At 43.7% G+C, this 70,881-nt stretch overlaps 2 protein-coding genes, 1 long non-coding RNA gene, 1 other non-coding gene and 1 pseudogene across 5 annotated transcripts; 4 read left to right on the top strand and 1 right to left on the bottom strand.

The window, feature by feature from the left end:
- Nucleotides 1-15,458: 15,458 nt before the first annotated feature.
- LOC109490128 lies at nt 15,459-25,551 on the bottom strand. The gene is made up of 3 exons (XR_002143368.2): nt 25,379-25,551; nt 18,678-18,740; nt 15,459-15,514 (listed from the first exon to the last, which is right to left on the bottom strand). It is a non-coding gene; the product is annotated as an uncharacterized LOC109490128 (long non-coding RNA).
- Nucleotides 25,552-29,886: 4,335 nt separating this feature from the next.
- On the top strand, nt 29,887-45,865 carry UPF3B (UPF3B regulator of nonsense mediated mRNA decay). Of its 2 annotated transcripts, XM_019803091.2 has the most exons (11): nt 29,887-30,137; nt 31,041-31,147; nt 31,318-31,424; nt 34,839-34,937; nt 36,238-36,348; nt 37,799-37,842; nt 38,320-38,502; nt 38,911-38,949; nt 40,773-40,933; nt 41,260-41,554; nt 44,848-45,865. In XM_019803091.2, the coding sequence occupies exons 1-11, from the start codon at nt 29,982-29,984 to the stop codon at nt 44,995-44,997; spliced, it is 1,452 nt and encodes a 483-aa protein (XP_019658650.1). In that variant the 5' UTR covers nt 29,887-29,981; the 3' UTR covers nt 44,998-45,865. The 2 variants fall into 2 exon arrangements, with proteins under 2 accessions (XP_019658650.1, XP_002922607.1); XM_002922561.4 differs by lacking the exon at nt 38,911-38,949 and having other exon boundaries at nt 29,890-30,137.
- Nucleotides 45,866-56,003: 10,138 nt separating this feature from the next.
- Nucleotides 56,004-56,888, top strand: LOC117797385 (annotated as a pseudogene).
- A 2,785-nt stretch (nt 56,889-59,673) lies between these two features.
- RPL39 (ribosomal protein L39) lies at nt 59,674-63,893 on the top strand. The gene is made up of 3 exons (XM_002922559.4): nt 59,674-59,830; nt 61,433-61,536; nt 63,639-63,893. The coding sequence occupies exons 1-3, from the start codon at nt 59,828-59,830 to the stop codon at nt 63,685-63,687; spliced, it is 156 nt and encodes a 51-aa protein (XP_002922605.2). The 5' UTR covers nt 59,674-59,827; the 3' UTR covers nt 63,688-63,893.
- Nucleotides 62,987-63,118, top strand: LOC117797563. The gene has a single exon (XR_004622570.1). It is a non-coding gene; the product is annotated as a small nucleolar RNA SNORA69 (small nucleolar RNA).
- Nucleotides 63,894-70,881: the final 6,988 nt, after the last annotated feature.

The following is a 70,881-nucleotide window of genomic DNA, read 5'->3' as shown; positions in this document are numbered from 1 at the left end:
GTCAAGAGCTGAGAGAAAGAATAGAGGAAGCTGACATTTCTCTACTACTCCATATGCTTTTTTTTTTCAGATTTTATTTATTTATTTATTTATTTATTTATTTACTTATTTATTTATTTATTTGACAGCATGAGAAGGGGGAGCAGCAGAGGGAGAGGGAGGAGCAGGCTCCCTGCTGAACAGGCAGTCCCCTCCTGGGATCATGACCTGAGCTGAAGGCAGACGCTTAACTGACCGAGCCACCCAGGTGCCCCAGCTCCACATGTTTTAATACCTGCCTCTGACTCTTAAGAGTATAGAAGATACAGGGGCGCCTGGGTGGCACAGCGGTTGGGCGTCTGCCTTCGGCTCAGGGCGTGATCCCGGCGTTGCGGGATCGAGCCCCACATCAGGCTCCTCTGCTGTGAGCCTGCTTCTTCCTCTCCCACTCGCCCTGCTTGTGTTCCCTCTCTCGCTGGCTGTCTCTATCTCTGTCGAATAAATAAATAAAATCTTTAAAAAAAAAAAAAAGAGTATAGAAGATACAAGATATAGAGGATACAAAAAAAAGTATACAAGATATATGCAAATGAGCATTATTCTTACGATCCACAACATTCAGATTCTTTTAATTTTTTTAGGATTTTATTTATTTATTTGAGAGAGAGAGAGAGAGCATGAGAGGGTGGAGGGTCAGAGGGAGAAGCAGACTCCCTGATGAGTGGGGAGCCTGATGCAGGACTTGATTCTCAGACTCTGGGCTCATGACCTGAGCCGAAGGCAGTCAGTTGGGCATCTGACTCTTGATTTTGGCTCAGGTCATGATCTCAGGATCCTGGAATCTAGCCCTGTGTAGGGCTCTGTGCTCAGTGGGGACTCCACTTGGATTCTCTCTCTCCCTCTCCCTCTGCCCCTCCCTCCACTCTCTCTACCCACCCCCTTTAAAAATAAATCTTAGGGGCGCCTGGGTAGCGCAGTCCTTACGGTCTGCCTTCGGCTCAGGGCGTGATCCCGGCGTTATGGGATCGAGCCCCACATCAGGCTCTTCTGCTATGAGCCTGCTTCTTCCTCTCCCACTCCCCCTGCTTGTGTTCCCTCTCTCACTGGCTGTCTCTATCTCTGTTGAATAAATAAATAAAATCTTAAAAAAAAATAAATAAATCTTAAAAAAAAAAAAAAAGGACTGGGATGTCTGGGTAGCTCAGAGGTTAAGCATCTGCCTTTGGCTCAGGTCATGATCCCAGGACACTGGGATCAAGTCCCACATCAGGATCCCTGCATTGGCCTCCTTGCTCAGTGGGGAGCCTGCTTCTCCCTCTGCCTGCCGCTCCAGTGCTCTCTCTCTCTGACAAATCAATAAAATCTTTAAAAAAAAATAAAATAGGGGCGCCTGGGTGGCACAGCGGTTGGGTGCCTGCCTTCGGCTCAGGGCGTGATCCCGGCGTTGTGGGATCGAGCCCCACATCGGGCTCCTCCGCTGTGAGCCTGCTTCTTCCTCTCCCACTCCCCCTGCTTGTGTTCCCTCTCTCACTGGCTGTCTCTATCTCTGTTGAATAAATAAATAAAATCTTAAAAAAAAATAAATAAATCTTAAAAAAAAAAAAAAAGGACTGGGATGTCTGGGTAGCTCAGAGGTTAAGCATCTGCCTTTGGCTCAGGTCATGATCCCAGGACACTGGGATCAAGTCCCACATCAGGATCCCTGCATTGGCCTCCTTGCTCAGTGGGGAGCCTGCTTCTCCCTCTGCCTGCCGCTCCAGTGCTCTCTCTCTCTGACAAATCAATAAAATCTTTAAAAAAAAATAAAATAGGGGCGCCTGGGTGGCACAGCGGTTGGGTGCCTGCCTTCGGCTCAGGGCGTGATCCCGGCGTTGTGGGATCGAGCCCCACATCGGGCTCCTCCGCTGTGAGCCTGCCTTCCTCTCCCACTCCCCCTGCTTGTGTTCCCTCTCTCGCTGGCTGTCTGTATCTCTGTCGAATAAATAAATAAAATCTTAAAAAAAAAATAAAAAATAAAAATAAAATAAAAAAGAGACCATAACCACAAAAGCACACATATCCATAGTGTACTCAAAATATTTTTCATATTTACAAGTTTACATTTTTTTAAAGTTCACTTTTTAAAAAATTTTATTAGAGAGCACAAGCAGGGGAGGGGCTCCATCCCAGGACCCTGGGATCATGACCCGAGCCCAAGACAGATGCTTAACCTACTGAGCCACCCAGGCGCTCCGAAGTCAACTATTTTTTTATCCCTTTTAATTAAATGGTGCAATTTCATTTCATAGATGGAAACTAAACATTTGTTCTTAGTTTTTTTTAAGTTATGTGGGGGGAAAAGGCCAGCATGCCAGCAGCGGTAAGACTGCAGCAGACTCTGAAGAAGCCAACCTCGTCTGAGAGGAGCGAAGGCTCCCCTAGAAATGACCCTCCAACTGAGACCTACAAGGGGAGGAGGAGAAAAAGTATCCCAGGCAGAGGTGTAAGTACATCCAGAGTAAGGACCTGAAGTGAGTGACTGGCTTCAGCTAAGAACTCAAAGCAGTCCACTATGGCCGCAGGAAAGAAACAAGGTGGCCAGGGAATCGGGGGCTGAAGAGCAGGCACCTTGCAAGTCATGTTAGGGATTCGGGGCTTTATCTGAAAGGCAAAGGGACAACATCAAAGGTTTTTTTTTTAAGATTTTATTTATTTATTTGACAGAGACACAGCCAGCGAGAGAGGGAACACAGGCAGGGTGAGCGGGAGAGGAAGAGGCAGGCTCCCAGCGGAGGAGCCTGATGTGGGGCTCGATCTCAGGACTCCGGGATCACGCCCTGAGCCGAAGGCAGACGCTTAACGACTGAGCCACCCAGGCGCCCCCATCAAAGGGTTTTAAGAAAGAAAGTGAGATGATCCTATTTGAATTTTAAAAAGAGAATTCTGCAGTGTGGAGAATGGGTTGAAGGAATCAGAGGAGAGACAGGCACTTAGGAGGCTGGAGCACTAGCCCGGGTGATAGGATAGGAGACCCGACTAGACTAGAGGCAGTGGACATGCATTTCATAGTTTCTGAGCACCCACTCCATGCCAGGCATTGATTTAAGCACTGGTGATGCAGCCCTGACAAGTGCACAAGTCCATGCCCTCACTGACCTTACATGAGAGACAGTGACAGATGTACACATACATATACATAACATCGGATTGAGGTAGGTACTGCGAAGAACAACAGAGCAAGGTAAGAGAGTAAGAGTGCAGTGGTGTGCGGGAATGCTATCTTTCATAGGATGGTCAAGGAGGGCCTCTTCTGATAAGGTAACATTTGAGCAGAGACCTAAATGAAGCAGGTATCTGGAAGAGAATTCCAGGCAGAACACAAAGGCCCTGAAGCAGGAAAGTGCCTGACATGTCCTAGGAACAGGGAGGAAGAAATGTAACTGGCATGGACTCAAGGAAAAGGAAAGAACTCTAAGATGAGGTAAGAAAAGTAATGGAGGGAGGCGCCTGGGGGGCTCAGTCGGTTAGGCATCTGACTCTTGATTTTGGCTCAGGTCATGATCTCAGGATCATGGGATCAGGCCCCATGTTGGGCCCTGCGTCAGGCTCTGCACTCAGCTTGAGTCTGCTTGTCCCTCTCCTTCTGCTCCTCCCTCCACTCCCAAGCACATACTCTCTCTCAAATAATTTGGAAAGAGCACAAGCAGGGGGAACAGCACAGGGAGAAAGACAAGCAGGCTCCCCAGTGAGTAGGGAGCCTGACATGGGGCTCGATCCCAGGACCCCGGGATCATGACCTGAGCCAAAGGCAGATGCTTGACTGACTGAGCCACCTAGGCGCCCCCTTCTACCCCTTTTTGTTATATTGTTAAAAATATTACATCTATAAATGTTGCAAACTTAACAATACATTGTTATATATAATTTTATAACTTTTAAAGGAGCTAAGGAAAGAAAGGAGAGAAAAGTATATATATATATATTTATACCTTCTGTTATATTAACCTTCTTATTTATCATTTCCGAGTCTCTTTGTTCTGGTAGGTTTGAGTTATCATCTGAAGTCATTTACTTAGCCCGATACATCTTTGCTCCACACACCTCCTTTGTGCTGTAATTGGCAAATGTACTAGATTTCTATGTTACAGGCCCAACAATCTATTATATACATATTATTTTATACAGTTACTATTTAAATCAGTTAAGACAAGAAAAGAAATATGCATTTATATTGTCTTTAATAATTACATAACTACTGTTGGTTCATAACCTCAGGAATTCCCCTTAATACAATCTGAAATTGGCCCCCATACAGAGAGGGCAAGGAGAGAACAAAGAAAGAGGCAGAACACTCCAGATTGGTAGGTGGCAGGTTTAATAAGCAGGGGAACTTACCTACAAGACTTGTCTTGGGGGGCACCTGGATGGCTCAGCCGTTAAGCATCTGCCTTAGGCTCAGGTCACGATCCCAAGGTCCTGGGATCGAGCCCCGCATCAGGCTCCCTGCTCAGCGGGAAGCCTGCTTCTCGCTCTCCCACTTTCCTTGCTTGTGTTCCCTCTCTCACTGTTTCTCTGTGTCAAATAAATAAATAAAATCTTTAAAAAAGAAAAAAAAAGACTTGTCTTGGGTGGCTGAAAGATCAGTAAATCTCCACATCTGCCCACTGGAATATTTAAAGTTTATATAGAGGCCTTAACAGGGATCAGTCACATAACCAGTCCAGATGGTCTCAATAACATATTATACAAATCTCTCAAGACTGTGTCCCTTTTTTTTTTTAAAAAGATTTCGCTTATTTATTCATGAGAGACAGAGAGAGAGGGTAAGAGGCAGAGGGAGAAGCAGGGTCCCTGCAGAACAGGGAGCCCAAGATGGGACTTGATCCCAGGACCCTGGGATCATGACCTGAGCTGAAGGCAGACACAACTGACTGAGCCACCCAGGGGCCCACAAGACTGTGTCCTTGAAATGGCTCCTATGGGACACCTGGGTGGCTCAGTCCCAAGCTCAGTCAGTTAAGCGTCTGCCTTCGGCTCAAGTCATGATCCCGGGGTCCTGAGACTGAGTCCCACCTCCGGCTCCCTGCTCAGTGGGGAGTCTGCTTCTCCCTCTCCCTCTGCCCCTCCCGCTGCTTGTGCTCGTGCTCTCTCTGACAAATTAAATAAATAAATAAAATCTTAAAAAACAAAACAAAACAGAAATGGCTCCTACTGTAGGACTGGCAGGCAGAATGTACATTCCAAGGACAGGGGAGGGCCGGAGGTGACTCCTATTGCCTGGGTCCAGCTCACTTAACTCACAGGTCACCTGGAGTCACATCCTCTCAATGACCTCTTCTAACTATTACTTTTACCTGTGTTGTTTTGGCATGGATCTGAATTAATGTCTGAGGTCACCTGATTTCAGCCTGATGAGCTTTACTGTATCTTGTAAGGTAGGCCCTGATCCAATCTAAGTGAGGCCCTTGTAAGAGGAAGAAACACTAGGGGTACCTGTACACAGAGCAATGACCACACGAAGAACAGTGCAAGGCTGCCATGTGCAAGCCAAGGAGGGAGGCCTCAGAAGTAACCAAACTTGCAGACACCTTGATCTTGGATTTCTAGCCTCCAGAACTGTGAGGAAATAAATATCTACTGCTTAAAGCACCCAGTCTGTGGCATTTTGTTGAGGCAGCCCTAGCAAACTAATATAAGCCCCTCTAGTGGAATTTTCATTTCAGTTACTATACTTTCCAACTCCAGAATTTCCATTTGGTTCTTATTCTTATATGATTTCTGTCTATTGTATTCTCTTGAATGACATGTCATTGTACCTTTCATTAATCATGGTTTCCTTTATTTTCTTGAACCTATTTAAAATGGCTACTTTATTTTTAAGTTTAATTTATTTAAGTAATTACTACACCCAACAGGGGGCTTGAACTCATGACCCTGACTTCAGGAGTCACATGCTCTTCCGACTGAGCCAGCCAGGCGCCCCTAAAATGGCTCCTTTGAAGTCTTTGTTAAATATGACATCTGGTAGGGGCATCTGGGTGGCTCAGTGGGTTAAGCGGCTGCCTTTGGCTCAGGTCATGATCCCAGAGTCCTGGGAACGAGCCCTACATTGGGCTCTGTGCTCAGCAAGGAGTCTGCTTCTCCCTCTGTCCTTCCCCCCAGCTTGTGCTTGCTCTATCTCTCTCTCAGATAAATAAATAAAATCTTTAAAAGGAAAAAGAAATACGACATCGGGTTATTCTCACAGGTAGTTTTTGCCACCTGCTTTTCCATACCCCCAACCCAGCCCCCCTGTATGGGTTATACTTTTCCTGTTTCTTTTTTTTTTTTTTTTAAAGATTTTATTTATTTATTTGACAGAGATAGAGACAGCCAGGGAGAGAGGGAACACAAGGCAGGGGGAGTGGGAGAGGAAGAAGCAGGCTCATAGCAGAGGAGCCTGATGTGGGGCTCGATCCCACAACACCAGGATCACGCCCGACGCCCAACCGCTGTGCCACCCAGGCGCCCCTACTTTCCTGTTTCTTTGCATATCAACTTTTTTTTGTTGTTGTTGGAAACTGGATGTTTTAGGTAATGTACTAACTCTAGGTAAAGGTTCCCCACCCCCTCTTTCAGGTTTTTTATTTGTAGTAACTAGCTGGATTATTTCATTTAAATCTATTCTTGCTACCACCACCAGCCCCCCCCCACCAAAACACACACCAGTATTAAGCCTATTATGTTGGTCCTCAAAGGGTGTGGCCTTGGGCTTGCCCACAGTCACTCTGAGATGACAGTGGTTTTGACAGGTTTCTCTTTGCCTCTTTTCCTGACTGCACGCAAATGTTAAACTGCACTAACTGCAGGGTGATTGCTCTAGTGTTTCCAACAATAGCCTGGGGCATAAAGTGCTGGCTAGACTAACTCAATCAAACTGGAGTTCCTTTGAAGGAACAGTTCCTCAGGGTAGTGTTAGATTTGTTCTGACTCCAAGAGGGCTCCTCCCAGCTGTCTCCTTACCCATTTCTCTTGCAGATTAACTGGTCTACAGTTTAGTTTCTATCTCTCCACTGAATCTATCTCCCAATGGCCCTTCACCACAACCACCACTGTTTGTGAGAATATCCTTAAGCTTGAGGGCACCTGTCTGGCTGAGTTGGTAGAGGAAGCGACTCTTGATCTCGGGGTTGTGAGTCGGGGCCCCAAGTTGGGGGTACAGCTTACCCCCCCCAAAAAAAAGGCCTTACAGAGAATATCCTTAAGCTTGAACTTCCTCATCCTGTGTTGCCAATGAAGTTAGTTCTTTTGGGAAGAGATTAGGAGTCGTGACTACTTCTCCCCCAAGGAAAAACCTCCAAGCCAAGACAACAGAGTTGGGGGTAGGATGAACGACTTGCTTCTGAGTGAAATCCCCCCTTTAGGACCTGAGTGCTAGGTAGGAGAAGGGCAGTAGCCTCAGGTCTTCTCAGCTTGTCTCTGCCAGTGTGGAACCACCCAGCCAGGACAGGGTAATCAGGGTCACAGTATTTTCAGCACCCCCGTGCTTGTTGCTGGCGTACAGGGTCGCAAGAGCTTCTCACTCCAGAGGTCCCAAACAGACCAGGCTACGCTAGTCACAGCTGATAAGATCCAAAGGCAGAGAAATGAGTGGTCGTGAAACAAAAAAGGAATTTCTTTCAGTGAGGCCAAAACCAGGAGGTGGGTGAGCATCTCAAAGACTGTCTCCAAAGTGCCGAAAAACACTTCCAGACTTGTTAGGAAAATGTGGGGCAAGGGTGGGTGGTTGGGCACTTGCAGGTAGGCAGTGAAGGTCAAATCGATCATTCTCATGGAGTCAGTCACGGACGGGGTCTTGCTGGCTCAGGGCAGTCTGCATGTTGGGATGTGAGAGGTGTTAGGTGTTAGGATGACGTGAAGGTTTTCACCCAAGCAACTGGAAGGGTTGCCATTAAGCGATGGGGGGGATATTGGCAGGGAGGCCCAGGAGGCCTTCAGTTTGGACGTGCTAAGTTTGACAGGCCTATTAGACCTCCAAAGGGAGCTGTCCAGGAGGCAGCCGGATCTGTCTGTCTGGAACCCAGAGGAAAGTTCCCGGCAGCAGGTGTCCTTGCAGATGGAATGTTTAAAGACCTGAGACTGGGTGCCCCTGGGTGGCTCAGTGGTTAAGCATCTGCCTTCGGCTCAGGTCATGATCCCGGGATCCTGGGATCAAGCCCCACATCAGGCTCCCTGCTCAGTGGGAAGCCTGCTTCTCCCTCTCCCACTCCCCCTGCTTGTGTTGCCCCCCCTCCTGTTAAATAAAAAAATAAAATCTTTTAAACAATTATTTAAAAAATAAAGACCTGAGAATGAATGAGATCCTTGAGGAGGTGAATGCACAGAGAGGCCTTTGAAGGCCCGAGCCCCAAAGCTCTCCAACATCAGACTCTTGAGGATGGAGGGAGGAGGAAACCGCAGAAGGCACAGAGAACTGACTGGTGAGATCAGAGATAAGTCAGGAGAGTCTGGGGTCCCAGAAGCCAAGGTAAGCAAGGGTGGTAAGGAAGACAGAGTGACTAACTACGTCAGATGCCACTGAGAGGTCTAGTGAGATAAAAAGTCACCGCTGGATTTGAAGGCAGGAAGGGAGGCCATGGATGACTCTGGCAAGTATGGATCCTGAGGCTTGGAAGCAGGTGAACTTTATTGAAGTGAGTTCAAAAGGCAGCAGGAAGTACGGAATTTGAGACTGTCTTCATTTGGCTCTCTCCTCTCTATCTCAACCCCTTCAATTTATCCTGGAAACTGCTGTCAGAGATTTCTCTAAAATGTAAATCTCCTCATGCAACTCTTCTGTTTAAAATCCTTCAGTGATAGTTGAAACAAGATTGACAAAATACTGATCATTATTTTTATTTCTGGGCTTTTTATTCTGTTCCATCAGTCTTAATGTCTGCCAGTACCATACTGTTTTTTTTAAAGGTTTTATTTTTTTTAAAGATTTTATTTTTAAGTACTCTCTACAGCCAATGTGGAGCTCGAACCCACAATCCTGAGAGCAAGCGTCACATGCTCCCCCGACTGAGCCCGCCAGGCGCCCCCGTACCACACTGTTTTAATTACTATAGCTTTATAATATATTTTGAAATGAGGAAGTGTGATGCCTTCAACTTTGTTTTTTCTTAAGATTGTTTTGGCTATTCAGGATCCTATGTGGTTCCATATGAATTTTAGGATTGTTTTTTCTGTAAAAAATTTCATTAGAATTTTTTAAAAAGATTCATTCATTTATTTGAGAGAGAGAGAGCAAGTGTGCACACATGGGGGAGGAGAAGGGCCGGGGGGGAGAGAGAGAGAAAGAGAATCCCAAGCAGACTCCACCCTGAGCATGGAGCCTAACATGGGGCTCAATCCCAGGACCCCAAGATCACAACCTGAGCCGAAACCCAAGAGTCAGACGATTAACCAACTGAGCCATCCAGGTGCCCCCCCCATTGGGATTTTGGTAAGGATTGCATTGACTCTGTAGATTGCTTTGGGTAATATGGATATTTTAACAATATTCTTCCAATCCTTGAACATGTGGTATCTTTCCCATTATTTGTATTTTCAATTTCTTTCATCAGTATTTTGTAGTTTTCAGTGTACAAGTCACCTCCTCAGTTAAGTTTATACCTAAGTGTTTTATATTTTTGATGCTACCGTAAATGGGACTGTTTTCCTCATTTCCTTTTCAGATACAACATTGTTAGTATATAGAAACGCAACTGTTTGGGACACTGGGGTGGCTCAGTCGGTTAAGCGTCTGCCTTCAGCTCAGGTCATAATTCCAGGGTGCTAGGTTAGAGTCCTGTATCGGGTTCCCTGCTCAGTGGGGAGCCTGCTTCTCCCTCTGCCTGCTGCTCTCCCTGATTGTCCTCAGTTGCTCTCTCTCTCTCTCTCCCTCTGACAAATAAATAAATCTTAAAAAAAAAAGAAACGCAACTGATTTTTATATGTCAATTTTGTATCCTGCAACTTTATTGAATTAGGGTGCCAAAACTACACAACGGGTAATGGACAGTCTTCCCAAAGCTGTTGGGAAAACTGGACATCCACATGCAAAAGATAGAAATTGGACCTTTATCTTATGCCATACACAAAATCAACTCAAAATGGATTAATGACTTAAAAATAAGACTTGAAACTGTAAAAATCCTAGAAGAAAACACAGGAGATAACATCATGACATTAGTCTTAACAATGATTTCATAGATATGATACTTAAAGTACAGGCATCAAAAACAAAAATAAACAAGTGTGACTACATTAAACTCAAAGGCTTCTGTACAGCAAAGGAAACAACAGGGTGAAAAGGCAATCTAAGGAATGGGAGAAAATATTTGCAAACCATATATCTGATATGAGGTAAATCTCCAAAATATATAAAGAAATCCTATAACTCAATAGTAAAAAAAAAACTAACTAAATTAGATAACCCAATTAAAAAAATGAGCTACGGGGGCGCCTGGGTGGCACAGCGGTTAAGCGTCTGCCTTCGGCTCAGGGCGTGATCCTGACGTTATGGGATCGAGCCCCACATCAGGCTCTTCTGCTATGAGCCTGCTTCTTCTTCTCCCACTCCCCCTGCTTGTGTTCCCTCTCTCGATGGCTATCTCTATCTCTGTTGAATAAATAAATAAAATCTTTAAAAAAAAATGAGCTAAGGACTTGATTAGACATTTTTCAAAGATACACAAATGGTCAACCGATATATGAAAAGATACACAACAATACTAATCATCAGGTAAATGCAAATCAAAACCATCATATCACCTCAAACCTGTTAGGATGGCTATTAACAACAACAAGAACAACAACAACAAGAACAACAAAAAGACAAGTGTTGGCAAGGATGTGGAGAGACTGGAACCGTCGTACATTGCTGGTGCAGCTGGCAAGGAAAACAGTCCGGAAGATCTTTACAAAGTTAAAATTAAATCAAAATAGATCTGCCATATGATCCAGAAATCTCACTTCTGGATATTTATCCAAGAAAATTAAAATCAAGATCTCAAAGAGATCAGCACTCCTATGTTCACTGCAGCACTATTCCTAACAGCCCATATGTGGAAACCACCTAAATGTCCATCAACAGATGAATAGATAAAGAAAATGTGTATATATACACTATAGAATATTATTCAGTCTTAAAAAAAGGAAATCCAGGGCACCTGCATGGCCCAGTCGGTTGAGTGTCTGTCTCTTGATTTTGGCTTAGGTCATGATCTCAGGGTCATGCGATCGAGCCCCCCTGTTGGCCCTCAGCATGGAGTCTGCTTGAGATTCTCTCACTCCCTTTCCCTCTGCCCCTGCCCTGCTCGAGTGCGCTTTCTCTCTTTCTCTCTCAAATAAATAAATAAAATCTTTTAAAAAAAGAAGGAAATCCTGCAATATGTGGTAACATGGATAAACCTTTAGGACATTATGCTAAGTGAAATAAGTCAATCACAGAAGGACAAATATTGCATGATTACACTTAGATGAGTATCTAGAATAGTCAAATTCATAGGAGCATAGAATAGAATGGTGGTTAACAGAGGCTGGCGGTAGGGGGATATGGGGAGTTGTTAATCAATCGGTATAAAGTTTCAGTTAAGGAAGATGAATAAGTTCTAGAAATATAGTTAACGATACTGTATTTTACACTTAGAAATCAATACTGTATTACACACTTAAAATCTGTTTAGAGGACAGATCTCATGTTGTGTTCTTTCCTTTCATGATAAAATTTTTTTAAGTTTTATTTTTTAATGTGCCAACAACAAAATGAAACTTCTAGATAATATATCATGTCTTCTGCCAGAGAATAGAGTAGCTAACAATCATGCAAGCTCACTAGTTTTCTCAAATTGAAGTGTTTTGATCTAATAACCTACCTTATCATTAAACTCCAGTATCAAAAGTTTCACTGTTTTATTTATTTACTTACTTACTTAAGTAATCTCTGCACCCAACATGGGGCTTGACCTCATGACCCCAAAATCAAGAGTCACACACTCCTCCAGCTGAGCCAGTCAAATGCCCCAAAAGTTTTCCTGTTTTAAATACATTCTTCGAGATTAGAAAAAATATTGATAATTGAAAATTGTTGAAACTGAGGGACTGATCAATGGGGGTTCATTATACTATTCTCTCCACTTTTAGGCACACTTGAACATTTCCATAATAAAAAAGTTTTTACAAATTCCTTTAATTATTTTCTGATCCCAATCTCCAGGATAAAGAACAAGTTTTTTTTTAGCAGGAAAACAAGATTCTTTAGAATCGGGCCTACCTCTCTGGCTTCATATCTTATGCCCCCCCATACCCACTCCTCCTATATTCTATACTCTACGTTAAGATTTCTCAGCTTCAGGGGCACCTGGGTGGCACAGCGGTTAAGCGTCTGCCTTCGGCTCAGGACGTGATCCCGGCGTTATGGGATCGAGCCCCACACGGGGCTCCTCTGCTGTGAGCCTGCTTCTTCCTCTCCCACTCCCTGCTTGTGTTCCCTCTCTTGCTGGCTGTCTCTATCTCTGTCAAATAAATAAATAAAATCTTTAAAAAAAAAAGATTTCTCAGCTTCAGCACTATTGTGATTTTGGTTCCAATAATTCCTTGTGGGGGGCTTACCCTGTGAAAATTAATAAAGGGAAATCTCATTAATTTTTTTAAAAGATTATTTATTTATTTATTTATTTATTTGACACAGAGAGAGAGAAACAGCCAGCATGAGAGGGAAAACAGCAGAGGGAGTGGGAGAGGAAGAAGCAGGCTCCCAGCGGAGGAGCCTGATGCTGGACTCGATTGCATAACGCCGGGATCACGCCGGGATCGCGCCCTGAGCCATCCAGGCGCCCCAGGGAAATCTCATTTAAAATGGAGTCAGGCTTGGGGCACCTGGGTGGCTCAGTCAAGTGTCTGCCTTCAGCTCAGGTCAGGACCTTGGGGTCCTCCGATCGAATCCCATGTCAGGCTCCCTGCTCAGCGGGGAGTCTGCTTCTCTCTTCCTCTCCCAAATAATATTATAAATAAAATCTTTTAAAAAAATAAAATGAAATGGAGTCAGGCTTGATCTCAGAGCCCCACAGCTGTTTTATTTACTTAAATAAATAAAACTTTAAAAAATAAAATAGAGGGGGGCCTGGGTGGCTCAGTCAGTTAAGCGTCTGCCTTCGGCTCGGGTCATGTTACCAGAGCCCTGGAATTGAGCCCCATGTTGGGCTCCCTGCCTGGCGAGAATCGTGCTTCTCCCTCTCCACCTGCTCATGCTCTCTCTCTCTCTCTCTCTCTCTCCCTCAAATGAATAAATAAAATCTTTTAAAATAAATAAATAAAATAGAGTCAGGAAGCCAGAATGGGAAGTCCTCATGCACTACCACTCCACATCAGTTATGGACCTCAACAGGAAGAGATGCACCTTGCTAGTCATATTACTTACTTTACTACTCGAGCACGAGGAAGGAAGATTCTATATTTGAACATCAGGACTGCCTGGGTGGTGCAGTCAGTTAAGTGATGACTCTTGGTTTCCACGCAGGTCCTGATCTTGGTGTTGTGAGATGGAGCCCTGAGTCACGATCTGTGCTCAGTGAGAGGTCTGCTTGAGATTCTCTCTCCCTCTCCCTCTGCCCCCCGCCCCCCCTACTCGTGCTCACTCTCTTTTGCTCATATAAATAAATAAATCTTTAAAAGAAACCTACACTACACTTTGAACTCCCAGTTTACTCCAATGGACTTTTTGTTTATAACAGCCCCTCCCAACTCTCCTCTTTCCTCTATAAAAGAGCAAGAGTGTTCCTCTCCTTTGTTCTCGGAACTTGCCTATGGTTTTTCCTATGGCTTGCTTGTCCCAAATTGCAATTATTCTGCAATTCCTGAATAAACCCATTTGCTGGTAAAATAACTGGCTGTTTTAATTTTAAGGTTCAGAACCTGTATATTGTAAAATTTTTAGCAGCATCTCTGTCTTCTATCTACCAGATGCCAGTAGCACTCCCTCGGTTGTGACAACCAAAAATATTCTCCAGGCTTTGCTAAATGTTCCCTAAAGGGCAAAATAGCCCATGATCAAGACCACTGGTCTAGGTATACCAGACAACTAGCAGTTCCTAACATGACATGCTGTTTCATACCTTTGATAATCTGCATAAACTATCCCCTTTGCCTGGAATGTCTTCCCTCTCCTCTGCCTGACAACTTTTGTTAGCGGTTCAAATAACCGCTTAAAGCAACAACTTGTTTCCTGTGTTCATTTTTGTAGCTCCAGTGCCTAACACAGTCCGTAGCATAAAATAGGTACTACATAAATGTTTGCTGAAAGGATTAATCATCATTATTAAGAGATTTTCATTGAGCTTCTTGTGAGCACTGATTTTTATAAAAGGTACAAAACAGGATCTTCACTCTAAGCTTGTTAACAATTTAATGGGTGTGATAGAAACTGTTAATTATCCCCCATTGTCTTTTCTCTCCTTTTGTCTTAAATAAAAGCAGTTACTGATAGCTGCCTAGTAAAAACATTTCCCAACCTCCCTTACAGAGTAAGTCATTGACAAGTGTTGTAAGTAGAAGTGGTACGCATCCCTTAAAAGAAGGGACAAGTTCATTTTGCTTTCTTCCTTTTGGCTGGAATACAAATCAAGTGGCTGGGGTTCAAGCAGCTCTTTTGGACTATAAGGCAGAAGCCTCAGGCTAAGGATGGCAGAGCAACAATAAAGACCAAGTGTGTGTCCCTGATGAGCACAAAACCACCCAAATCACCTTGAACTTCATGTCTTCTGACTTTATAGCATAAAGAAATAAACTTATCTTGTCTAGAACATACTTAAACATAATCTCAAATAATTAAGTTGGGAAGACCAAAAGCAGAAGAGATTGGATTTAAGAGCAAAACACAATCCTAGGATGGATGAGGTAATTTGTATAAGAGTAAAATAATACAAAAGGTGGATCCAGGGGCGCCTGGGTGGCGCAGTCGTTAAAGCGACTGCCTTCAGCTCAGGGCGTGATCCCGGCGTTCCGGGATCGAGTCCCACATCAGGCTCCCTCGGCTAGGAGCCTGCTTCTTCCTCTCCCTCTCCCCTGCTGTGTTCCCTCTCTCGCTGGGTCTCTCTGTCACATAAGTAAAATAAAATCTTTAAAAAAAAAAAAAAAAAAAAAGGGGGATCCAATACCAAGGATACCTCATGCCCAGAGATGTTTGGGAGTAGGGTTCAAATTCCTAACACCTGCAAAGATATGGGTCCCCCATGACTAAGAGATTTTTTAGAAATAAGTCTTCAAGCCAGAGGAGCAACCTCAAATACTTAGCAAGATAAATAAAAATAAATCTCCACCTAGACAAGTTGTAGTAAAACTGAAGAACATAAAAAACAAAGAGAAAATCTTAAAAGATAAGAAAGATAGATTACCTGGACACCTGGGTGGCTCAGTTGGTTAAGCATCTGCCTTCCGCTCGGGTCATGATCCCAGGGTCGTGGGATCGTGTCTCACACTGGGCTCCTTGGTCAGCAGGGAGCCTGCTTCTCCCTCTGCCTGCCGCTCCCCCTGCTTGTGCTTATGATCTCTCCCTCTAACAAAAAATAAATAAAATTTTTTTAAAAAGAGAGAGAGATTACCAACTAAGTAACAATAGAAAAATAACTAGATTTCTCAAGAAAAAAGATAACAGAGATAATAGGATAATAAAATGATAGAATAATATCTTCTAAGTGCTGAATAAAAAAGTCGATCAAGAATTCTATATTCATTCAATGGACTCAGAAAGTGCAATGAATTCATTTTTTAAAAACACCTTCTCTGTGCCTGGCATTTTTCTAAATGTTTGGGATACATAACAATGAAATAGACAGAAATCCATGCGCTCGGGTGGCTTGGTGGCTCAGTCAGTTAAGCGTTTGACTCTTGGTTTTGGCTCAGGTCAGGATCTCAGGGTTATGAGATCAAGCCCTGTGATAGGCTCCATGCTAGGCTTTTTCTCCCCCTCCCTCTGCCTCCCCCCCCCCACCCGCTAGCATGAGCACACAAGTGCATGTGCTCTTACTCACTCTCTCTCTCTCTTAAAAAAAAAAAACAGGTAAGAGAATTGAGATGGTCTGGGGTGGGAAATGGACTGAAAAGTTATTAAAGGGTTGTCAGGGTCACCTCATTAAGGAGGTGACATTAGAGCAAAGATTTGAAGGAGTTGAGGTACTTGGTGGAAATGTATCCAGATAAATTTTTATTTAGGCATGAGAGAGAAATAATAGCATTTTTAGACACATAAAGATTATGGGTGTTTACTAGTCATATACTCACTGACATAACTATTAAGATGAAGAATTTTGCAAGAAGGAAACTGAACACGAAAAGAAAAAAGAAGTGATGAGCAAAGGCTTTACAAAATCTTTTTCGTTACGATTTATTTATTTTTTTGAGAGAGAAAGAGTGTGTGCATGCAAACGCAGAGGAGGGGGAGGCAGAAGGGGAGCAAAAGAAGCAAACTCCCCGCTGAGCGTGGAGCCTGATGTTGGGCTCAATCACAGGAACCTGAGATCATGACCTGAGCAGAAACCAAGAGTCAGATACTTAACCAACCGAGTCACCCAGGCACCCTAATTTTGCAAAATCAAAATGTATACTAATTGTTAACATATAAAGGGAGGGTTAAAAAATGAAACTCAAATACCTTACAACCATAACACAGAAAAGTAGATGGCATGATGGGAAGAACTGGAGTTAAAGCCCTGAAACCTCCACGTATTGTTTGCAAGAATGATGTAGTTACTTATTAACTCTAAACTTATCAAAAACTAAACATGCGTGTTGACATTTTAAATCGATACTAAAAGAGTGAAAACAAGCAAAAACATACATTTAAAAAACTAAAACTACAACCCTAAATAACCAATGAGCTCATGAGAAAATCTTAATGGAAATCATGAAAAAGTTAAAACTGAATGACAATAAAATAAAAAAATGTGACATGCACCTAAAACAGAATCATGAAGAAAATTTATGTTAAACACATTTTTTAAAAAATATGCTAAATCAGGGCGCCTGGGTGGCTCAGTCAGTTAAGCGTCTGCCTTCAGCTCAGGTCATGATCCAGGATCCTGGGATCAAGTCCCGAGTCGGGCTCCCTGCTTGGTGGGGAGTCTGCTTCTCCCTCTCCTTCTGCCTGCCGCTCCCCTTCTTTGTTCTCTCTCTCTCAATCTCTGTCAAATAAATAAAATCTAAAAAAATATATACCAAATCAATACATAAGGAGTTCTATTTTTAAAATTTATTTTTATCTTTATTTTTATTATTGTTTTAAAGTAGGCTCCATGACCAATGTGGGGCTTGAACTCACAACCCTGGGAACAGGAGTCATATGCTCTACCAACTGAGCCAGCTAGGTGCCCCAAGAGTTACATTTTTAAAAAAAAGATTATTTATTTATTTGAGAGAGAGAGAGAGCAGGCATGAGCAGGGGGGAGAGGCAAAGGGAGAGAAAAAGGGAGAAGCAGACTCTCCAATGAGTAGGGAGCCCAACACGGGGTTCGATCCCAGGATCCTGAGATCACAACCTGACCGGAAGGCTGACACTTAACTGACTGAACCACCCAAGTGCCCCAAGAGTTCCATTTTTGAAGCTAGAGAAAGAGTAGAACAAACCTAAGAGGACAGAGGAAAAAAAATAATACAGAAAAGAGCAAAAATTAATAAACACACACATAAAGTAGAAATGATCAATAAAATCAAAAGCTGGTTCTTTAGAAAGACTAATATAAAAGATATACCTCTATGAAGATTGGTCTATTTAAAACAATGAAAGGTATACATAAATAACTCTAAAAAAAATAGAACTACAAGATTCAATTAAAATTTAAAGCCATCTAGAACACTTTGGAAACATAATATGAAAATGTTTTCATTTCCACAACATTCTGAAATCCCACTAAAACGATACTAGATAATTATATGGGGGGCCTAGCTGGCTCAGTTGGTGGAGCATGCGACTCTTGATCTCAGGGTCATGAGTTTGAGCCCCATATTGGGCATGGAGACTACCTTCAAAATAAAAATTAATTAGTTAATTAATAAAAATGATAATAGATAATTATAAAAGATATGGACCCACAAGGTCATAAAACTTGCTTAGCTGAATGGAGGAATTATGAAACTAAGTACACCTGTCAGGGAAGCCAACAACATATAATCCAATTTGTGCTGCAGAAACCCAGGAAAGTTCAGGAACTAAAGGCATCAGCATAAACAGTATCTCACATTATGTGCAACAACTGTAATATGCTGGGAAAAGATCTATGATTTCTGTCAGTCAAAATTACAAGTACAGCTGATACTGCTATGCTTTGTTGCCTACATTGATAATTGAAGGAAATGCTAAATTTAACATAATGGTCAGTGAAAATAAAGATGTAATTTTTTTTCCACCCAAGTTCACAAGTTTAATATACCTGTGACCCAGCAAGTCCACTCTTAAATATACACCCAACAGAAATACTTGCATGAAGAAACATATATACATAACATTACTTAATAGCCAGAAATTGGAAACAACCCAAATGGTCAAAAACAGTAGAATGACATCCAGTAAATGGGACTCTAAGAAAGGCAAAGTGAATTTCCAGGATGACATCTATGTAGCAATCCTAAGATCAACCAATCCTTACGGGAGTAGAAGGGTAGATGGCAAGAAGAAATATGTCTCCAAATAAAAAACAAAATAAAAACTAAAACTAAAAGATTACCTGATTCCTTTGACCTTGTAGAGTAGGGTTTTACATCTCTGGAGGGGTCTGGCGGAATAATTACTAATAGGTACAAGAAAACAAATCAATCAAACAAAATAACCAAAGTAATTATTAACTCTAGATAAAACAAAATGTCATATTTGAAAAGAAGCATAATAAGAGTATACAGTTGACCCCTGAACAATGCAGGCGTTAAGAGCACCAAATACCCCACACAGTCAACAGTCCAAGTCTAACTTTGGACTTCCCCAAAAGTTAACTACTAACAGTCTACTGTTGACTAGAAGCCTTACTGATAACAGAAACAGCTGGATTAACACATATTTTGTGTGTTATACGTATTACATACTGTATTCTTACAGTACAGTAAGCTAGAGAAAATAAATGTTAAGAAAATCATAAGAAGGGGCTCCTGGGTGGCACAGCGGGTAAGCGTCTGCCTTCAGCTCAGGGCGTGATCCCAGCGTTCTGGAATCGAGCCCCACATCAGGCTCCTCCGCTATGAGCCTGCTTCTTCCTTTCCCACTCCCCCTGCTTGTGTTCCCTCTCTCGCTGGCTGTCTCTATCTCTGTCTAATAAATAAATAAAATCTTAAAAAAAAAAAAAAAAAGAAAATCATAAGAAAATACAATTACAGTACTATATGCATATTTATTGAAAAAAAGCCATGCATGAGTGGATCTGTGCAGTTCAAACCCATGTCGTTCAAGGGTCAACTGTATTATACGTCTCAGCTATGAACAACATTAAATAATCATAATAATGTTAACACTGAATTATGATTTGCCAAAAACTGTAACTAAATGGAATAAAGGGAAGTATATGCAAGACTTTGCATTGTGAATAAATCCTGTTAGAAACACTATCTTTTACTTGTAATTTGCCAGTCCGCCATGACTTGAGTACTTAGTAACAGATACAGTTTGTGAGCTGGAACTATTTTCTACAATAGACACGTTTGGGACATCATGAAATTCTCCAAAACATGTTTTTACAAGCTATTGGAGGTAATACATGCCTTAACACGGGATGGGTAAAGGCAGATACTTTAGTAAAAGATTATGACAAGAGCCCTTATCTCCTTATACTGAATGTCAGGGAGGCACAAAAAGAGGTCCCCTGCAGCTTATGATAAAGAACAAAACATAGTCAAATTTACTCTTACTTAGAAACTTGCCTTCAGGGGCGCCTGGGTGGCACAGCAGTTAAGCGTCTGCCTTCGGCTCAGGGCGTGATCCCGGTGTTATGAGATCGAGCCCCACATCAGGGCTCCTCCGCTGTGAGCCTGCTTCTTCCTCTCCCACTCCCCCTGCTTGTGTTCCCTCTCTCGCTGGCTGTCTCTATCTCTGTCAAATAAATAAATAAAATCTTTAAAAAAAAAAAAAAAGAAAGAAACTTGCCTTCAAGATGATTAGTCAGGTAACAAATTTTCTTATTTAGCTCCTAGGGTCTTAAATATTCTCCAGCTTTTTTTTATTAGTAAAATTAGAAAAGCAATCTATAGCAAAGCACATAAATGAACGGAAATTTTAGGTCGGAAAAAAGTGTTTTCTGTGTGTTCAATACACCTTGCCCATTTTTCCCTTTTAATTGGGAGTGGATAGTACAAACGGTTGTATTCTACATTTCTCCTCTCAACTCTCTAACTCGTGTGTGTTTGCAGGAGGTGGTATCTATAAGAACTCAATGCTCATCTTCAATAAAGCTCAATAGATAATTCTCTCCTTTGCTTCTGGGCAAATAACCTTTTGGTCTGAGTTTAAAATTTAGGGAAAAAACCGAATAACTTTTTTAAGAAAGATTTTATTTATTTGAGAGAGAGAGAGTGCCAGCACAAGCAAGGGGAGGGGCAGAAGGAGAGGGAGAGAATCTCAAGCCGACTCCTGGTTGAGCACAGAGCCCAACGTGGGGCTTGATCTCATAACCCTGAGATCATGACCTGAGCCGAAATCAAGAGTGGGACGCCCAACCATCTGAGCCACCCAGGCGCACCCCCCTCCCCAAATAACTTTTTTAAAAATGTAGGGTAGGGGCTAAGAGCAGACCACCTCAAAGTGCACCACCTGGCATATTGGTCATTTTTAATTAAAAGTTACTTAAAGGGGGGCGCCTGGGTGGCGCAGTCGTTAGGCATCTGCCTTCGGCTCAGGGCATGATCCCGGCGTTCTGGGATCGAGCCCCACATTGGGCTCCTCCGCTGGGAGCCTGCTTCTTCCTCTCACACTCCCCCTGCTGTATTCCCTCTCTCACTGGCTGTCTCTCTGTCAAATAAATAAATAAAATCTTTAAAAAATAAATAAATAAATAAAAGTTACTTAAAGGGCGGCTGGGTGGCTCAGTCAGTTAAGTGTCTGCCTTTGGCTCAGGGTCCTGGGATGGAGCCCCACATCAGGCTCCCTGCTCAGTGGGGAGCCTGTTTCTCCCTCTTTCTCTGTGCCTCCCCCTGCTCATGCTCTCTCTCACACGCTCTTTCTCAAATAAATGAGTAACATCTTTTTTAAAAAAAGTTACTTAAGAAATAGCCGGTGCAAGAATACTCTGACCCCCCCAACTTTGTCTCCAGAAAGCAGAAAATAAATCTCCCATGTGAAAGGTACATTCTCCCTGTACCAGGAGGTAAACAGACATCCTTATCACCAGAAAGAGAATTCAGAGCCAAGAAGGCTGTATAAACAAACCTTATACTTTTACTAATTTACTACTCTAGCCCAAATTCTGTTTAGAATTCCTTCCTAATTGAAGCTCCTAAACATAAGTTTTCTTTGGCCTGTCAGTTCCTTACAGATGTACTGTCTCTTTGTCTAAAAAGTATAAAAACTGCCTGCCTTAGTCATTTCTTTAGGTCTCAATTTCATTATTGGGCCTCCATGCATATGTCATAAACTTTGGGGTTTTTTCCTCCTGTTAATCTCCCTCGTGGCAATTTCATTTTCAGACCACCTAGACAGTCTTGAGGATAGAGGAAAAATTTTCCTCTCCAACAGTAGCAGAAAGACTAACTTTTTAAAAAAGGGTTTATTTATTTATTTGAGAGAGAGAGCACAAGTGGGGGCAGAGGGAGAGGGAGAAGCAGACTCCCTGCTGCACAGGGATCCCAATGTGGGGCTCAACCCTAGGACCCCGAGATCATGACCTGAGCCGAAGGCAGATGCTTAACTGACTGAGCCACCCAGGTGCCCCAAAAAGACTAACTTTCTTTCTTCTTTTTTTTTTTTTTAAAGATTTTTTGTTTATTCGACAGAGATAGAGACAGCCAGTGAGAGAGGGAACACAAGCAGGCGGAGTGGGAGAGGAAGAAGCAGGCTCATAGCAGAAGAGCCTGATGTGGGGCTCGATCCCAAAACGCCGGGATCACGTCCTGAGCCGAAGGCAGACGCTTAACTGCTGTGCCACCCAGGCGGCCCCTAACTTTATTTTTTCTTTTTAAAATTTTTTAAGTAATCTCTGCACCCAATGAGGGGCTTGAACTCCCAATCCTAAGAACATCAGTCACATGCTCTTGAGCTAGCCAGGCACCCCAGAAAGACTAATTTTTTTTTAAAGATTTTATTTATTTCTTCGACAGAGATAGAGACAGCCAGTGAGAGAGGGAACAGAAGCAGGGGGAGTGGGAGAGGAAGAAGCAGGCTCACAGCGGAGGAGCCTGACATGCCCCGAGCTGAAGGCAGACGCCCAACCGCTGTGCCACCCAGGTGCCTCCAGAAAGACTAATTTTAATGTATTCACCATGGGGGGCACCTGGGTGGCTCAGTCGGTTAAGAATCTGACTCTTGATTTCAGCTCAGGTCACAATCACTGGGTTATGAGATCAAGCCCTGTGTCTGGGGCTCTGCACTGGGTGTGGATCCTGCTTAAGATTCTCTTTCTCCTTCTGACTCTCCTTTTTCTCTCTCCTCCTCCAAAAAAATATTCATCTTAACATCATCAAGATAAAGCTTTTCTATTTTGAATACTCTATTCTTAGCTGATGCCTCTAAATGATTTCACATTTTTTAAAATATTTTATTTATTTATTTGACAAAGAGAGAGACAGCCAGCGAGAGAGGGAACACAAGCAGGGGGAGTGGGAGAGGAAGAAGCAGGCTCATAGCGGAGGAGCCTGATGTGGGGCTCGATCCCATAACGCTGGGATCACGCCCTGAGCCGAAGGCAGATGCTTAACCGCTGTGCGACCCAGGCACCCCAACATTATTTTATTTATTTATTTAGAGAGTGTGCAAGTGTGGGGGGAGGGGCAGAGGGAGAGGGAGAGTCCCAAGCAGGCTCCATGCCCAGTGCAGAGCCCTACTCAGGGCTTGATCTCACGACCCTGAGATCATGACCTGAGCTGAAACCAAGAGTCAGACGCTCAACCAACTGAGCCACCCATGTGCCCTGGAAGTGAATGAATTCTTTGTCACATCTCCCATTACCTCCTGTTATATGTCATCAGCAGACATGGTGAAAGGCTGCTTAACATCTTTTGTTATAATCCTTAACTGATAGTAAGATACTTCAAATAATTATACTTCATAAGCCTCCTTTTTATGTTGGAATCCAAAGTCCTCAAAAATACCTTTAACTTAGCTAATATATATAAAATATAATATTATCCTGTCCTTTACAGATAACATTAAAATCAGCAAGTATTTGTGTGAAATAATTTTTTGTAGTTTACAAAATATCCAACTCCTTTCCTAATTGTCTGCTTGGGATCTGGGTAATTTCGGAGCTGGTCTGGGTCAAGAATTAATTACAAACAACAGTGAATACAAGAGTGTTTAACTGAAGGTCATTTTGATCTTGAAATAATGTTAGTCTTACAGTCCCCATTATGCGTGAAGTTGAACACCCAGCAGTCCCACATGATTCCCACAAGTTTTATTTGTGAAAGGAGTTCACATAAAAGGGGCAATACAACTTATAGAAAATGGCCTGCTCAGTGAAGGCCAGGGAAGAATTTCAGTAGAATTTCAGAAGAAAAACAGCAAGGTTTTTCTGTGTGTATATAGACATTTTCCCTTCTGCTTTTCGGGGTAGGGGGACAACCCCAACCATGACTGCCCAGCCTGGGAAGGGGGAAGAAGGATCTTGGACTATACAGTGAAACTGTGACAGTCAATGATGTAAGGAACTTTGGGAGAGTTCTCTACCTCTCTCTCTTTCTGTGTTTTATTCTCCCCTTTAACTCGTGAAAAGGGGCCATACCACACTCTTCCCCCTGGGTTTTGTTTTTTTCTTTTGCTTTGGAATAATATACTGACATGGTACAATAACCAAAAGATTAAAAAGATACACAGTGAAATATATGAAAAGATGGGCAACTTCATTAATCATCAGAGAAGTGCCAAGTAAAACTACAATGCGGAACTTCTGGGTGGCTCAGTCTATTAAGCTCCTGCCTTCAACTCATGTCATGATACCAGGGTCCTGGCATCGAGTCCCACATCGGGCTCTTTGCTTAGCGGGAAGCCTGCTTCTCCCTCTGCCTGCCACTCCCCCTGCTTGTGCACTTGCTCTCTCTCTCTCTCGCTCTCTCTCTCTCTGGCAAATAAATAAAATCTTAAAACAACAATAACAATAACAATGGGCTACCCCTATATGCTTATCCAGTTTTGGCAAAGGTGTGAAGCAAATGGGACTCACACATGCCTATTAAGAATGTAAAATGGTTCAAACACATTCATTGGAAAGCTCTTCGGCAGTGTGCAAGCCAAGGGCAGGCTGCATCAAATGTGTCACTTTGGCGTAGTGACTATTTAGAATTAAAATTACTTAAGAAATAGTCAGTGCAAGGAACATTCTGACTTCCCTTTGTCTCCAGAAAGCAGGGAATAAATCTATGTGAAAGGTACTCTCCCTGTACCAGGGGGCAAAGAGGCATCCTTATCACCAGAAATAAGACTTCGGAGACAAGAGGGTTGTAGAAACAAGCCTTGTTACTTTTACTAGTTTACTGCCCCAACTCAAATTCTGTTTAGAATTCCTGACTAATCGAAGCTCCCAAACATAATTTTTTTAAAGATTGTATTTATTCATTTGAGAGAGACACAGAGAGAGAGAGAGACAGAGAGAGAGAGAACAAGCAGGGACGTGGAGGGAGAGGGAGAAGCAGACTCCCCGCTTAGCAGGAAGCCTGACATTGGGCTCAATCTCACGACTCTAGGATCATGACCCGAGCCAAATGCAGATGCTTAACTGATTGAGCCACCCAGGTGCCCCAAACATAAGTTTTCTTTGTCCTGTCAATTCCTCACAGATTTCTTTGCCAAAAAAGTAAAAAAGCTGTCTGCCTTGGTCATTTCTTTGGGTCTCGATATTATTATTCGGCCTCTGTGCACATATAATTAAACTGTGGCTTTTTTCTCCTATTAGTCTGTCTTATGTCAATGTAATTCTTAGAGCAGCTAGAAGAATCTTAACAGGTCATGTAAAAATTTTCCTCTATTAAAATGGAACATATGCTTACTCTATGATCCAGCAATTCCAATGCTAAGTATGTATCTGATATAAATGCATACATATGATCACCAAATGATATGTACTGGAATATTCAAAGCAGCACCCCAAATAGTAAAATGGAGACACTGTGGTAGATTCATGCAATGGAATATTATACAGCAATGAAAATGAACAATTCAAAGCTACACATGGGAATATAAATGAATCTCATAGTCATAAATGTTAAGAGAAAGAAGCCAGACATAAAGAATACACACCATGTAGTTCAGTTTACATAAACTTCTAAACAGGCAAACTTAACCGATGGTGTTAGAAGTCAGGATGGTGGGGGCACCTGGGTGGCTCAGTCGTTAAGCGTCTGCCTTCGGCTCAGGGCGTGATCCCGGCGTTGTGGGATCGAGCCCCACATCAGGCTCCTCTGCTGTGAGCCTGCTTCTTCCTCTCCCACTCCCCCTGCTTGTGTTCCCTTTCTCGCTGGCTGTCTCTCTGTCAAATAAATAAATAAAATCTTTAAAAAAAAAAAAAAAGAACTCAGGATGGTGGTATTCTTGGTAGAGGAAGTGACCTGGAAGCGAAACAAAGGGAGAGTCTAGATTGCTGGCAACACTGTTTCTTGCTCTCAGTGCCGGTTACATGAGTGTGTTCACTCTGTGAAAATTTATCAAGTTGTACATTTATTATTTGTGCACTTGTCTGTACATGTATTATATCTTAGTTAAAAGTTTAATTAAAAAGAAACTTTACATGGGGCGCCTGGATGGCTCAGTCGGTTAAGTGTCTGCCTTTGGCTCAGGTCATGATTACAGGGTCCTGGGATTGAGCCTTGCATTGGCCTCTCCGGTTATCAGGGAGTCTGCTTCTCCCTCTCATTCTGCCTGCCACTCCACCTGCTTGTGTGCTCTCTCTCTGTCAAATAAATAAATAAATAAAATTTTTAAAAAGAAACTTTATAGTATGTGGTAGACAATATAATGCCCCCCCCAAAGTTGTCTACACCCCAATCCCTAGAAGCTACAACTATGTTAAGTGTTTAAAAAAAAAAGAACACTTAGATGGAGTCCCTTGGCCCCCCACAACAGCAAACCAAGATTTAATTCCAGTTTCAAACTATCCCAGGAATGTGACCTTTTAACAGTCAAGCTGAAATTTCCTGATCAGCACTAGGGAGGTAATCTGCATGATAAACACCTTACCTTTCCTTTCCTCTCAGAAAGATGTCCCAGCCTCAAACAATCATTTCTTTCCTTTTGCTAATAACGTCCTTGCCCCACCCTCCTACCTATAAAAATCTTCCATTTTGTACAGCTCTTCTGAGTATCTCTCTGTTCGCTAGATGGGATACTGGCCAATTCATGAATACCTTAATAAAGCCAATTCGATCTTCAAATTTATCCAGCAATTTTGTTTTTTAACATAAATTATATGGCAAAGGGAAGTAAGGTTGCTAATCACCTGACGTTAACATAGGAAGAGTATTTTGGATTATCCAGAACACTATAATCACAGGGATTTTAAAAGTGGAAGGGGGGGCGCCTGGGTGGCACAGCCGTTTGCCTTCGGCTCAGGGCGTGATCCTGGCGTTATGGGATCGAGCCCCACATCAGGCTCTTCTGCTATGAGCCTGCTTCTTCCTCTCCCACTCCCCCTTCTGTGTTCCCTCTCTCGCTGGCTGTCTCTATCTCTGTCAAATAAATAAATAAAATCTTTAAAAAAAAAAAGTGGAAGGGGAGGGATGCGTGGATGGCTCAGTCAGTTAAGCATCTGACTCTTGACTCTTGGTTTCAGCTCAGGTCATGATCTCAGGGTCCTGAGATCAAGCCCTGTGTCTGGGGCTCCGCACTGGGCATGGATCCCGCTTAAGAGTCTCTCTCTCCCTCTGCCCCTCCCTGGTCCCTCTCTAAAAAATAGTGGAAGAAGGAGGTAGAAGAGAGAGTGAAAAAGAGGTAGATAAAGGGGGTCAGAGAGAGATGCTATGTTGCTGGCTTTGAAGATGGAAGAAGGGGCCATGAGTGGAGGAATATGAGCAGCTTCAAAACTCTGGAAACGACAAAAAACTACATTCTCTCCTAGAGCCTCCAGCAAGAAACTCAGTCTGCAGGTACATCTGCCCGCACCTCAACTTTAGTCCAGTGAGATCCGTGTTGGACTTTTAATCTACAGAACTGTGAGATAATAAAGATGTGCTATTTTAACCCACTACATTTGTAGTAATTTGTCACAGCAGAACAGGAAACTGATACAGTTGGTGTGGGGAAAGATCAAGTGTTCAGTTTTGGATGTGTTCAGAGAATCTGAACATGTTAGACATCTATGTGGAGATACCAAATAGCTGGATAGGAGTCTGGAATTCAGGGGAGAGGTATGGGCTGGAGGTACGAATTCTGGAGTTGTCAGTGAAGAGAGAAAAGCCAAGAGAATGGATGAGATTAACAAAGAGTGAGTGTAGGTAGAAAAGAGGTCTAAAGACTGAGCCCTGGAACACCCAAATCTGACAGCTTACATATAGCTGGTTATTTAAAGCTAGCGAACACTCTGGGGCGCCTGAGTGGCTCAGCCAGTTAAGTGTCTGACTCTCAGTTTCCACTCAGGTTGTTATCTCAAGGTTGTGAGATGGAGCCCTGCCTCAGGCTCCCTGCTCAGTGCAGAGTCTGCTTAAGACACTCTCCTTCACTCTCTGCCCCTCTCCCCACTCAAACATATAAATAAATCTTTTTTTTAATTTTTAAAAGATTTTATTTATTTGTCAGAGAGAGAAAGAGTACAAGCAGGGAAAGTAGCAGGCAGAGGGAGAAACAGGCTCCCTGCTGAGCAAGGAGCCCGAGGCAGGACTTGATTTCAGGACACAACCTGAGCTGAAGGCGGACACCCAACTGACTGAGCCACCCAGGTGTCCCTCAAATATATAAATAAATCTTAAAAAAAAAAAAAAGCTAGTGAGCACTCCAAAACAGAGGCAGACACCAAGATGTAAATGCTGAGGCAGATACTTAAGCTAGGCTTGTAAGGACAGGCAGGTACTTGAGACAGGAGTGAGTAACAGATCTCAAAAACAAAGAAACAGTTTTGGCAAGAGGAAACATTCATATGCTTGGCAACAGAGGTTGAGAAAAATTTAAGGATAGAGTCTGGGTAATATATTCTAGATGTCAGCAAAGATGGAACCTTGGCTCTGAGCCAGCTTTCTGCCTTGGGCATCTATTGCATCCTTAACTCGATTCCGGCCCCCTGTGGGTGTCTGTGTATCTTTCTAGCTTATCATTTGCCCTTCTTTCTCATTTCTCTTCCTTCTTCCTTAATTGCACATAATACAGAAATAATATACTCAATTGATTCTGACATTTTCCCCCCACATTTGAACACCTCCAAAATCAGGATGAATCTTAGAATTGACCATGTGTCATAGTTCAATGGGCAGCATTTTTTTCTTTCTTGGTATGTAAAATTACGGTGGACTTAGATTCAAATGGTACCTCTGACTTCATGAAATACAAATGCTCTATCATTTAGGGAAACACTTTTCAAATTTGGCATTTTTAAAATTTGAGGGGCTGAACTTTCTTGAAGTTTAATTTACTTAATATTCACCGATTTTAAGTGTACAATTCAACGAGCTTACACAAATGCGTGCTGTCACGCAACCACCACCACAACCATGAAAAAGAGCATTTTCACCGTTCCAAAATGTTTCCTGGAGTCTCTCTGCAGTCACTCCCTTCTCCCCACCCCTGCCCCTGGCAATCATTGATCTGCCTTCTATCAACTAGTTTCACCTTTCCTAGAATTTCATATAAATGAGATTGTACAGCATGTACTCTCTGTGTCTAGATTTTTTCACTCAGCATAATCAGAGATTCATTCATGTTGACAGACATATCAGTTCATTTTTATTGCTGAGTATTATTTCATTCTATGAATGTATCACATTTTGTTTGTCCATTCGCCAGATGAGACATCTTAATTGTTTCCAGTTTGGGGCTATTATAAAAAATGAATAATTAGCCTTTTTCAAAGCGGGGGGAAAAGCGTAAACCCATCTAAAGCAAGTTGGGTTATATTTTATTTTCTCCTCCCCGCGAGGCGTGAGTACCATGATAGAATCCCCTTCCTTAAAAAAGGATGAGGAAAACAAATCTCATACATTTTGGTCATATTACTCCTTTAAATAGTGAATGGTGAGTGTTTATCTGTGAATCCTAATCAATGTCAGGAAAAGAAATTCCAAAGTTTCTGAAAGTACACTTTAGAGTCGATAATAGAAAACACGAATCTAAAAAGGAAAAAAGGAAATGCAAGTCGTTCCCCCAGCGAGGTAAACTTTGGATAACTTCGGGTTACCTGAGGAAAACGAAGCCTACACACCAAGCTTTTTTTTTTTTCTTTTTTTTGCAAAACCTATCTTTTGATCTGAAAAACACTAAACTTTCAAGAATAAAGACCCCACTTACTTACAAATAGGGACACTGAGAAAACTAAGGCTCCAGAACGCCCGGCCAGAATCGGCTAACTACTTTGTACGCCGGGATTTGTAGTCCACGAAAGAGTCGTTCTAGCAAGATGGCGGAGTTGTTAATGACGCGAGAAGAGCGGCCCCGAGGGAGTATGGGCCGCGAGGGGATTGGGCGGTGCGGGGATTCGACAGGCGGGAAGTTAAGACCAGGTGCTAAAACCTTTCCTTCAAAGGAAGCCTGGCGTCCTGAAGTCTCGCGAGATCCTGGCGGGGCCCAATGGAACGCGGGGCCTGGCTTATCACTAGGGGCGTTTGTTGGGGGCGGAGCTCGACCGGAGTGGGCCGGGCGTCGTAGGTGCCCGGCGTAGCGGCGTTTAGGCCGGACAGCCGCTGTGAGGAGCGAAGCCGTGGCCATGAAGGAGGAGAAGGAGCATAGGCCTAAAGAGAAGCGAGTAACCTTGTTGACTCCCCCGGGGGCCACAGGCAGCGGCGCTGGGGCTTCGGGGGACAGTACCAAAGGGGAAGATAAACAGGATCGAAATAAGGAGAAGAAAGAGGCTCTGAGCAAGGTGCCTGGCCGGCTGTTGGCCCGGGAGAGGGCGGGACGGGTCCGCCACCCGCGAGGATGGTTGGGAATGGGGCTGCCCTCTTCCTCTCCCAGTTTGCGCTTCTGTTTCTTCACCTGAGTGAAAATCGCGTCACCCTGTCTTCATCCATTCGTCCGAGATGGGGTGGGGGGGAGCCCCTTTCGGCCAAGTCCCGGGGTGCGAGTGAGGGAAAAGGGGGGATTCCCAGACGAGAGGTTTAGGTCAGAGCTGTGAGATGGTAGTGGGAGGGGGATCGATAGTAAAGAGAATGAGGAATTCAGAGGTTAATTGGGGGGAATTATTAAATAGTGAAGGGGCCAGCAGGGGTGGGGGGAGTTTGTGATAAAGAGTATTAATGGAGGCGAGTTGAGCGAGAGTGGGGGGATTAATGGTCGGGGGGCCAGGTCAGTTTCATCCTATTTGGGGAGCAACGAGGAAACTTTTAGTATTCCTTAGAGTTTTGAATTCTTAACGCTGAATGAGGAAGGATTTTTGTTTTAGGATGTGTCGGATGTGGTAGGGAGATAATAAGTCAAATGTTTATGGCACCCAGAAAGACCAGGGTTAGCCTACTTATTTCTTGCTAATACCTCTATTGAAAAATGGGTGCTAGAAAATGATGCGAAAACCAAGTGAACTGTGTGGGGCTTCCGTTTAAGAGAACCTAAGATTTTTCTTGCTCCATGCAGTTCTCATTTCTAAGAGTTCATAAAACAGCACTATTATTACGTTTGACTAATTCTGAGCATCTAGAATAATTTTCTTCTGGGTTTTTATGCGTAAGCTCATCTTTTAAAGACCATCTATTTTCAGGGACAGTGAGTCTTTCAGGTATGACAGAAAATGATTTGTACTAATTTTATTTTTCCTTATTCATTTCTTAAGGTGGTAATTCGGAGATTACCTCCCACTTTGACCAAGGAGCAGCTTCAGGAACATCTTCAGCCTATGCCAGAGCATGATTATTTTGAGTTTTTTTCTAATGATACTAGGTAAAATGAATAAATAAAAGAGGGCGGGGGTAAATGAAAAATTTTCTTCCATTCTTTTTTATCCTGCTGTTTTCCATTTGATTTTTGAACCTGTGTCTTTAATATATGCATACTTGTAATTCAGCCAGACACCTGCAAGCACATTTACATAATTGCTTTCCTCTCTGCAGTCTGTATCCTCATATGTATGCCAGAGCATACATCAACTTTAAAAACCAAGAGGACATTATTTTGTTCAGGGATCGCTTTGATGGTTATGTATTCCTTGACAATAAAGGTGAGTCCTTGTCACTGAAGGGGAGTTTCTTTGTCATTTGTATGTTTAAGACAATGTGTGTATCACAGTGTTTTCTCAATGCCTTCATAGCTTTTCTTAAATTCTGAGTGATAAAATGTGCAACATTTGAAGAGTTTTACACATTTGCTGAGCTTACTGCAGTCTTATAAACAGATGTGTGACTTTTCACAGCCCTTGGGTATTTTTATTAACCTGTTACTTCTGTAGTTTGATCAACTGAATGAAATTGCCACTGTTTTCTCTTCCTGTGGCAATTTTTTTTTGCCCTGGATTAGATGATCTGTTGTTTTGACTATTTACTAATTTTAGCAGTAATACTGATAAATGACTCTTTGAACTTGTACAACACATTTTAAATATTTACATGTCATCTTGCTTCAAGGACCAACATTGATTTATTTATTTCAATTTAAATCCTTTAAGCCAGTAATTCCCAGTTTGAATACTGTTCATCTTTCTAATTACTTAAAACATCAACCTTGATGATCTCCCACTTTGTATCCAGGAGTCTATAGGGAAGAAAAACTTCAGCCTTAACTCTTTTTATTATCTGCCACTTGCAACATTTAGCCAGAAAATGTCCAAGCTGCCATTTATCACTTTTCTTTTGGCTTTGTGATCATAGGTAAATGATGTGTCTTTTTGTTGGGCTTTTTCTCGGTATTACTTCAGAGTTGATAAAAATGAAATCTTTGTCAGGGAATATGCCAGTAAAAGTTGAAGGATTGCCACTGTTTGACCAGCTTTTATTAATCCCTGCCCCTCTTTCCCCACCAAAAGCAGTTACTTCTCCACTCTAACTTTATTCCAGTAGATAGCAATGTGTTCCTGAAAATTTGAGTTGTGTTTTAACTTTTTCCGCTCCTTCTTATCCCTTATATTTAAACACGTGATGAATCTTGTCAATTTATTGTTTTTAAATATCTCATTCATCTGCTTACTAATAATTTCACACTGTGTCCTTCCCTCCTAATGCTTAGACAACCACTGTCTCTAAACTTACAGAATTTTTCTTTTCTTTTTTCATTTTTGTGTAACTTAGTCTGTTATATTGCCATGAAATTAATGTTTTTGAAAATACTGATTTAAGATAGCAGTTGCAGGGGGAAAAAGTCCAAATTCCGTAGCCTGGTAGTCAGAGTCCTTCAGAGCCTGGCCTCACTTCTGATTTTGTTTTTGTTTTTGTTTTTTCAGCCTCTCTTCCACAATTCTTTCTGCTTCAGTCTAGTTTATCTATTCCTTCTCAAATAGATCAGTTAATAAGCTAATCTGATTCTGCATTCACTAGGATTTACAAAATCATGTTTCCTCCCTGACCGCTTTGTGATGCCTTCTGGTCATTTCTACTTATTCTATTCTGGCTTACATCTACATGCCAATGATAGTATTTTATACCTTTTATGACATTATTCTAGAGCAGGGATCTGGTGTATTTTCGTTTTCCAGCAGTCACTTGGTTTTTTGTATTGAGATGTAATTCATAAAATTCAGTGGTTTTAAGTATATTCACAAAGTTGTACGACCATCACCACCATGTGATTCCAGAATGTTTTCATTACTCCAAAAAGATTCCTGTAACCATTAGCAATCATCTCCCCTTCTCCCTCTTCTGAACATTTCATATAAACAGAATCATATAATATGTAGCCTTTATGACTGCCTCTTTTACTTAGCATAGTTTCAGGATTCATCTGTGTTACTGCATATATCATTACCTGATTGATTTTTTTGTTTACATTTTTAAATGTGGTAAAATGCACATAAATAAAATTTACCATCTTAACCATTTTAAGTGTATAGTTCAGTAGTGTTGAGTACATTCACACTGTTGTGCAACAATATCTAGAACTTGTTTATCTTGCAAGACTGAAACGCTGTACCCATTAAACAATAAATCCCATTCCCCATTTCTCCCTCCTCCCAGCCCCTGGCAACTACCATTCTATCTCTATGAACCATCATTCTGTATAAAGTTGACATTCTAAGTACCTCATATGAGTGGAACCATATAGTATTTGACTTTCTGAGATTGGCTTATTTATTTAGCGTAATGTTCTCAAGGTTGATCCATGTTGTAGGGTGTGTCAGAAATTCCTTTTTAAGCCTGAGTAATAGTCCATTTTGTGTATATGCACACACTACGTTTTATTTATCCATTTCTCTGTTGAGGGACATCTGAGTTTCCTCCACCTTTTGGCAGTTGTAAATAATGCTCCTATGAATGTGGGTGTACAAAGATCTGTTCAAGTCTCTGCTTTCACTTCTTTTGAATATATACCCAAAGGTGGAACTGCTGGGTCATATGGTAATTCTATTTTTAATTTCTTGAGGAACCACCATATTGTTTTCCATAGCAGCTGCACCATTTTACATTCCTACCAGTAATGCATGAGGGTTCTAATTCTCCATGTCCTCGCCAACACTTGTTATGCTCTGTTTTTTTTTCCTTTAATAGCTACCATTCTAATGGGTGTGAGGTGATATCTCATTGTGGTTTTGATTTGCATTTCCCTAATGATTAGTGAGGTAATATTTTAATCTTTTCATATGCTTGTTGGCCATTTGTATATCATCTTTGTAGAAATGTCTATTCAAGGCCTTTGAACATTTTTTAATTGGGTTTTTTTGTTGTTACTGAGTTGTAGGAGTTCTGTATATATTCTGTATATTGACCCCTAATCAGATAAATGATTTGCAAATATTTTCTCCCGTTCTGTAGGTTGCCTTTTTACTCTGTTTTGTCCTTAGATGCACAGAAGTTCTTAATTTTGATATAGTTCAGTTTATCTATTTTTCACTTGAATTGCCTGTGCTTTTGGTGTCTCCTGGTGTATTTTTTAAATAACCACTTTAATGAGATATAATTCACACACCATAAAATTCACCCTTTTAAAGTGGTTTTTAGTATATTCACAGAGTTGTGCAGCTATCACCACAATCTAATTTTAGAATGCATTCAGCACTCCATAGAGAAACCCCATATTCATTAGCTGTCATTCCCCACTCTCCCCCAACTATGCCCCAGCTCTAAGCAATCGCTGATCTTCTTTGTATCTCTATAGATTGTGCCTAGTCTAGAGATTTCTGATGTATTTTTTAAATGAAAATTGATTTGTAGATTTTTTCCCCCACAAATCAAAACAACACTTAGAAGTTGAATTTAAATGAATATTTTACTTCCCGGCCATATCTTTTCATTATGTTATCAGTGTGAATTTGGGGCTCCTTTGGTAACACATTGATTTTAGTTGTGCCCATGTGATTTATGCCCATTGAGAGGGCCTATTCAGATGACTCCCATCAAAGGAGGCCTAGAGAGCGGTGGGTTGACTCTCTTGTATCCACTTTTTGACTTTTTTTGGTTATAGCAAGTGTGGTATTTTTTCTAAACAGGTCAGGAATATCCTGCTATAGTAGAATTTGCACCTTTTCAAAAAGCTGCAAAAAAGAAGACTAAGAAAAGAGATACCAAAGTTGGGACTATCGATGATGGTACAGTATAGCTCTAGTTATGTAATGCTATTGCCATGGGTTTTTTAAAAATACTGTCTTTGTGGGAATTAATTGGATTCCAGTCTTTTAAGTAGGAAAACATATGGAATAAAATTCATGAGAAATGTAATTCACTGATGAAAGCTTTGTTTAATCGTTAGAATGGAAGTGGGTTTCCTGTAGAATTCCCACTCTTCCGGCTACTGCCATTTCGTTCCTCCACCATCAAGCAATATATTGTTGACTGTTGAGCAGTAAATTACCTTTGGTTTGTTGATTAGAAGACACTGGGGAAAAATGAGATGTATCAGAATACAAATTATTAAGGTCTCATACTATTTTATGATGATTTTTTTTAATTTCCATTTTTATAAAGAGGTTTATCATTGAGAGCTGGGATGGAAAAATTTCTATACTCAAGTAACTCAAGTAACTTAATATAAAGTAGCTGAAGTGGCCTATTTTTTTTTAGGCTTTGACTATGCAACTAACTGCACACATAGTAATTATATTGAACTGGAATAGAGGAACTGAAAAACTAGAATAATTGCCATGTAGGGTAAACTGGATCCAGATTTTGAGCTCTGTATCATGTTATGTTAGATAAAGACTTAGATGTAATATTTTATATCTGACTGACATTTTGGAATCACCTAGTTTGATTTCCATTATTTCTTATAGTGGGTATTTTATAAAGAAAACATGGAAAAGATTCAACACACATGTACTTAATGATTATGTCATAAATTGACATCTGGGAGACTAGATCAGCGACATGCTCCACAGTGCGTAGAAACTCCACAATACAAGCAATGGAATGACTCAGATGTGTTACCCTTTCTGCTGTCAGATGCATCTGAAAAACAACTCCAGGAATTACCATCAGCTCCAGTGCAACATCTAGGACCTCAGTTTATCTTTCTGGAACATCTGATTTTCATATGTTGGGTTTACTTAAAGTGAGATATACCCATACAGGAATTGCTTACATGCTATCTATAATACTGTGAAGGTCCCATAACTACAACTTTTAGTTCTCACATAAGTGTGACTCTGGGTCAGTTGGAGCAGTGACTTTTAAAAGCAAACTACTTAACATTCCTGTGGTGTCCAATTATCCTTGACTCCATGTTATACCAGACTCCCTTAGTGTGTATAGGGAATAGGAGTTCTGAAAGTAAGGGACCAATAAAGCCCTATATAGTCTAGTGGGTATGTTTAGATTTATTTTTAATCTTCCATGATGTAGAAAGTTTTTTTTAAAAGTCTATATTTTCTGTTTACTTGAACAATGATTTAGATCCAGAATATAGAAAATTTTTGGAAAGTTATGCTGCAGATAATGAGAAAATGACATCTACTCCAGAGACACTGCTAGAGGAAATAGAAGCCAAAAATAGAGAATTAATAGGTAAGTGGGCAACAGGAATTAAGGACAATGGCTTTTTCCTCTGAAGACTTGTCTGACTCCCACTTCTGGCATTTGCTAGCTATGTGACCATGGGGAAGGCACTGACTTTTCTGAGACTCTGTTTCTTCTGCTGTAAAATGCAGATAGTCCCTGCCTCACAGGGTTATGTAAATGCATTCATAAGATGGGGAAAATTCTCTGTGACCTATTTTAATGCCACATAAATATAAGTAGAAAAGTCTGAAGGCTCATAGGACCTTTAGATGTTGGTAAGCCTTTGAAGATCAACTGGTATTTTCTAGTAACAAGCAGCTCACATTCCTGAAAAAATTTTGAAAATATCAAAAGATGAAATTAGTTACTGCAAAATTGGAAACTTCTTGAGAAAGTCTAGTTTGGATGTTCTAGTAGTAAATTGTCACCCTTCTAGTAATAAATGGTCACTCCTCCATCAGCTGTAAACATAAGCAAAGCCCCAGACCCAGGATTTCCATTCCTAGGAATTTATCCAAAGGATGTATGCTTTCAAAAAGCTAACTACAAGGTGGGGTGCCCGGGTGGCTCAGTCAGTTAAGCATCCCGACTCTTGATTCCGGCTCACTCATGATCCTCAGGATCATGAGATCGAGCTCTGCACCAGGCTCCATGCCTAGCATGAAGCCTTCTTAAGATCTCTCCCTTCCCCTCGCCCCTCCCCACTCATTCTCTCTCTCTAAAAACAAAAAACCCCCAAAACATTAAAAAAAATTAATTACAAGACTAGATAGCATTATTCAGAATATTGAAAATCGAATTACATATTCTTCTAAAACTTTTTTTTTTAAGATTTTTATCTGTCCATTTATTTGAGAGAGCGCGCGATAGAGCACGAGTGGGGGGGGTGGAGGGCGTAGGGAGTGGCAGAGGAAGAAGCAGTTCCTCGCTGATCAGGGAGCCCATGGGGTCCAATTCCAGGACCCCGAGATCATGACCTGAGCCGAAGGCAGACGCTTAACCAACTGAGCCACCCAGGCACCCCTAAAACGGTTTTTATTAATAGATGCAGAGTATAAGGCCATCTGATAATTTCTTTAGAATGAATTCCCAGAAGTGGAATTGTGGGGTCAAAAAGAGTAGATATTTTTAGCTCCTTCCTCCAGTGTCTTCCCAGTTGAACAAATTTATAGTCCCATCTCTAAACAAGAGAATGTCCTTTGCACTCAATTCTCACCGACACTGGGAATTACTCCTTTAAGAAACTGCTTTAATTTGAATTTCTTCACTTTTTAAAAAATTTTAAGTCCTCAGAATTGAAGTAGAATATTGTGAAACTTCTTTCTGATAACGTACTTGTGAACTATTTTAAGGGGTATACTTTTCCCACCTTGGGTGGTTGGCAGGGAATGTCAGAAAATGGAATCCTTTCTAGGGGTTGATAAGTATTATTAATAATCTGTTTACATTTATGTAGCTAAAAAGACAACCCCACTTTTGAGCTTCCTGAAAAACAAGCAGGTAAACCTTTTGTTTTTATAGTTCTCTCAATACTTTTATTTCATTCGTTCATAGTCTGTAAACATACGAGCATTGGGATCCTAGAGGAGAAATAGCTCCTTTTTCCACCATTATTCTTTAAAATTTTGGCTCTTTGGCCTTACTGTCTGGCCCTCTTCTCCAGTCTGGTTGTTGGACCAAGGATTCACTCTGCAAACCCAGAGAGAGTCTTAAGCTTGTTCCAGAGACACTCCTTTGAATTTGTGAAAGCCTCTGGAAATATAGCAAGGCAACGGTGGGAGACTCTGATACTAGTAGGCCTTGGTCTTTGTTCTCATATTCACAATGGGGTGGGGAGGGGGTTAATGGTAGGATGCCACTTTGTAGAATGTAGGAAGGAGAGACGATCCAATTTAGTGGGTGCCCACCATACCTTCAGGATTAAGTTTTTGGTGATCATTATCTTGTTTGAAGGCTTATGTTGATGTTTCTTTCCAGAGAATGAGAGAAGAAAAAAGAGAAGAAAGAAGGAGGCGAGAAATAGAAAGGAAAAGACAAAGAGAAGAAGAGAGGAGAAAGTGGAAAGAAGAAGAAAAACGAAAAAGGAAAGATATAGAAAAGCTAAAGAAGATAGACAGGGTTCCAGAAAGGGACAAATTAAAGGATGAACCAAAGATTAAGGTATGAAAATAACTTAAACTGACCGGATGTTGCTAAAAATTGCATGTATCTACTTCTTTAAATATGCATGCATCTTGTGTTGGTGTGAATATAGTTTTTTGGTTTTGTTGTTGTCTTTTTTGGGGGGGAGGAGGTGAACCGATAGGAATCTTTCCTCTAAGGCTAATAGTATTATTTTTTAAAATCTGAGATAATTTAAACAGATTAAGTAATTTACATGATATTTCTTCAGTGAAGATCTGCGTTATTTTTATCATTGAGAATGTTCAATGTTTGGATGATTATTCTCTCAGTTCTTCATAAGTAAGGGCTTAGGGCTGGCTGGCATGAATTATGGGTTTTATTCAGCTTTTCCTTCATATTTGATACATGAAGTTGCCTCATCTGTTTGTTTTCCACTGTCTTCAGGTACACAGGTTTCTGTTACAAGCTGTGAATCAGAAAAATGTAAGGACCAAGTACATGATACAGAGCACCTAGTATCATGTCACACACACAGGTCTTAGTTGATAATAAGTCCTTTTGGTGGTGGTGGTGGTAGTGATACCTGTAGAAAACTCCTTCAGACTGACTTGAGTCTTCTTAAAATCTGAGTCATTTTAAATTCTACTTTAGAAGGAAGCCCAGATGACTTCCTGATGCTCTGCTGGGTACCCAGAAGCTTCAACAGTATACAGCTAGAGGACAACCATGCCTGAATAGCTCTTGCTCCTCATGTGCCTCTCCTGACTGGCTGCCTTGCGGGCATATTAGGGATAGATATACTGTATCACATGCTTCCCCTCTCACATGATTCTCCACGTTACCTTCTTTCCTCTACCTGGGAATCTGTGAGTGGCAGATTCTGATTAACACACTGCATGTAGGAAGAGGAAAACTTGTAGAAAAATCCCAGCCTTACTGCTTCCCTTCTGAGGGCATGGCTTAGGCAGCTCTTGCTCCACAAACTTCCCGGGGAAGTACTAGTACCTAGTACTAAATGTCACAGAGATGGTGGCGGCGTCTTCTCCTTTTACCTCCTCAAAATTAAGCAGTTTACGTGGCCAGGGTTTGTTCCCCCAAGGCTCTCCCGGGCTCATTATTGGCGGTAAGGAGCTTGGCAGTGGGGTGGAAACGTTCCCATCTTAATTCCTTCTAGTGATCTCTCTCTCTCCCATGCCACAAGTGACCTGACTTGCTATTCCCATCAGCAAGGCAGAAGGTAGAGCCAGCCAGACTAGAAACATTCATTAATGTTCTTAATAGAGTAATGAACATCCTGGCTTCTAACAAAGATGTTCATTAGAAAAATAAGAACACTTCCAATGAAACGTGTACATGGAACCCTCACTTTACATTGGTGCCTCCTCAGTGTCCAGTTTGGACTCGCCATTTGCAGTGGCTATGTGCTGAAATACTTCGTGCTTAAGTCTTGTGGTGCTTTGCCTTTTGCTTGGTGACTTGTGTGTGATGCCTTCACCCTGAGATGAAACTTTCTATGATGCCTTCACTCTGAGACTTGATATTCTTCTCTTTTGCCAAAGAATCTCTCTGAATATCCAATGCTTGGGGGTATTCTAGAGAGGTTTGTGGCAGTGGTGTGAGAAAGAAACTATTTTGTTAGCAATTTGGACTTTATAAAGCACGTTTATTTGAGAATTGCATTCTGTCATATATATGTCTGTCTCATATATATATATGTATATATATGTATGTGACATTGAGCAGAGTTCCTACTTAGTAGAGCTGGAACTTCACTGTTCTATGAGGTCTTTGGATTTTTAAACCAAATAATGAAAATTATGATTGTACCATAAGTATGATATTCTCAGGCTCAAGGCAAAATTATTCTTGCAATGGATCTCTCCTTTGGTGACAAGGTATTTGTCATTCCAAGTGCTACAAGAAAATAGTCCAGTAGTAATCTGCCTAGCATTTTAAATTTGTGTCATATTTTCTCATCAAGTTATATTGATATGCTTGCTCGCTACAGAGGGCGTACTTGGAAATGTTCACTGAAAGGTTGACCCATCTAAAGCCAAAGGAGTCTTGATCCTATTGCCACAAGTGATTAAACCACTTTGAGTGGGTAACACTTTCGCATTAATAGCATCCTTTTAGTCACTCACTGCTCTTATGCACTAGTTATTCACCTGTAAGCTTAAGAGTACCTGCAGAAAGAGGCCTTCTATAGCCTAGATTTAAAAATATTTAGTATATTGTTCTCTTTGTAAGAAGCAGAAGAGAATGTCCTACCCTTCAAAATAAGAATAAATTTGTTCTCTTTAAAGCTACTCAAGAAGCCAGAAAAAGGAGATGAAAAAGAATTAGATAAAAGAGAAAAAGCCAAGAAACTGGACAAAGAGAATCTGAATGATGAAAGAGCCAGTGGGCAGAGTTGTACACTGCCCAAGCGCTCTGATGGCGAACCTAAAGATGAAAAGCCTAAGAGGTCAGTGGTCGAGGGCTCTTTGGTACACTTGTTTTCAACGTGTTTCTGCGTGCTAGTTTTACTGCCACGTCCCGGACTCATGCCTGAATTACGAGGGGTAGGGGAATAAGGAGGAAAGGTTTCAAATATTCTAGCATCTTAACCTGGGTGAATGACTTCTGGTGTGCACTTTTTTTTTTTTTAACTGTTTTTCAAAATGCTAGTATTTTTTTACTCTGCTCCGAAAGTGCCACCTCACTGTAGTGACGAAGTCCTAATCCGAGCACTCGTGCACGTGTGACTAGACGGGCTTTGAGGGTGCCAGCTCAGATCTGTTTCCCGTGCAGGCCCGAAGAGGAGAGTGGCAGAGACTACAGGGAGCGGGAGCGGGACTACGAGCGAGACCAAGAGCGCATCCTACGGGAGAGGGAGAGGCTGAAGCGGCAGGAAGAGGAGCGCCGCAGGCAGAAGGAGCGCTACGAGAAGGAGAAGGCTTTTAAAAGAAAGGAAGAAGAATTGAAAAAAGAGAAAGAAGCTGTTCGGGATAAAGGAAAGAAGACTGAAAGTACAGAATCAGTAGGCAGCTCAGAAAAAACTGAAAAGAAAGAGGAAGTGGTTAAGAGAGATCGCATAAGAAACAAGGTGCTGCTTTTCATTATATCTATTTTCATCAGGATTTTTTTTTGTTCTGCAAGTGTAAAGGAAAGGGCTAGCTCCCTGTTTATGACAGACTTTTTTTTTTTAAGATTTTATTTATTTATTCGACAGAGATAGAGACAGACAGCGAGAGAGGGAACACAAGCAGGGGGAGTGGGAGAGGAAGAAGCAGGCTCATAGCAGAGGAGCCTCATGTGGGGCTCGACATGCTTAACCGCTGTGCCACCCAGGCGCCCCATGACAGACTTTTTTTTTTTTTTTTAAAGATTTTATTTATTTACTCGACAGAGACAGAAACAGCCAGCGAGAGAGGGAACACAAGCAGGGGGAGTGGGAGAGGAAGAAGTAGGCTCACAGCAGAAGAGCCTCATGTGGGGCTCGATCCCATAACGCCGGGATCACGCCCTGAGCCGAAGGCAGATGCCTAACCGCTGTGCCACCCAGGCGCCCCTATGACAGACTTTTTAAAGGGGAAGTTGAACTATCTGCAACTTTGTTGGGTCCTTTTATTAGCAGTGTAGAAATTTCAAACATACACAAAAATAGAATGGAGAAGAATAGGACACACCCATTACCCAGTTGCAACAGCTACCAACTCATGGCCATCCTTTCTACTCTACCCGATCCCTATCTCTCCTGGATTCTTGCCTTTTTTTTTTTTTTAAAGATTTATTTATTTGAGAGAGCAGGAGCAGGAGGGGCAGAGGGAGAGGGAGAGAGAATCTCAAGTAGACTCCACACTGAGTGCAGAGCCCGACTCAGGGCTCGATCTCACAACCCAGAGATCAGGACCTGGGCTGAAATCAAGAGTCAGACGTTTAACCGACTGTGCCACCCGGGGGCCCCTGAATTATTTTCAAGCAAATCCTAGACATACCATCTTTTTTAAATACATCAATATTAGGACAGATTCTTTTTCTTAATACAACCCCAATAGCATTTTCATACCAAAAAAAATAATACTAATTCCTTAATGTCCTACCTACTGAGTTGTTTTTCCCAGTTGTCTCACTAATAACTTCTTTAGAGGCTCTAAACAAGGTCCACAAATTGTATTGTATCCTTAACTCTCTTTTAATCTAAATAATCCCCCCTCCTTTTGTTTTCCTGCCATTTATTTGCTACAGAAACCGGTTTGTCCTGAGGACCTATCGGCTCTAAATTGGTTGGGCTAATTACATCCCTGTGGTACCATTTAACATGTTTCTCTATCTTCTCTGTTTACTTGAAAACTAGTAGTTCTATCTAGGGCAGGGGTCAGCAGATTTTTTCTGTGAAGGGCCAGATGGTAAATATTTAAGGCCTTATGGGCCATATGGTGTCTATTAGAACCACTAAGCTCTGTAGGAAAGCAGGCATAGATAATATGTAAAAGAATGAGTATGGCTGTGTGCTAGTCAGACTTCATTCATAAAAACAAGTGGTGCCTCGCCTCCAGGCCTGAATATATTCAGACTCAGTTTTTGGCAAAAATATTTCATAGATTGGGGTGCCTGGGTGGCTCAGTCATTTGAGCGTCAGACTCTTGATTTCAGCTCGGGTCATGATCTCAGGGTCATGGGATTGAGCCCTGCATCAGGCTCTGCGCTTAGTGGAGTCGGCTTCTCTCCTTGTCCCTCTCCCTCTGCCCCTCCCTGTGTACTGTCTGTCGCTCTCTCAAATAAATAAATAAATCTTAAAAAAAAAATACTTTGTAGATGAAGGGGTGCCTGACTGGCTCAGTCAGTAGAACTTGTGACTCTTGATCTCAGGGTTGTGAGTTCAAGCCCACGTTGGGTATGGAGATTACTTAAAAATAAAATCTTAAAAAGAGAATCCTTTATAGATTGTGTTGTGTACTTCCTACTGTATCATATCAGGAAGCATGGGACATATGGGTGTCTTTCTAGTGTAAGGTTCTGATCAATCAATAGCAATTGTGTTGTGGTTATGGAACAGGGTGTCCTTGTTCTTCGGATATACAAGCTGAAATATTTAGAGATGAAGGGTCGTGATGTCTGCAGCTTACTGGCAGATGGTTCTGTAAACATATGTATATATGAGCACTAGAGGCAGAAGCAGCACGTGACAAAATGTTCATAATTGTGAATCTTAAGGGTATTAGGTATTCGTCGTACAAGTTTTGCAACATTTCTATAGACTCAAAATTTCTCAAGGTGATAAAGTTGAAAAAACAACTGATCAGCAGGTTCAGGTATTGTAAGCCTGATCCATCTAGTATAAAAATTTTTTTGCCTAAAATTCAGTTTATACAGGAAAGGCAGGATAAACACTTGATCCTTTCCCTTTATGTACCAGCATTCAGAGTAATGAGTTGGTGTCTCAGCCACTTCTAGGTAACCAGTGAGTTTTGTTTTGTCTGTAATAATTTGTGGATTTAGAAATACTTGGTATATTCCAACTTGTTATTATCAGTTATTGTCCTTGTTGATGTTTACATTGTTCTATCTTTGCACAGTGGGAGCCCCATCATCCATTTCTTTAAATACTATGCAGGAATCTTAACCTGTTTCAACAGTTCATCTTACAAAAATAGTGAAACATTTTGCTGGAATTATTCAGTTGAGAATAATGCTTTAAGCTAACTTTCATACACCAGGGAGAAAGAGTAAGGAAGGCTCATGTAATTTTTTGTTGAATTCTGAAAAGGGCCTATACATCTAAGTTTTCCAGGACCATACTGTCATAAACCACACACGTTACTTGAACTGAGAGGTGCATGATGACTTAATGAGGCTTATTTAGGAATTTGAGATCTAAAATGCCACCTAGAGAGTCTCAGGCTGGGGTGTTAAGTCGCCATACACGAAGTAAGAAATAATCATGTTTGTGGCAAGTTGCACGGGGTCTGAGCTCATAATTTCAGGGAGGACTTTGCATTCTTTATTACTGTTTTACTCCTAAAATTTTCTTATGTGGTAGTGAATGTTAAAGTCAATGTACTGATAGGGAAGAGACAGGCAATGGCTGAGGTTTTGAAGTAAAGGAAATTCAAGCTAATTCAGTTCATCTTGAGATGGTTTAGAAAATTAGATTTATTGAAAATGTACAATAGGCATATAAAATAATACTTACAAAATGGTTGTTTTTATTTGGAGATGGGGAAAGGAAGTGGGCCGTTAGAGGCAAATTAACCATCAACACTGTTATGGACTGTGCCCTCACATTTTTGATCTTGTAGGAGTTGTTTTTTGTATATATCAGTACATAGGACTCTGATAATCCCCCGTAAATGTTTAGTAGCAATGTTGTAACATTAACATTTAATTTTATTTTAGGATCGCCCAGCAATGCAGCTTTACCAACCAGGAGCTCGAAGCCGAAATCGACTCTGTCCACCTGATGACAGCACCAAGTCTGGAGATTCGGCAATAGAAAAAAAGCAGGAAAGTGGTATTAGCCATAGAAAAGAAGGAGGAGAGGAGTGATAAGTCCAAAAGGCCTTAGGTGTCCTGACTGTCTAGGCAGCCAAAGAGCATGTATTAAGCAATCCAGAAGTGCCTTCAGGGCAAAGGAGTAAAGAGAGAGAAAGGGGATCGCTGTGCTGGTGGGGTACACTGCAGAGGAGTATGATTTTTTTCTTTGCGTCAAAGCAGGAACCTGATCGCAGGTTCAGGTTGGAAGTTCAATTTCATTTTTTATGCAGTTCCTACAAATTAATTTTCAAGTGTCAGATAAAGATGAGGGAGAGGACATGCATTGCAATTTGCAGGCGGGAAAGGTCAGGTGAGGACTTAATTAGGTATGACACGAGGAGGGGGAAAAAAGACAGCTGGTTCTAAAAGCAAGGTTCTGTTAAATCCTGGATTGAATTTTCTTAATTTGAGTGGAACAGAGTCACTGTGAAGTCTTGTTCAGATCTAGTTACATTCATTGTTGGTGATACCTGTTGACTTTGTGTAGTGTAGATGCAACAAGCATGTAATTGTAGTACGAGGACAGTGGAGGATATAACACATTTTTGCCTGTACAAAAATTTTAATAGTCATGTTGTGTCTATATCCTGTGTCCTAAAGTTTTAGGATTAGTTTTAGTTTTTTGTTTGCTTATGTGAGCTTAGCATAAAGAGTATTTTTAAACATCTCCTTTTGCCTTTAGCAGTTTTTATATTAATAAGTAAAATTTAACCCTTGTTTGGTTCTTGACAATCCAGTCTTTGTTTTAATCTTAGGTCTCATGATCTGAGCACATACCCTCTCCAGGAAGGAAACTGTAAGAATATTTGTTCCTGTCAAATAGCAACTTTTAGTCCTGGCTTGTTTTACATTGATGTCAATAAATATCAACATCACCCAAGTATGAAGCTAAGTGTATTTATTAACGTTACTAGATAGCTATTCATTTTGAGACATTCAACTTTCGATACGGAATTAAACCTGGGTATTTTGAAAGGGGATGAAGGATACTCATTTCTGTCTTCCTAGCGTTATGTCTTTATTTTACCCACCAAGAAGATCAAATCATGGTTCACTACTCTTGTTCCACAAGAACCAAAATGTTTGGACAGCATCCTTGAGCTGCTGCTTAATGTTCATCCTGCCAGCTTCTCCTAATGTGGCATCAGTCTGCCTTTACTTAGTCAGTCACTGCTTTAGTTTCACTCAGCTTTTAGAAACCAGTATCCCAAGAGGCAGGTAAAGAGCATCAAAGATGACTAAAAGAGAATGGTCCTCAACTGGGAGAGAGGACTAAAATACAGGAAGGGAGAATTTCAGAGGACTGGCAGTGGTCTGTGCCATGGAGAGGTCAGGAAAGCTGAGATGTGTTCATCGGGCTTGGCAGTATTGAGGTCAGTAGTGAACTGCTGAGGCAGAAACCATGTTACGGTGAGGGGCAAGTGGCAGGTAGGAAATGCAGATGGGGCTACTGGATAAATGGACCTTGGAGCTCAGAGAAGAGATCTGGGCTGGAGATACAGATTTGGAATTTATCTCTTTTTAGGTGATCACTGAAGCCATGGGTCTAGATTTAGTCACTTAGGGAAAGAGTGAAGAAAGAACAAGTAGACCTAGGGCCCAGTCTTGAAGAACCCTAAGGTTACAGGTAAGGAAAAGTATCTACAAAGACAGAAAAGGAGTAGCCAGAGAGTAGATGGAAAACCAGAAGACTCCAATATTCCCTAACCCAAGAGAAAAGACTAAAGAAGGCAAAGGAAGGGGCGCCTGGGTGGCACAGCGGTTGAGCGTCTGCCTTCGGCTCAGGGTGTGATCCCGGCGTTATGGGATCGAGCCCCACATCAGGCTCCTCCGCTATGAGCCTGCTTCTTCCTCTCCCCCTCCCCCTGCTTGTGTTCCCTCTCTCACTGGCTGTTTCTATCTCTGTCGAATAAATAAAATCTTTAAAAAAAAAAAAAAGAAGAAGGCAAAGGAAGTGGCCATTAAGGTTGGATGCTGCTGGGGGGTCAAGTGTGATGCCCGAAAAAAGGCCATGGGTTTCAGTGACTTAGAAATCTTTGATGACCTGGAATTACAGGGAATGGAAGCCAGACTAGATTGAGAATGGAAACAGCACAGACGAGAAGTTTGGCAGTGAAAAAATGGAGACAGGTAAATGGTGGTGATGAAGGATTATTTTAAATATGAGAACTACTAAAGCATGTTTAGAAGCCGAAAGGAAAGCTCTGAGAAAGACCCAGGGGAAGCAATCATCAGTAGCGCAGGTCTCCTGGGAAGGCAGGTGATAGCGGGGCAGCACAGGGCAGAGTTGGCCTGCGGAGAAGCAATGCTCCACAGCCGTCAGTCCTGAGCGGGCGTTGCTTGCCTCCCTCCCCAGCCTGGCACCTGCAGCCAGGCCTCTCGGGGCTGTTTGCCCATCAGCACCTCCCTTGTCTGTTCTACTTGCCTTGCCAGTCCAGCTCGGTAAACCACACTTCCCTATGCCCCTTACATCTTTTCCATTTATGTATTCATTTTAACAAGCATTTACCAATCACTGATGGTGTGCCAGAGCCTGGGGGGGGGGGTCAAGGACTCAAGTCCTTGTCTTCAGAAGCCCATGGTCCAGCGGTGGTAAGAAACAACTAGAAACAACCAGAGCACGGTGCACCATGTAAGGAGGGCTATGATGGCATGGCCGGGTGTGGGAATCTCTGCCCCGAGCTGCCAGGTGTTGCTGGAGAAAACCCTAAACCAGATCAGCTGGTGAGACGACAGGCGGGCCTGCCTCCTGCTGAGCAACTTAAAACACCCATCCTGACTTCCTTTTCCACAGCGCCACCTTGCTTTCCCTAGTTGGCTCCTCTTGCTCTCTTGTGTTGGGAGGAAGGGGGTGAGGACCACTTCCTCATAAATTGGTTTTAGTGAAAACAAACTGCTGTAAACAATGGAAAAGTAAGCATTCATTCCATTTTTGCCTACTTCAAAGGTTTGGTTTGGGAATAACGACAGGTTAGAGACAGCTCAGACGCCGGGTATCAGAACATTCGTTGAGCACCTTCTCCGTGCTGGCACGAAGACTACGGTGGTGAACAAGGTCCCTGCCTTCACGATACAGCCGTGCGGGGCTTGCTGCTCTAGTGGACAGAGTGAGGCTAAGGGAAGCAGGCAGGAAAAATTCAAGGGGTGAGGGCGGTGGGATTAGGTACCTTCAGGGCAGTGACAAACGGATGGCTTGGGGTGCTGAGGCCTTCAAAATCAGGCACCGCAGCCCTTTTCCCCAGCAGGAATGCAGCAGGTAGTCCTGAGGCAGTAATTTAACTCTGGTAATACATGAAGATCTAACTCGGTGGTATTCGCAGATGCTATCTTTAATTCCATGAGAAAGCTTAAGAGTTTTGTAGCCTTTTGTTAGTATACAGAAACTACATGTTTTATGTTTTTATGGGGCCTGCCCAGAAGTTTCTTTATTATCTCTGGGGCTGTATTCTATACCACAAAAATCTATTATGACCACTTATGTCATTATTAAGGAAGGCAAGGTAGCAAAGATAGGTTCACATTTGGTGAATTCTTGGAAAGTATATATTGACAGCTATGTACATAGGATTAGCCATCCTTAGAAAACTCACTCTGGAGACATGGGTAAATACATAATTGTTCATTACTACTGTAATATATGGTATATTATCTATATTTCCAGACTTTGAGGTTCTCTTCTGTATCTCCGGCCCTGACCACCCCCTAATCTCAGATGTGGCTGCCTACTAGACATCTGTACCCAAATGATCCACAAGTATCTCTGGTCCCAATTTGAACTCAGGTTCCGCCCTCTCCTGTCGAGGATGTCAACCACCTAGCCACTCAGCACTGAGGGTCATACTTGACTCCATCCTCACTCCCTACAGCCGGTTCCCTCCGCCCATCCCTTCACAGCCCTTGTTCAGGTTACCATTATTCATTCATTCATACACTATTTTTTGAGCATACACCATGTGCCACTTATGTTCTAGACTTTGGCATTACATCAGTGACTAAAACACAAAATTCCTGCCTTTGTGGATCTTACATTCAAGTGGAGAAACTGAATAAAACAAGCAAAATAAGCATTGTTAGAAAGTGACAGTGCGGGGCACCTGGCTGGCTCAGTCGGTAGAGCAAGCGATTCTTGATCTCGGGGTTGTGAGTTCAAGCCCCATGCTGTGTGTAGAGATGACTTAAAAAGAAAGTGACTGGTGCTTGAGAGAAATAATACATTAGGGAAAGGGAATATGATGCTCATGGTTGGGGGTTCAAAGGCCTAATTGAGAAGGTGACTCCGGAGCAAAGACTTGAGAAGAAAATGAGGGAGCTTGCTCCATGGGTATCTGGGGGTACAAGCCTCCAAAGGAAAAAGTATGTGAAAAGGCCCTGGGGTAGGAGCGTTCCTGGCCTGCTCAGGAACAGCAAAGAGTGTATAACTGGAGCAGAGTGAGCAAGGAGGAGGTCAGCCAAAAGGGATGGAGTAAAGTCAGAGAGCTAATGGGGCAAGATCCTATAGGTCAGAGTTAGGACTTGGACTTTTCTTCCCAACCATATGGGAACCACCACAGTTTTGAGCAGAGGTGTGATATAATCTGACTCACTATTTTAAAATAAAAGGATCACTCTGGCTGCTGTGTTGAAAACAGACCAACGCAGGGGAGAGAAGGACAAAGAGAGGATAAGCTATTGCAGTAATCTAGTGGAGAAATGACGGTCGCAGGTTTTTAAGATGGGAGAAGCGACCGCCTGTGTACTCAGATGTGGGTGGGAACAATGCCACAAGCAGTGGGGACAGGAAGGGCGTTGCTGCCAAAACAACGTTCTCGAATAGGAGACAGGGGTTAAGACGGAGGTGGGCTGTGGTGCGGACACTTCATCTGTAGGAAGAGGGACGAAGGCAGAGAAGGTGGGCGCAGGCCGGTGCTGGGATGCGGCAGGTGAGTTACACACATTCTCCCATAGTTGCTTACGGTGCCTCGCTGACTGGGAAGCAAGGCCATCAACTGAGAGGACAGAGGAAGGACTGCAGGTCTGAGGACAGAGGAGAGGCTTGACACTATCATCCAGGCCACGGGCTGGCCAACTGTGGACCACACCCAGCCACTGCCTATTTGCGTTCAGCCTGTGAGCTAAGAATGGTTTTTGTCATTTTTTTATGGTTGAAAAAAAGTCAGAAGGATTGCTTGTGACAGCCACAAATTCTCTGAAATTCATACTTTAGCCTCTGTACCTAAAATTTTATTGGGATGCAGCCACACCCCTGGGTTTATGTATTGTCTAGCTGCAACAGCACAGCTGAAGAGTTGGAGCAGACGTAGGTCGCCTGCAAAGCCTAAATTATTTACCATCAGAAGAAGTTTGCCAGCCTCTGGTCTAGGCCCTTGCTACTCAAAGTATGGGTCCACTGCCCAGAAGCACACGCATCACCCGGGAAGCTGTCACAAATGCAGACTCCGAGTCTGGGTTCTGCCAAGATCCCCAGGCGACTTGTGTACACATGCAACTTCGAGCAGCACGGCTCTAGGAGAATGGGGGCGAGGCTAGGTGAGAGGCACGCAGGGCTAGTGCAGAGGGGGCCAAGGAGGAGAGCGGCACGGAGGGCGAGACCGGGATAACGCCAAGGTCAGAGGTATGGCAAGGGCTCAAGTGGCTGCAATGTGGGGAGGACAAGATCACTGGAGGAGAGGAGGCCAAGGAGCTAGAAGCATCTGCAGAGATGTAGCACTCCTCAAGATTTATGACTGGGGCGCCTGGGGGGCTCAGTCAGTTAAGCAGCTGCCTTTGGCTCAGGTCATGATCCCGGGGTCCTGGGATCGAGTCCCGTGTTGGCCTCCCTGCTCAGCGGGGAGCCTGCTTCTCCCTCTCCCTCTCATACTTCTCCCCACTTGTGCTCTCTCTGTGTCTCAAATAAATAAACTCTAAAAAAAAAAAAAAAAAAGAATTATGACAGCAGTGGTGTTCGAGAGAGTGCAAGTAAGCCAGGAGCTAAGTCTCCAAGCAGTAGGAAGGAGAGACTCGGGGACCACTAGGCAACTGCAACAAAAGAGAACATGGTGGCGTTGGGGCTGTGGCACCCGCCGTGGGTCTCTTTGTTTCCACTCCTGCCTCCACCCCATCTGCCCCCCACACAACTGCGCATAGCATCTCTCTAAAAGACTTCCATAATTGCCGCTTACCCTTCCAAAGCGTTCAGTGGCTCCCATTTGCCTTCAGCAGTCATTTTGAAGCCACCCTGAGGAACCTTCTTGGCTGGGCCGAAGTGCTTCAGGGGTCCCTCAGAGCAAGAAGTGCCCAGGCCAAACAATGAAGACGTAAACTGCCCCAAGGAGCCTGTTCTTGTATTTTGGCTGGTTGCTGTGTTAGACTCCATTCATTCATTCTTCAAATGTTTATTGAGAACCTTCTGCGAGGCATGAGGCTAGGCTCAGGGAAGACAGCAGTGAACAAAACACAAGAGCTCACAGGATTTACATTCTAGGGAGGGAGTCAGACAATAAAGAAAGAAAATATATGCCAGTCAGATATGTTCTATGGAGAAAGACAAAGTAGGAGTAGGGGTAGGGAATGCTGGGTAGGGGGCAGGGGTTGCCACTGTAGACAGATACCGTGGTTAGGGGAAGCCTCACTGGGAAGGTGACCTGTGAATGAAGACTTAAAAAGACTGATGGAAGAAGCTTCTGGGTAGAGGGCACAGCGAGTGCAAAGGCCCTGAGAAGGATTGTAACTGGCCAGCACGGCTGAAGCAGAGTGAGTTGAAGGCAAGAGCGGCTGGAGAGGTCAGAGGTAGGGATGGAAGGGTCTGACGGTGCGTGCCCCTTGTAGGTCACTGCAAGGACTTGCAGTTTTACCCAGAGTGAGATGATGAGCCATTTAGAGCCACTTCAGCAGATGAGTGACACAATGTGACAGGTTTTTAACGGGACCACTCTGGCTGCTGTTCTGAGAAGAGACTGGAAGGGGGTAGGGTCAAAAAAGGGAGAAGGGCCTGGGTGGCTCAGTTGGTTAAATGTCTGCCTTTGACTCAGGTCATGGTCTCAGGGTCCTGGGATTGAGCCTTGGATCAGGCTCCCTGCTTAGCAGGGAGTCTGCTTCTTCTGCCCCTGACCTGTCCTGCTTTCTCTCTCACTCATTCTCTCTCAAATAAATAAATAAAATCTTTAAAAAAAAAATTACACTGAAAAAAAAAAAAGAAGGGGCTCCTGGGTGGCTCAGTTGGTGAAGCGTCTGCCTTTGGCTTAGGTCATGATCTCAGGGTCCTGGGATCAAGCCCCGCATCGGGCTCCCTGCTCAGCGGGGAGCCTGCTTCTCCCTCTCCCTCTGCTACTCCCCCCGCTTGTACTCTCTCTCTGTCAAATAAATGAATAAAAAATCTTTAAAGAAAAAAAGAAGAAGAAGAAGTTGCAGATTGTTGGCTTCCAGGATAAAACTCAGACTCCTGGCCTGCCCTGGCAGGCCCAGGATGCCTGCTCTGGGTCTCTATACCTTTGCAAATAGAGAGTTCCCTCTTCCTGGAAAGCCATCCCTCACTCCCCTTGTCTGCCCCTTCCTGCTCCTTCATCAGGATTTCCCTCAAGCAGTCACTTCTCTGAAGACCTTTTCCCCAACCTTCTCCAGCCCAGGCTGGGGGAGATGATGCTCTGTGCCCTCCCAGCATCCCATGTATCCCTCTCAGCAAGTGGGCCACACTGTGCTGCAAATGACAATACCGTCGATCCCACCGTCGATCCCACTACTGTGCACAGTAAGGGTGGCCGACTTCTCGAGCGAATGCACATATCAATTCCACATCCTTTCCCCTTCCTCCAGATGCCTTTACTCCCTGAGAAGGCTGGTGGGCCTCATTTCCTGCACTCCACTCCACCCGCTGTGCGCCACCTTGGTCTCCTTCCGTCCACCTCACAGGCTCTCTCTTGTATGTACCAAGCTGCTTTTGTCATAGGAAGGCAGGGGTGGGGGTTAGTCAAACAAATATATGAATATCTGAAATGACATGAAAATGAAAATATTTGGGGGCACATGGGTGGCTCAGTCAGTTGAGCGGCCCGACTCTTGGTATTGGCTCAGGCCATGATCTCGGGGTCATGGGATCGAGCTCCAGGTCGGGCTCCCTGCTCAGCAGGGAGTCTGCTTGAGATTCTCTCTTTCCCTCTCCTTCTGCCCCTCCCCCTGTTTGTGCTCACTCTCTCTCCCTCTCTCAAATAAATAAACAAATCTGAAGGAAAAAAGAAAATATCTAGATATTTTCCAAAAGAAACAATGGAAGGAGAAATCAGCAACTAAGAAAAATTACCTACGGGGACGAAAGAGCCGATGAGGGGGCGGGGGCCGACTGGGATGGCAGAAAGTCCTCTGCAGACTGTGTCATCTACAGTTTTGTCTGAAGGCCTGGCTAGATGTGCTTTGAGCTTCACGTTGAAACAGAACACTCATACGGAAAGTGCACAAACCCAGAGTGTACAGCTAAAAGTGAACACACCCACGGAAACAGCACCCAGGGCGAGACACAGAACATGACCAGCATCCCCTGCCCGCAAGGATCACCGCTATCCTGGCTTCTCATGGCACAGAGTCTGTTCTCCGGGCTTGGGTCTTCATGTAAATGCCACCATACAGTATGCGTGCTTTTGTCTGGCTTCCTTCGTACCGCGGTCCTGCACATGTTTACCGGATCGGCCACGCCGCCAAGGGTAGCTGGAGTCCGTTTCCATTGCTGGATAGGGATGGTTGGCAAATGTTTTAGTCTTCAGACTCCTTTATGCTTAAAGATCATTGCGGACCCTGGACGACCTTTGTTTGTGTGGATTACATCTACCGATACATACTGTATTAGAAATTGCAACAGTAGTATTTAAAACACACGAGCACACAGTCTATCGTCTGTCAGAGCAAGGAAGTCATTCTGAGCCATGCAGCCTCTTGAAAACTCCACAGTACACGTGGGAGAGCGTGAGAGGAAAAGAAGCAAGTGACTTCTTTGCATTATTAGAAAAATACTTTTGACCTCACGGACCCTCTGAAAGGGTCTTAAGGACTGCCCCCTAGCCTTCCATGGATCACACTTTGAGAACCGCCCCTGTGTAGGAGCGCTTGGGAAATACGCAATGGTGATAGATTTGGGGCTGTTACAAAGTTTCCAGTTTGGGGCTGTTACAAAGAATTCTACGACAAGCAATTTAGTACGTACCTTTGGATGCACATGTGTTCTTCTTCCTGTTGGAGAAACACCTAGGAGAGGAAGTGGAGGGTTACATAGGATGCAATCACGTAAATTATTTACAGAATTTAAAAACCAAATTTACAAAAAACATTCTCTCTTCATGGCTTTCTTCTTCCCTCCCACTGCCGGAAACGACTGTTCTCCTTTTCAAGGGAAGCACCTCTCCTGATGCCCTTCAGCCTGCCCCCACGTGTCTTCCAAGCCCCCCGCAGGACACATGATCCCTGCACTTCCTTGCATCTTTAACCTCTTTCCTTCCCATCTTCTCCAAGATCTACCAAAAATGATCAGCTCTTAAGCTCACCGCCTTCTCTCGTGGCCCTTCTATCTCCTTCTCTTCACTCAAACGTCCTAAAAGTTTCTCCTCCCCTCAAGCCCTGGCCCACCTCACCACCCACTCTTTCCCCTCCTTGCCACCTTCCTCACCTCCCATCTATATGGCCCACCTTTCGGGGGCACCAAGGAGCACCTGAGGGCAAATCCTGGGCCTTTTCATAGTCCGTGTCCCTTCTGACACCTGTGGGACCCCACATGGTCTCTGAGCATCCCTGCTGTCTGTCTGTGTATCATAATCTCTTCTGATAAGGGCACCAGTCAGATTGGACTAGGGCCCACACTGGCAAGCCTCATCTTAACTTAATCACCTCTGTTAAGGCCCTACCTTCAAATAGGCACATTCTGAGGTACCGGGGGCTAGGGCTTCAACATCTGAATTTTAGGGGAACTCAAGTCAGCCCATAAAACCACCACTCCCCTTGTAAGGCTGGATTCAAATGCCGCCTCCTCCCCTTAGCTGGCAATCAGCACCCCTTCAACATTCTTGTGATAGTTTATTTGGTGCCTAGCGCTGTCTGCCCTGTTACAATACAAGGGAATGAAAGTAGTCATGGCTGCTGTTCACGGGGCTGGCTGCCATGATGTGCCGGGTGCATATGGATGCAGGGCTTCCTAGGTGCTTAACATGTCTTGCCAGTGACTCCGAATCCTTGCCACAGCGATAGGAGTTAAGTAACAGTAGTGCTCCCCCTCTTCCAGAAGAGAGAACTGAGGCACAGACAGGCTCAGTGATGGATCCAAGGTCACACGGCTAGTGCGTTGCACTGCTGGTATTCAAACGTGGGTAGTCCTGGCTTGAGAGTCCGCCAGCCTTCATTTCATGCCCTTTTCAGTTCAACAGACACCCACGCCTACCATGTGTTGGGCTTGGATCTTGGGGCTGGGGGTACAGGAGCAAACAAATCCAATGGAAAAAAAAACCCTGCCCTCGTGGAGGCTTGTGGTAATGGTACAGGTCTGTATTTTATCGTGGTGGTAGTTTCACAAAGTTACACATGGGATAAAGCTATATAGAACCACACACCCCGCCCCATAAAGTGACATATAGGATAAAACAGTATAGAACTACACATGCATGCACACACACACACACAAGTGCGTACATAACTGGTGAAATCTGAGTAAGCTCTCTGGATTGTTCCAATGTCAATTTTCTGGTTTTGACATTGTATGTTAGTGACGCAAGACACTGATGCTAGAGAAGGCTGAGTGAAAGGTGGGCAGGACTTCTCTGTAGAATTTGGGGAGTTCTTATGGATCCCCGATTATTTCAAGATAAAAAGTTAAAAAAAATCTCTCTGCCCTCATTGAGCTTCATATGTTTGGGTATCATCAACCAAGAGTATTTAGAGCCATGATATTGGATGAAATTGCCAAAGCAGGGAGTGTATATAGAAAAGAGAAGAAGTCCAAAATGAACCTTGGGGCTCTCCAATGTTAGAAAGGAATGGACATAAGGAAGAACCAGCAAAAGAAACTCCGAATGGGTAGCGTGCAAGGTAGAAGGAAAACCAGGTAGAACGAAGAGTGCCCTATAAAGCTGTAAGAATTAAAAAGATGATTTCCCCTCCTTGGTACCTACTCCTGGTGGCCCTGAGGGTGCGCAGGCCGAAGAGTAGGAGGCGGAGGGGGAGCTGGTGTGTGGGTCTAAGTGTCGTAGAGGTCCCTTCCTGGCAAGAATTGGAGCAGGAGGAGGAGACCGCAAGGGTAGGCCCAGGACCAATGGCATCCAAAGAGGAACAGAGAGGAAAAAAATCTCAATACGGAAAATGCCAACCAGGAAAACAAAACAAAACAAAAGGAAAATGCCAACCAGGAAAACAAAACAAAACAAAAGGAGGAAAAGGAGCACGTTGCCGGTAAAGGAGAGCCCTTGGCCCTCCCTTTGGAAGCTAGTGAGTCCTGTGTGCCTAGAGTCAATCCTCAGCAGCGGCCCCCCCATAGCAGCCCAGCCTGCAGTATAGGTGGGCCCTGATTCAGAAGCTTGGAGAGCTGCAGGCAAGGATGAGAGAAGAGAATATAGAAAGAACTGGGAAGAAGGGGAGACAGCCGAGGGGAAATGAGGGAAAAGCCGACGGGAGTGGGGGGCAATTCAGTCAGTCTGCGGGTGGTTAACGCTGACCCTTCTCACCGTGACCATCGTGATGAGGTTTGCCTTGTCTTGAATCTTGATGTTCTCCCTGAAATTAATAGGAAGACACACCTGCTTCCTAAACTTACATGTTCTCAATGTATCTTTGTTGTAATCATTTTGTTACATGCCTTCCATGGGTCTCCTATGACTTCTCTCTCTGCCCCGCCCCCCATTTGCGCATGCGCTCTCTCTCTCTCTCTCAAATGAATAAATAATCTTTAAAAAGATAAAAGGCAAAAAAAAAAAAAGATGATTTAGGGGCACCTGGGTGGCTCAGTTGTTGAAGCATCTGCCTTCGGCTCAGGTCATGATCTCAGGGTCCTGGGATTGAGCCCTGCAACATTGGGCTCCCTTCTCCATGGGGAGTCTGCTTCTCCCTCTCCCTCTGACCCTCCCCCAGCTTGTGCTCTCTCTCTCTCTCAAACAAATGTAATCTTTTTTTTTAAAGGATGATTTATATAAGCTCTTAGCACGGTGTCAATCACACCCTAAACCTGAGGTAAATGGAAGTTATAATGATGATGATAATTTAGCAACTAAAGGCTTATCTGCTGCTCCTTTGGGCCACCAAAAAGAAAATACTGGCTCTCAAATAAACAGTAAAGCTTTAGGTTAGGAAGCCTGAGGTCTCACTTCAATTAAACGTAAAATTATCTGGATGAAGAAAAAAACTTATCTGGATGACAGCCTGAATTTAAAAACTGGATGGGATTACAGTAACTAAACTTTTGCTGCTAAAAAATGGTTATTAAATTGGGCTCAAGCTTCCTATTGTTTGTGTATTTCCCCTCTAGACCTAAGGCACCAGCATCCAGTTGCTCAAGACAGAAACCTGGAGACCATGTCCTGTTACTGTCACAATCATCTCTTGATTTTATTTCTCCTTATTCAACATCCTGGGGACTACTTTACTTTGGGTCATTTTCTTTCTTTCTTTCTTTCTTTCTTTTTTTTAAGGTTTTCTTTTTAAGTAATTTCTACACCCAATGTGGGGCTCAAACTCACAACACCAAGATCCAGAGACTCACGCTCTACCAATTGAGCCAGCCAGGTGCCCCACGGGCCATCGTTTGTCACCCAGACTATTTCCAAAGTCTCCCGCTAGCTTGTTTGTTCCACCGTCTGTCACTATACGCCAGTATAGGGATGCCTGACCATTTTTGTGCCATGGAATTCTTTGGCAGTCTGATGAAGTTCATTTTCAGAATGTTTTTAAATGCATAAAACCAAGTACATAGGGTTACAAAGAAAATCAATTACACTGTAATACAGTTACCAAAATATTTTCTTAAAAGAAATGTGTGCTGTAGTAACATACGGGGTTCTTAACACAGTTCTCCTTATGGATCTAATAACTACAGTTGACCCTTGAACAACACAGGGGTTAGGGGTGTCAACTTTGTGCTGTGGAAAGTCTGCATGTAACTTTTGACTCCCCCAAAACTTAATAGCCTACTGCTGACCAAAAGCCTCACTGATAACATGAACAGTCGGTTAACACATCTTCTATACAGTATACATATTATATACTGTATTCTTAAGACAAAGTAACCTAAAGAAAAGGTTATTAAGAAAATCATAAGGGAGCACCTGGGTGGCTCAGTGGTTTGATTTCAGCTCAGGTCATGATCTCAGGATCGTAAGATCAAGCCCTGCATTGGGCTTGCGCTGGGTCTAGAGCCCGCTTAAGATTCTCTCTCTCTCTCTTTCTCCCTCTATACATCTGCCCCCCCACACACACACACAAAAAAGAAGGGCGCCTGGATGGCTCAGTCGGTTAAGTATCTGCCTTCAGGTGGGGTCATGATCACAGGGTCCTGGAATTGAGGCCCATGTTGCCCTCCCTGCTCAATGGGGAGCCTGCTTCTCCCTCTCCCTCTGCCGCTCCCCCTAGTTATGCTCTCTTTGTCAAATAAATAAATAAAATCTTTAAAAAGAGAAAGGAAAAAGAAAAAAAAAAGAAAATCATAAGGAAGAGGAAACACATTTTTAGTCCTGTACTGTATTAATCGAAATAATCCACCTATAAGTGAACCCATGCAGTTTAAACCCATATTGTTCAAGGGTCAACTGTACTGTAATTTCAAAGAAGTGATGAGTGTATAAATGATATTTCAAGACGTCTGCATCAACTGCAATGTGATATGAAACCATCTTTGATTTCTATTGGTGACAAAGTCATAGGTACTGTTAATGTCACTACAATTTGCTGCCTACGTTTGTAAATAAAGAAAGCGCTAAATTTCAGACAGTTTGATAAAAACGAAGTTGTGATTTTTTTCCCAGCCAAGCTCATGTACTCTGTGAATTCTACACATGGACCATTTGTGGACCCCAGGTTAAAAACCCTTACCTTAATCTACTGGTGCAAAACTGCTTGAGGTGACTGCAAAGATACTTAGAAGTTTTTGTTTTTAAATGTGAAGAAAAACATGGAAACGGGGATCACTAACATCCAAAACGTATGCCATTAATTCCTATACAATTTGCAAAGTGGGCTAAGAGCCTGGCATTCCTAGTAGCCAAGGAAAAGGTTGTCCCGAACTTTCTCAGCTGAGACCCTGGTTAGCAACCTCTTGCCTAGGCTTACCGGACCCTCCTAGTGCAGCCCCCGCCGCCCTCTCCTGCTTCCTCCATCATCACCATCCCTTCCCGTCCAGCACGGCCCGGCCAGGTCGAAACCACTTCTAGAGGTCGAGATAGGGCCGCGATAGGGGGCCGCCGGCCCACCCCCGCGGAGGATAGCCCTCGGGCCACTGCCTCCTAAGCCCAGGACCGAAGTTCCTTGCATTCGGACGTGACGTCTCCCCTGCCCGCCCCTGGAGTTAGCCCGGCCCACTGTGTTCACTGTGCCTTCGGGCAGGGGTAGCACTTTGGCATTTACCGCGGGCTGTGCGCCCCACCCACGAAGCACACTGACAGGCTTCTGAGCACCGCACTTACGGAAGCGCTGCAAAGCGAATGTCATTTCGCGCGGACTGCCCTGTTCGCCAAGTTCCCACGTTAGCGCCGCCACACGCGGGGGGGGCGGAGTGAGGGCCGCAGAAGAAGGCCTCTCGCCTCATCTTCTAAGCTCCGCCCTCGGCGACGTCCTCTAAATACGTCCTTCCGCCCGCTTCGTCCTTTCTCTTCTTCGCCACCATCCTGCTGCGTGTGGCTGGCTCTTTGTCGCCATGGTAAGTCCATCCGTTCCCATCGGCTCCGGGGTGGTTTCCGGAGACCTGAGGTCTCTGCGAGCTTGCTGGCGCGGCACACTGCGTCGAGGTGTGGGGGGCATTTTAAAGCCTTCTGTCCTGGGAAGGTCGAGTTGGGCCACCGCTCCAGTCCGCGGGCCTAGAGGGAAGCTAGCAAGCGATCGAGGAGGGGCCAGTTGGGCTGGCCATGCAAGGTCCGCCGGCTGGTGCTTTGTGCGCCGCCGGCTGGTGCTTTGTGCGCCGCCCGGGCTAGCGGGGGTTCCCACTGCCCTTCGCCATTGTGACTCGGGGAAGGGAGAGAGGTCGGGGGGTCCACTCCAGAAATCGTGGCCCGACAATGGGTTGCCCGCCACAGGTGCCAGGCATCGAGAAGAGAATGCGGTCTGCTGGTTTTCGGAATTTTTTAAGTTGGCGGCCAGGATTATGCCATGTTATGAGCTTACAGGACTTGAGTTCTTTGTTCAGGGACTTAACGCATCTCCCTGTGGAAGCACCTGGAAGGAGGAGTGCTGCGGTGTGGATCTGTGTGCCATTCGGGCGTTCTTCTTAAAATGCCAACTGGGGACAGTTATGGTCGTGGGTTTTACCTGTGATCGTTTTCTGAGAAATTAAAATTGCTCTATGCTTCTACGTATGGAGAGGATCAGTATGTGGTTTTTTTAGTTGGCAGGAAATTTATAACTGCTCTAGTGAGCTGGGAGAGAGGAGTGTAGTCTTTGCCGTCTTTGTAACGGGCTCCTGTTATGCAAGGTGCAAGGGTGTGTTGGACCACGTAGGCTAGACTTGAGACTACCTTCCATTTCTGGATTGTCCTGCAAACTCGAGCGGGGGTGGTTGGAGTTGGACTTAGATGACCCAAGTTCTTAAAGCCAAAAAATGAAATGAGAAACTGGGAAAGTTGTCCTTGAAAATGATATTTTAAGTGGAGTAGAATTCACACCAAAATGGTCAGTAGGTGGGGGGAGCGCCTGGGTGGCTCAGTTTAAGCGACCCACTCTTGATTCCGGCTCTGGTCGTGATCCCAGGGTCTTTGGACCCAGGCCTGCATTTGGCTCCGCCTTCAGCGAGAAATAGGCTTTACTCCGGGACTGACGTCTTCTGTCCCGCCCCCTCGCTCTCTGGGGCGCATGCGCTCTCCGTGTCCTTAGCTACCCCTGGTTTACGTAGTGCACTTTGTTCCGGTTGACAAAAAGCTGTGTTCTTTTGTGAAAACCAAGTTTCCCAGCCATCCCCACTGGTCTCCTGGGTGCTGGGGTGACAGCAGGGAAGACTGGAAGGTATTAGCCTTGGAGCATAGATGACCTGGGTTTGAATGCCAGCTCTGCGCGTTAATAACTCTGATTTGGGGTAGGTTACTTACTTTAGTGACCCTTGGCTGATTTTTATTCGAACAGTGGGGATCATGGTATCTGCCTCCAGAAGTTGTGAGGAAAAGAGCAAAGGGCGTGATGGGTTTAGCATTGAGAACGTTGTTTTTGGTATAGATGAAACATTCAGATGTTTGTGGATCGAGGGTGTTCTGACCTTGAATCAGTGGAGCAGGCTCTGGTGTTGCTGTCTAAATTGATTGCGTTTCCTTCCCAGTCCTCTCACAAGACTTTCAGAATCAAGCGATTCCTGGCCAAGAAACAAAAGCAGAACCGCCCCATTCCCCAGTGGATTCGGATGAAAACTGGTAATAAAATCAGGTAAGGAACCCCCACAGCCACCTGCTTGTTTTGGTGGTTGCGGTTTTATTTTGTTTCTTAATTAATTAATTTTTTGCTGGGCAGCAGAGTTCATTTAGATAGTACAAAGTGATAGTACAGAGCTCCCGAGGAGGGAGGGGACCTGAGAGGGTTGCCCTGTGGTGGTTCTTTTAACGTGCCTCCCTCAGTGTTTCTAGACAGCAACCCAGCCCGCAGCTGGGATTGGGGGCAGACACTCCAGTGTTCATTTCCCATTGTCTTCAGTCTGGACCAAAACAGTGAGGTGGGGGCTGTCTTCGTTACTCATCGCAGTGGGAAGACGATGTTGTTCACCCAGTCCAGCTTGAGGTGTTTGTGTTTTCTAAAGTTTGGGAGGTTGCTCTCTACTGCAGAAGTAGTTGAATTGATGCTTTTTGAAAAAAGACTTTACTCAAATGGCTGCAGAGGGCCTCCAGGGTCACCTAAGCTAACAGGCAAAGCTAAACCGGGAACGCAGGTCTCCTGCATGCCTTTCAGTCTCACTGCTTCATGGGGGACCAGGTGGACCTTGAGACAGGTCTCAAAAGGAAGAAAAAGAAGCATCAGAAATGGGTGATACTTGCTCAAGGGTTCACAACCAGTGACAAGCCCCTGGGTGTTAAACAGCTTCCAGAACTTGGGTGTGTTTAAAATGAAGTATTAGATTTTCTGGCTTTCCCAAATAAATGAGCCCAAAGGACCACAGAGGAGGAGGAAGCAAATACTGTTGCCAGGATTTTTATTTGAAAAGCCTTTTGAAGCTGAGACTCCAGAGTGGGCCTAGCAAGTGGGTCCCTTTTGCAAGATTGAGACTTGGAAGCAGAGGACTGCAAGATCTTGACGCGAGTATAGCACTCTGATCTGATTGAATTGCAGACGTCAGTGGGATTAGTTTGCTGGTGTGAAGATGAAGATGTGAATTGGGGGCCTGTTTCCTTAATTCTTTGAGGCAGCTAAAAAAGACGGTGGAAATCACCACACCCTGTCACGTTAGAAGCCAGTTTCTGCCTTTAGTTTATCGTATACTGAACACTGGCTTTTGTTATTTATATCGATATGTGTAGGAGATGTCTCACTGTTGGAAGTGCAGCTAGATCTTAAAACCCATGTGTTGCCCTCATAACAATACTGAGAAAAGAGCATTGAGCCGCTTGGCGAAATGGTTACTTGAGCAGCTCAGCCCTTGTGCAAGCTTGATGGATTTGTGTTGAGAACCTCAGGCGTGCATAGTAAAGCCCCTCTTTAATGTGTTGACATGAACATCGGTTTCTCCGTTCTATCTCCATCTGGTGGTGGGACCTGCCGTTACCGGGTTATTGTGTGGAATGAAAGAAATGTGTGGTTAAGAGTATACACTCAGCCGGGAGAACTGGCAACAGTTGAAAGATTGTTTTCTTACCTCAGCTGTCTTGCAACATTTTGAAGTATATTGAAAGCAGGTTGCAATTACAGTGCTTCCTCTTGTGGAAGTACTGACATTATCCTGCTGAAAGAAAATCTGTGTCCGTCGTGTTGGATTTTGCCTTTGTGAGGGTAAAATCATGACAGATTGACAGGGACAATTCCGAGGTGGCCTTAGCTCTGCAGATCTCTTGCTTTGATATTGAAATGATTGGGGGTGTTCCTAGTGTAACACTTAATGCAGGGGCTTTTATGTGTGTGTGGCCCATGATGTAGGAGTGTTGCTTTTGATGAAATTTAGCAGGGGGGGGTTTCAAAAGAGATGTGTCTGGGTCTACCCCCCCCAGGTATGTTGATTCAAAAGTAGGTGGGTGTACTCTGGGTGGGAGGAGGCTTCTGCTCTTCGAGGGGAGAGACTCATCCGCTCTCAATTTAAGAACTGGTGTGTTTTCCTAGCCTAGAATCATTCCTAGAGGTAAAAAATTGATTTGACGAGTTCTTGAACGCATCTGGCAAATCACTTTTTACTCCCAAAGAGAGCTCCAAACCTGTTAAAGGAAGGAAAAATGGGACCCTTCGCCTTTCAAGGATTTTATGGTACTGACAAGGCAAAGTTTGTGGTGAATGAGGGCAGTGAAACTGAGGTCAGACTGCCTTTGTAACTTACAGTTCTTTCTGTGCAGGTACAACTCCAAGAGGAGGCACTGGCGAAGAACCAAGCTGGGTCTATAAGGCGTCACACATCATGAGACGAAACACCTAATTGGCGCTCATATTTAATTAAGCTGCGTAACAGATCATGTATTCTCTATCACTCTGTAAACATCCTTCCTACCTGGCCACAAGCCACGTTTTATCAGGGAGATGATTTTTCTCTGTTCCTAGGCCCTGCACCAGTAGATTGGTTCAGTAATAAATGTGAGACCTTTCAGCTCTAATGCTGTTGTGTTTCTCATTTGTGAAGTACGGAATTCCCCTCTCCTGTCAGATGATGTATGGCACTGTCGGATAGAACTTTCTGCAGTGATAGAACTGTCCCTTGATAATCAAGTATGTAAAGTGTGGATAGGGGGCGCCTGGGTGGGGTGGTTAAGTGCCTTAGGCATCTGCCTTAGGCATATGTCATGATCTCAGGGGTCCTGGGAGCGGGCTCCCTGCTGAGTGGGGTGTCTGCTTGTCCCTCTGCCCTTCCCCCTGCTCATGCCCTCTCTTTCTCAAAAAAATAAAATCTTTAAAGTGTGGGGGCGCCTGGGTGGCACAGCGGTTAAGCGTCTGCCTTCGGCTCAGGGCGTGATCCCGGCGTTATGGGATCGAGCCCCACATCAGGCTCCTTCTTTGTGAGCCTGCTTCTTCCTCTCCCACTCCCCCTGCTTGTGTTCCCTCTCACTGGCTGTCTCTATCTCTGTCAAATAAATAAATAAAATCTTAAAAAAAAATAAAGTGTGGCTAGTTTGGAAAAAAAATGACTTTTGAGTTTATATTTAATTAAGAAGCTCCTGGCTCTTACATTACACCTTATGAGAAGTGAATATATGTGTTCTCATACCTGTGGGTAGCACATTCTTAAATAGCATCTTTATCTGCTATTCTATAATGCCAGTCTTTTTTTTTACAAGTCTATTTGTAAAAAATTATAAACAACTGAAGCCAATTTGATTTTTAAAATCAAAGTTCATTTAGTGATAATGTACATTTTATAATAAAATTGTAGTAAAATACATTTGGTAGTTTAAACAGTATTATTGTAAAAATCATGTCGTGTGTAAAATTAGGAAATTCATAGTTCATAAAAGTACATGTGTTTTGTTGATAGCTCATGAGAACATTATAAATTTACTCAAGATACAGAACAAAATTCACAGGCTTGACATTTAGTACTATAGAGTTTTATGCTGAATCCACTGATATTTCTGTTAAGGTATACTTGAAATAATTGTTTGGACTACCAATGGGCTGACATTGTATAACCAAGATCTCTTGGTTTTACAATACGTATAGTAATTATTTTACCAGTAATGTAAGTGAGAAATTTAGTTTTAACACCACTGACCTACACCCTTAGCAGGATAATTAAAAAGCACTGGCAGCTTTGATTTCCATTTTCATGAATACATAAAAGACAAATCTGTACGTTATAGTTAAAATTACAAAAAGTCAAGCCATGAAGTATTTTTCCCCCATAAGAAAAGTTCGGATGTTAAAACTTTGTTAACAAGTGTGTGAAAGGATTTTTACTTAAAATGTTGAACCCCTGCACCACTTAAATGAAATTTAGCCTACATGTTAACATTTTGACCTTCTAGAGTCAAATTTCTGTACCTCACAGAAGGTTAAAGCTGGAATGCCATTAACAAATAGTGGTATAGAAGTGGAAGAACTTCGGTGAATTCAATAAAAAAAGTACATTGTATTACATAAAGTGCAGTTAATAGTTCAGCAAAGTACATTAAGTATTCTGAGTCAAGTGACATTCCTTTAGTCCAAGACTTCATATGATCTTTATCATAGAGAGAAAATATCCTTCAAAACAAGTCACTTAATTCATTGTTTCCATAGCATGCAGTTGTTAACAAAGGTACCGTTCCAGCACTACCATAAAATTAATAAGTAACTGAGAAATAGCCATAAGTCACAGGGAACTTAACGTGCTTCACATGATCCTGGGTTTCTATATGCAAGCCTACTGTGCACTTTGTACAGGGAAATCAGGTGAGGAATGGAACTCAGCCCCCTTACCCTTCACTTGGTCTAAGTGGATGCATTGAGAAAGTAATAAATGGCCTCATAAAATTAATAGCAATAAACTCTGCCTGTCCACAGTGAATACTCTATTTTTTCATAAAGTGTAGGCAGTGTTCCTAGAAATCCCATTAAGTAAAAACCAAATATCTCATATGAAAAAGTGCACAGGTTTGTCCTGTGTGTAAAAAAATCTCTTAATCTGGGTGCAATTTTTAATCCAAAATGGTTCATACTACTCAAATACATAAGAGCATAAAAGCACACCAACAAAACACAACAATAGGAATGATTGCCAGTGAGATGGGAATGAGGGTGAGATTAAGGGAGTCTCACATGTTACCAGTTGATGGAACTGTCTTTGTGACATGAAGTTACATGCATATGGAATGAGTCTAAATGAACGCTATAGGATGAACAAGCTTTGAACTTGAACAACTGTTAACAGTTTCTTAATTCAGGAACATGGCTTCAATGCTTTATGACATAGGAAGGAACTCCCCAAAACAGGCAATTGGTTTGATTTCTTAGATATTAGAGGAAAAAAAAAGCATCTGAAAAAAGTATTTGTGGGATGCCTGGGTGGCTCAGGTCTTGATCCCGGGGTCCTGGGATTGAGCCTGATGTCGGACCCCCTGCTCAGAGGGGAGTCTGCTTCTCTCTGCCTGCTCTGCCTGCTGTTCCCCCTGCTTGTGCTCTCTCTCTCTCTGACAAATAAATAAAACCTTTAAAAAGGAAAAAAAATTGTAACAATTAGCAACTGAGGAACAACATCAAAAAATCAAAATGAAATACAGGGAACATAGGAGCTGACATCCCCAAGGTACCAAAGGATAGAGTCAGACTTCTTCACATTAGAATTTCAAGAAATATAGTTAAAGGAAAAGCTAACTGGGCCCTGCATGGCAGGTCAGATAATGCAACCCCTTGGAAGGGAAATGACCTGGTCCTCTCATAGTTCTGAGATGTCCTCTATCATCCAGTTCTCTAGAGACAAAATAGCAAAAGCACCTAGTTTCATTAGCAAAGGCCCCTTTTAGACTTAAACTCACCTCTGACAAACCAAAGTTTATATTAACAATGATCAAACTACTGTTTTAATAACATTTTAAGCTTGCAATATTATTTTTCTCATGCCTCCTCCCGGTTACTGGTTCAGAGGTATATATGCTTTAAACTAGCCAAATTTACAAGTCCCTATGGCCTCCTCATTCCGAAGACATTCAGACAAAGGTTTCATAGTGTTATGATTGTTCCATCTTCTAAGAGTTTTTGATCCGGAGCATGTGTTTCTGTATTTGTGCCACTTGCTACAGGTGCTAAGCTCATTTCATTAGAAGGAAGAAAAGTGTTCTGTCCAGACACAAAATGGAGTTCTATTTGCGTTAATGATTCGAGGCTCTCAGTATTAGGAACAGCCTTAGGAATCTGCTGCGGCACTCTGTTATCTTCAACCATGATGTCATCTTCTTCAGTGTCTTGGTCCTCTGGCTCAAAGCTCGGTTCTGCCTGCTGGTTCTGCCCAGGAGGCTGTTACCTGTGGACTGGCCACAGCTGCCAGAAGTCCGACTGCTCGGAACAGCATTGCTCCTCTGGTTTGCTGGTCTCAGCGATATAATGAGGTTGCGGCTTGTTGGTGATCATCATGTCTGTATCATGTCTGTTACTTGATCAAGACTCTATGCCGTTAATTTTTTTATAAATATGCATTTCTCTCCTTTTTTTTTTTGATGATTTTATTTATTTATTTGACAGAGAGACGGCCAGCGAGAGAGGGAACACAAGCAGGGGGAGTGGGAGAGGAAGAAGCAGGCTCCCAGCGGAGCAGGGATCCTGAGGCGGGGCTCGATCCTGGCACCCTCGGATCAGGCCCTAAGCCAAAGGCAGACGCTTAATGACACGCAGGCGCCCCCATGCCATTAACTTCTAAAATTTCATCACTAACAGCTAATAGTCCTGCGCTTTGAGCCAGGCCTCCTGGGACAAGTCTGGATACTTCTTCTTCTTTATTAGTATATCTGTGCCAAAGGCACTGTAGTCTGCTTCTTCCTTTTTTTGTATAAAAATCCTAAGCAGTGGATTGGCCGTGGAAACAGCTTTGGGATAATTATCGTTGTTATTTATAGGTAATAAGTCTCCGTGGATGTCTGCGTAGCTTGCTAAAGCGTCAACATTGGGTATCTCGTTGCAGTAATCCATAAAACTCAAATGTCCAGGTTTTGGTCTTTCCAGTGAAAACCGACGAAATTCAGCTGCAAACTTGATCCTCACCTCCACGGTGCCCAGGCAGCCGCTGCCCGCCGCGAGCTGGTGGCTGCGGGTCATGCTGAGGCCCGGCCGCCCCCCGAGGGCGCAGGGAGCAAGTGCACCGCCAGCCAGCTGGTGGGCTGGGACGCGGCTGCGGCCCGGGGCCGCTCCTTACAGGCCCCTGCGGAGGGTCGGCCTCCGCTCCGCTCTCCGCGCGGAGCTGGGCTCGGCGGGCTCCTCACGGCCCGGGACCCGGGGTCGGACTGATGCCAGTCCTCAATACAAGTAGGAATCCGCTGAACCAGGAAAAATTAGACTGGTCTGCCTGGTCTTGGAGAACCTGTGAACTAAATTTCTGCATCTTTAAAATTGTTGAGAGAAATCAAGAGACCATTTTGGCATTTACTACATTTGATTTACTGGGCATTTATGTGTCAGGTACTGTTCTAGGTACCTGGGATTGGTTGGTGGTTAGACACATGTATGCTAGCTAGGCTAGTAACAGGCCACTATGGAAGCCAAAGCAAATGTCTGGATAAAGTGGGAAGGGAAAAAGTTCCCTAATTACCTGTGGAATGAAGGTGAAACTATAGCAAGAGAAAGGGGGGAATCAAGTTTGGTGGCAACCCCATATCTAGTTTGTAGGAACCCGGTGCTGGGTGAAGCAGAGGCAGCGAGTGGTACGGGCGGCATGGCACAGGGATCTAACCTAGGACCCTGGTAGCAGGCTCTGATGACCATAATCCTTAAGGACCAGCGTGGACCAGAAGTTGGAAGAGTGGGCTTCAGAGTACCAACTAAGCAGCCTAGGAACCTGGGAGCTGCGGCTGTGTGGATAGCAGTAAGCGTTAGCCTGCGAAGAATGTTCCACCGGGCCACAGCGGGGGGACTTGGTCTAACTGGCAGTCGTGTGATGTGATGTTTTGGAGCATTAAAAATGCCTTAGCCTCACTCTTCAGAGTAGGTTGGGACAGGGCGAAGGTGGCCCTGCTGCAGAGTGCGTGTCCCTACAGACCTGACTTAGGTAGTGGTAGAAATGAAAGGGGAAATGACACGGACAGGAGGGCAGGCTGCTTGTGCATAACGGGTTACTGTTGAGCCTGGGAGTTCGGTGCAGATCCTGGTTCCGTTGGTCTCTCTCTATCTCGTACAGCTGCCTGTATTCGATTTCCCAGATGTGAAGGACTAGGACGGTGCTTCCTGAAGGGGGACTACTGGGAGCTTGAGACACTTAAGATCTACATGGACAAACTACAGGAGGCGTAGCACGAAGAGGTCAGTTTTGGACGATGTGGGGTCGACCCTGTGTTGTTACTGCCCAGCCCTTGCCGCCGGCCGCAGAGGTCTGGGGTGTGCGGGGACTGCAGAGTTGGGATTCCAGTGCTGCTCTTCCTTTGCCCGCTCAAAGCCTCGGCGTCCCCATCTGTAATGTGAGGCCAGGGGGAGCTTCCTTGGAGGACTGTGAGCACGAGATGTGATCGTACGCTACATCACTTGGTTTGGTACCTGGCTAGGAAAAGAAGAGGGACGGGGAGTGAGCAGGATTAAAGTTTTGGTGTGGATCCCTCCCCAGCAGACATGAGCGATGTGCTGGATAAAGCAGGGGGAAAAAGTGGGTTAGTGGGGAGGGGCAGATGGTCAAGGGAGAAGCCAGGCAGAGCCGGCTGGGAGTTGGTGCTCAGCGTCAGCCTTAGATCGATGCCGGTTCCCTTCCAATTCCAGGATTCTAATTCGGAGTACATGAACCCCTCAAGGGCTTGGAGAGGGGGCAGAGCAACATGAGAGTGAAAATCCGGGCCATGCATTCAGGCCTTGGGTGGAGTCCCAGCTCCATCCCTGAACCAGCTGTCATCTCTGGAGCCTGGGTGGCTCAGTCGGTCACTTGTCCACCTTGGGCTCGGGTCATGATCCCAGGGTCATGGGATCGAGCCCCACCTCTGGCTCCCTGCTTCTTCCTCTTCACCGCTTGTGCTCTGTTGAAAATCATACCTACCTTGGGTTTGTAAGGATTGATAATGTCTGGAAAAGATCAGTTGTACTGGGTGTTCTCCCACTGTACAGATTAAAGAAGGTTCTGCAACTCTCATTCCTGCTAAAATAGCAGCTAACATATTGAGTGCTTAAGCTGCCAGGTGGCTGCTGTAAGCAGGAATGGCAATGAGAACCAGATCGAACAGAGTGAAATATTAACCATTTACACCTCACTGGACCTGTTCTGTTCCGGAGAAGTGAACATGAAACCCCTGCCCATGCAAAACCCTGGTGGGTGTTTGGGCAGCCAGAGGTGAGTATGACTTGCAAGAGTACTGTGGTCAGGGCCACGTGCACCTGTGTGTGTGCCTGTGTCCATCATATATGCGTGTCTGGGAACCGAGGGAGGGATGGTGGCAGACCCTGATCAGAGAACACTGATTGGCCTGACCGAAATAAATGGTTTGACAGTCGTCCTTCGTTGGGAGCGATTTTGCTGCCAGAACCCTCCCTGCCCCGCCCAGGGGACATTTGGCAATGTCTGACCTCTTTGCTTACGACAATGGGAAAGAAGGTGCCATGGACAGCTAGTGGATAGAGGCCAGGGGTGCTGCTAAACATCCTTCAATATGGGGCGCCCGGTGGCTCAGTCGTTAAGTAACTGCTTTTGGCTCAGGTCATGATCCCAGGGTCCTGGGATCGAGCCCTGCATCGGGCTCCCTGCTCAACAAGAAGTCTTCTCTGTCTCCCTCTGCTGCGCCCCCCTGCTTGTGCTCTCTCTCTCAAATAAATAAATAAAATGTTAAAAACAAAAAAAAAAAAAACCATCCTTCAATGCACCGGGCATTCCCCCACAGCAAAGAATTGTTGTCCGACCCCAAATGTCAATAGTGGCGAGTTTGAGAAGTCCTGGCTTGCTCGCACGGCAGCCACCCAGAGTGAGGTTTTTGAGACACAGGTCGGCTCAAC

The sequence above is a fragment of the Ailuropoda melanoleuca genome, chromosome X, assembly GCF_002007445.2.
Source record: "Ailuropoda melanoleuca isolate Jingjing chromosome X, ASM200744v2, whole genome shotgun sequence".
Classification (NCBI taxonomy): Eukaryota; Metazoa; Chordata; class Mammalia; order Carnivora; family Ursidae; genus Ailuropoda; species Ailuropoda melanoleuca.
This window is presented reverse-complemented; position numbering and strand designations above follow the sequence as displayed.

Excerpts from the sequence above, each read along its gene's own strand:
- UPF3B (XM_019803091.2), top strand. The coding sequence starts at position 29,982 with ATGAAGGAGGAGAAGGAGCATAGGCCTAAAGAGAAGCGAGTAACCTTG. Across the intron at positions 40,934-41,259 it reads AAAGATGAAAAGCCTAAGAG|GCCCGAAGAGGAGAGTGGCA; the intron begins GTCAGTGGTCGA and ends TTTCCCGTGCAG. Across the intron at positions 41,555-44,847 it reads GAGATCGCATAAGAAACAAG|GATCGCCCAGCAATGCAGCT; the intron begins GTGCTGCTTTTC and ends ATTTTATTTTAG.
- RPL39 (XM_002922559.4), top strand. Across the intron at positions 61,537-63,638 it reads AAAACTGGTAATAAAATCAG|GTACAACTCCAAGAGGAGGC; the intron begins GTAAGGAACCCC and ends CTTTCTGTGCAG.